Source organism: Pocillopora damicornis, chromosome 5 (assembly GCF_964200805.1).
Source record: "Pocillopora damicornis chromosome 5, jaPocDami1.2, whole genome shotgun sequence".
In the NCBI taxonomy this organism is placed as follows: domain Eukaryota; kingdom Metazoa; phylum Cnidaria; class Anthozoa; order Scleractinia; family Pocilloporidae; genus Pocillopora; species Pocillopora damicornis.
The window spans coordinates 20,616,719-20,688,807 of record NC_142674.1 but is presented as its reverse complement, the minus strand read 5'-3'; the positions used below and the strand labels follow the sequence as shown (position 1 = coordinate 20,688,807).

General features: G+C 38.0%; 4 protein-coding genes, 1 long non-coding RNA gene, 1 other non-coding gene and 2 pseudogenes across 7 annotated transcripts in view; 3 read left to right on the top strand and 5 right to left on the bottom strand.

The window, feature by feature from the left end:
* Window positions 1-15,045: 15,045 nt before the first annotated feature.
* Window positions 15,046-15,603, bottom strand: LOC149045884 (uncharacterized protein F54H12.2-like). Its single transcript, XM_089205970.1, has one exon. It carries the CDS (start codon window positions 15,601-15,603, stop codon window positions 15,046-15,048), a length of 558 nt encoding a protein of 185 aa, XP_089062096.1.
* Window positions 15,604-27,624: 12,021 nt separating this feature from the next.
* Window positions 27,625-29,373, bottom strand: LOC149045883 (uncharacterized). Its single transcript, XM_089207198.1, has one exon. It carries the CDS (start codon window positions 29,184-29,186, stop codon window positions 27,885-27,887), a length of 1,302 nt encoding a protein of 433 aa, XP_089063324.1. The 5' UTR covers window positions 29,187-29,373; the 3' UTR covers window positions 27,625-27,884.
* Window positions 29,216-29,906, bottom strand: LOC149045882 (uncharacterized). The gene is made up of 2 exons (XM_089205969.1): window positions 29,361-29,906; window positions 29,216-29,254 (listed from the first exon to the last, which is right to left on the bottom strand). Exons 1-2 carry the CDS (start codon window positions 29,904-29,906, stop codon window positions 29,216-29,218), a joined length of 585 nt encoding a protein of 194 aa, XP_089062095.1.
* A 3,641-nt stretch (window positions 29,907-33,547) lies between these two features.
* Window positions 33,548-34,417, top strand: LOC149045881 (zinc finger MYM-type protein 1-like). The gene has a single exon (XM_089205968.1). The coding sequence runs from the start codon at window positions 33,548-33,550 to the stop codon at window positions 34,415-34,417; it is 870 nt and encodes a 289-aa protein (XP_089062094.1).
* A 3,095-nt stretch (window positions 34,418-37,512) lies between these two features.
* Window positions 37,513-39,234, top strand: LOC113678959 (uncharacterized). Its single transcript, XR_016186681.1, has 2 exons — window positions 37,513-37,617; window positions 37,980-39,234. It is a non-coding gene; the product is annotated as an uncharacterized LOC113678959 (transcript).
* Window positions 39,235-39,369: 135 nt separating this feature from the next.
* LOC113678958 (uncharacterized) lies at window positions 39,370-43,448 on the bottom strand (annotated as a pseudogene).
* A 22,290-nt stretch (window positions 43,449-65,738) lies between these two features.
* On the bottom strand, window positions 65,739-67,996 carry LOC149045880 (uncharacterized; annotated as a pseudogene).
* Window positions 67,997-68,127: 131 nt separating this feature from the next.
* The window catches only part of LOC149045879 (uncharacterized), a 14,146-nt gene continuing 10,184 nt past the window's right edge, over window positions 68,128-72,089 (top strand). For both annotated transcript variants that reach the window (XR_016187010.1, XR_016187009.1), the window contains exons 1-3: window positions 68,128-70,403; window positions 70,873-71,052; window positions 71,560-71,753. This is a non-coding gene — a long non-coding RNA (uncharacterized LOC149045879). The remainder of the gene's footprint in view (window positions 70,404-70,872; window positions 71,053-71,559; window positions 71,754-72,089) is intronic.

The following is a 72,089-nucleotide window of genomic DNA, read 5'->3' as shown; positions in this document are numbered from 1 at the left end:
AAACCGCAATTGCTTAGCTAAATTGCGTTCTCTAGAATTCAGATTGTAAACAACAGGAAACATGGATGCCAGAAAAAAGATTAGAATAACGCACAAGATTATCTCGAAAAGCAAACACAAGTAGCCGAGCATAGCCATGATACGATCGATTGCAATGAGTCTAATCGACACCAAAATAAGAATGAAAAGAAAAGGAATTCCCCAAGATGTTACAACCATTTGAATGACTCGACGGCGCGTCATAAAATTTAAGTATTTCAAAGGTTTCACCACAGCGACATAACGTTCCAGTACTAAATTAACCAAGTTTGTTCCAAAGGCGTAAAAAGTGAACACCCTTACAAATATCATAATTAATCCCTCTTTGGAGCTTGGAGGGCATTCGATTGTAAGTCTGCAGAAAAAGCGTGAAGGAATAGCAGTCATCCCGACACCAAAATCAGCCACTGCTAAAGACACGATGAATGTGTTGGTTTTGGAGAGAAGCTGACGTTTACTGCAGACGAGGAAGATGACAAATCCATTTACAACCATCGTGAGAATGCTGAGGAACCAGCCAAGAACCCAAAACCACGTTTCCATTGAATTTCTTCTAATGGCTGTTTAAGACTTTTAAATTTCTTTCTTAGGTCAAGCCAAGAGTGTTTTGAAAGGTTTTAATAGTAAAAACCGTTTTTATATTTAGTTCTTAATCAACCATCTGGCCCCATTTAGCCTGCCTAAAAGTTCATTAGGCCGATATCTCTTGTTTACTTATGTTATGTTTTACTTAAGGCTGCAGACATCCATCACTTTCTTTTGTCAGACGCTTTGTGCCCGGAGTTAAACGCCCATTAATTAATTTTCAAGAAGAACGAACCAATTAGAAATCGATAACAAACGCGGAACATTTTTTACTTCATCTTCTGATGTGTTTTATTCAAAGGAAATTACGGCAGTCTTTTTTTGAGAATATCAATACAGCATGATGGTTCAAATATGATAAGAAACGAAACTTACTTTACACTAAATATTTTAAATAACAACAATTTCAAAAATTATCAATCGGTCAGTGTTAAGTGTAAATCGCCCCCCTTAACTATCAAGTTAAAAACGTTTTAACAAATAAAGAAGCCTCGAAGCTCTGCGTTGTCGTAAAGCACTTGGGAAGCGGCTAGAATGCGAAAGTGATGTAGGGAAAAACACGAGACGTAGTGGAATGTTTTCCCTATTTCTTAGCGCTTGGCATGTTTCAGACCTTTATTTGCCTTTCATGTTGCTACTTGCCGGCTTGGTGTTTTCGTCGGTTATTTTGCCGAAATTTCACTTTCTATCTCCACGTAATTTGTACTGTTATCAACAGCTTGTTCTATATCAGTTGAAACCAAACAACTCGTTTTCATACTCGTTTTAAAGGTAATCATGTGCCAAACTTGTTGGTCAGGGGCGTCACTTTTCCTTGAAAAAGAGTTTGCTTAACACACTGGCAGAAATTGAAAACGTTTCCCAAAGACTTATCAAGAAAACGTTCTAAAATTTCCTGAAAGCGTTCGCCTTTGACAATCTCTCTTGACATACGACCATGGATTACATGACTTGAATACTTGTCAAGTAATTCATTTGAAGTCGAACGAAGATCTTCTTTATCGAGCATCTCCAAGAAAAGTTTTCATGGAATAAAAAAGTTATGTTGTTACCTAGTTACCAAATGTGAAATATTTCCAAATTATTCACATCAGTGAATCTAACATCGGCTTTAACTAACAAAGGTGCAATTCCCCGTTAAATGAAACCGTGACAGCTCATAGGGAAGTTGCGCGTATGCAAATTGACTGTCGTAGACGAAATTCAGGCAATTAAGCTCTTGTTTTTCAGCATTTATCGTTTCAAAGTTATTACTGATGTACTTCTTCAACCAGAACATAATACTCTAAAACACTGAAGGGAACATACAGCGGAATCACGGACTGTTGTGAAAACACAACAAAATTGAGGAAAAAAATGATATCTTTTACTATATATCATTAAAATATACAACGCAAGCTCGTATAATAACTAGATGTTTCTAAGACTGAAATACATGCCAGTTCAAATGATTAATGTAAGAAAAACATTCTCCCCGGTAAAATATGGCCTCAAAATAATCAATATGAGGTCTTAAATATTAGAGACATATGTAATATCAACACTACGTCTCTTAAACAGGTGACTTATCTTTGTTTCATCGGAAGCTTTCTAACTGAACAGCAATTTAGACAAGAATTAATATGTCATGGATAGATTCTGAACCGGAAGTCATCGGAGTCTAGGAAAGTTTTAAGTATATGCATCAGCTAATGTTTTTCTTGCGTCGGAACTATTCGGTTATAAATGACGAATGAATCGAGTCTAATCGAAATAGAGAAAAAATAAGAGTGAAAAGAAAAGGAATTCCCCAAGATGTAAAAACCATTTGAATGACTCGGTGGCGTTTCATAAAAGTCAAGTATTTCAAAGGTTTCACCACCGCAATGTAGCGTTCCAGTACTAAACTAAACAAGTTTGTTCCTGAAGCACAAATGAAGAACACCTATACTCTCATTACATGTAAACTTGCTATTTTATCGGAGATGCACTCATTTACCATGCTACAGAGTAAACGTGAAGGAGCAGCAAACATTCCCACACCAAAATCAGCCACTGCTAAAGACACCACAAATACGTTGGTTTTGGTGCGAAGCTGACGTTTGGCCACAAACTGGCTGAAAAAGACGCTGAATTTTTTTTTTTAGTTCATAAGCTCTTTCCACGTGCAAGACTGATAGCAAATTCATGAATTTTAATTTTTTAAATGATTTGTAATTCAAATGAGTTTTCCAACTTTGAACGACGGTCTGAATACCAACGACGAGCTTTTGGATTAGTTTTGTGCAATCGTAAGCAATAATTGGCTATTTTTTAAGGCTTAGTAGACTCTAATGAAGAGGTAAAAATATCGCTGCAACCGTAGAAATACCACAACTATTGCTTGTAGATAACTCTTCAGTTATTAAAATCGTTGTCCAGATTCAAATTAGACTCGGAAACAGCGCACGAACAGTAGCCTTGCGAAGAGCCACTGCTAAATTCCAAATTAGCTCACTTACATCTGTTTTATTTTATTACCTATCAGCTCGCTCGAACTCCCTGGAATCGCGATAATTTTTTTTCGATTCCCTTACAATTTCGCGATAGAGGTCTCTCCTTTATTTCAAACTACACCTGTCTCGACGAAGAAAATTACGGTCGAAGAAATGGGTGTGTTTTTTCCAATTCCGATAAAGGGTGAAAGGAAAAGAGAAAAGAAAGTGAAAGGAGAAAGAAACGTGCAGTCGAGCATCAACTAACAACCTCGGGCTCATCCTCACGAGGGTCATTTCTTTTGGGGTACCAGCGGACGACCTGTACGCATTTCAACTTCTCAAGAGAATATCAACTGTTGGCTTACTCTCTTGACCTCTCTAGAAAAAAAATTGGCTCCAAGAGACTAATCACTATTTATCCCCTGTGGGGGGAGGGAGAGGAGGTTGAACGATACACATGGCTACAATGGTCATAAGCAATGCTGCACTCATGAAGATTGCCGCGCAAAAGGCTGCCTTGCAAAACCTTCGTTCATAGATCAAGTTTAGATTGTTAAGGGGCAAAAAGTCCACAATGCACGACCTATATTTAGGAACTGACGGACACTATGTCAACTAAAATATTGCGCCCAGCCCTCTGCCAAGGTTAAGATTCTATAGAATCATATTTTGTATGGTATCGTCAGGTTGAACTACGCGTGGATCAAGCGATCTGTTACAGAACCGGACATATCAATTGACAAGGAATATAAAAGGTTTTTACTCTTTTCATTTTATTATGCAAGGCATCAAATTACATCAATACTAAATTCAGGGAATCCAGCTCTTGTTTTCCAGCATTTATCGTTTCAAAGTTATCATGTAATCCATCAACAAGAGCATAATACAGTGGACTGGCGGACTGTTGAAAAAACGCAGCAAAATTGAGGAGCAAAATGATATTTTTTACTCTTTATCGTTGTTTCCAAGACTAAAATACAAGCCAGCTTAAATGATTAATTTAAGAAAAACATTTTCTCCATTAAAGTATGGCCTCAAAATAATCAAAATGTGGTCTTAAATATTAGAGACAAATGTAATATCAACACTACTTCTCTCAAACAGGTGACTTAACTATGAAAAAAAATTTTTTTTATTTTTTTTTTTATTTATTTTTTTTTTATTTTCACTTAAAGCACAAATACTAGAATAATACAAACAAATACAAAGTTAATTACACTAACGCTTACGCTACTCACTAACACTAATTACGAAATACTGCGTTACATTACATTCACAGTCGGCTAGATTTAATTTATGTTGTGGTTATATAATAATATAAACCTAATTTGTACAAATACTTCTACATCAAATTCCTTTTTTGGTAGAACGACTGTATATACAACTGCGTCTATAACTGTTAATACCCGATACTCATCTATTGAGTTACAATAACATGTTTTCCCATTTTTTATAATGAATAGATTCTTTTTTATTCTTTTTTGCAATCAAAAATTCAAATTTCCGAGTTTCAGATGTTTTAGCCTTCAGTGAGGATACAGACGGCTTGATATTTTTACAACGACATGAATAAATGGTATATTTACCTCCTTACCGCTATCAAACAGACTCGAGATATAAAAGGTATAGTAGTAGAAAACAAAGAAATCAAATGTATCACTTTCGCCGATGACTTAACAAACTTTTTACGCGATAAGGAATCTTATGACTCTCTTAGTTCCTTATTGAACACATATGGCGAATGTTCAGGGCTTAAACTAAATAAGGACAAAAAAGAAGCCTACTGGTTAGGAAGTTCCTATCGAAATCACGAAGCTCTCGATATTAATAAGGTGAATGAGCCAATTAAAATACTAGGTATATTTTTCACTTATGATCAGCGTAAAAGCAGAGAGCTTAACTTTGACCTTACTTTAAAGTCAATAAGAAAGTCCTTAAGTTGCTGGCAATGGAGAAACTTAACATTAATTGGTAAAATTCAATTAGTCAAAACATTTGCTATGCCTAAGTTTATGTATCGGGCCTCCTTTATCTCTTTTGATAAGGATATAATTAAAAGCATAAATTCTGTGATATTCAATTTCGTGTGGAGAGGCAAAGACAAAGTCAAAAGACTAGCCTTAATTAGTGAATACGAAGACGGTGGCCTCAAAATGCCTCACCCTGAATCTTTAATTAAAACTCAAAGAATTGTGTGTCTGGCAAGGTATTTAGATGATAATAGTAGTCCGTGGAAAGTTTTCTTGTCTCATTATCTTAAGAATGTAGGAACCAGTTTTCTGCTTCAGTGCAATTTCAATCCATCGCGCCTACCCTGTAAACTACCTTCTTTTTATAAAGAATGTCTTGAAGTTTTGTCTGACTTTAATGGCAATCACGATATAATAGCTACAAAACAGGACGTTTTAAATGTGACTATCTGGAACAACCAGAACCTCTTGATTAACAAGAAATCAATATACAACAAGAGAATAAAAGAAGCAGGTTTTGTGAAACTTGGAGATATTCTCTCAAATGACTCAAAATTAAAAAGGTGGGACGCTTTTAGAGAGAAAAATCTCTCCTTGTCAGATTACTTACTCCTACAAGGCATTTTTTCCGCCATTCCGCCTAACTGGAAACAGCTCCTTAACGTTGGAGAGAATAATAACAACCGAATTGACAAAACTATGAAAAAATTAGCCACCGCTTAAGAACGACAAATGTGTTGGTTTTGGTGCGAAGCTGAGGTTGAATGCAGACGAGGAAGATGACAAATCCATTTACAATCATTGTGATGATGCAGAAGAACCAGCCGAGAACCCAAAACACGGTTTCCATTGAATTTCTTTTTAATGGCTGTCCTTAACTACTCTGTTGTTCTTGCGTCGGAACTATTCTGTTGCTAATTAACGACGCCTTTTGAAGAGAAGCTTTTTGCATTTTTGCTGTATATCTCTTTTGAAGAAAGCATAAGCTATAGGGTTTATTCTAGAGTTAATAACTTCTAGAAGTATTTTGTAAAGAAAATCGTAACACTTTTGATCAGTTAACAATAAAAAACTACAACGCATCTTTATTCCGTAACATGATAAAAACACACACGTTACCAATGCCACCCATTTTACCGCTGGCGCCTTGTTTTGAGTTTTAGCTCTTGCGACCGGCGCGGTTGATTAAACCGCAATTTCTTAGCTAAAGTGCGATCTCTAGAGTATAGAGCAAAAAACATTGATGCAAGAAAAAAGATTAGAATTACGCACAAGATTATCTCAAAAAGCAAATACAAGTAGCTGCTCATAGTCCGGGCACGATCGATTCCACTAAGTTTAATGGACACTAAAGTAACAGCAAAAAGGAAAGGAATTCCCCTAGATGTTAGAACCATTTGAATAACTCGACGGCGCTTCATAAAAGTCAAGTATTTCAAAGGTTTTACAACAGCAACATAACGTTCCAGTACTAAAACAACCAAGTTTGTTCCAGAGGTGTAAACAATGAAAACCCTTACAAACATCATAATTAATCCCTCTTTTGAGCGCGGAGTGCATTTGGTTGCAAGGCCGCAGAAAAAGTGTGAAGGAGCAGCGAGCATTCCGACCTTTGTTTGCCTTTCCTGTTGTTACTTGCCGGCCTGGTGTTTTCGTCAGTTACTTTGCCGAAATTTCACTTTCCATCTCCGTGTAATTTGTGCTGTTATCGACAGCTTGTTCTGCATCAGTTGCAACCAAATAACTTTTTTTCATACTCGTTTTAAAGGTCATCATATTGAAGACTTGTGGATCAAGTGCGTCACTTTTCTGTGAAAATTAAAATTTGTTAGACACACTAGCAAAATTAAAAACATTTCACAAAGACTTATCGAGAAAACATAAAGTTCTAAAATTTTCTGAAAGCGTTTTCATTTGACGACATTGACCGACTAATTACAGGACTAAAATATTTATCAAATATTTCATTTTAAGTCGAACTAGGATCTTCTTTGACGAGAATCTCCAAGAAAAGTTTTCATAGGATAAAATAGTGTTGGAAATGTAATACTGTTACCTGACTACCAAATGTGAAATATTTCTTGACGAAAAGGGGAGATTAAAAGTTTTATATCAATGAATCCAGTATCGGCTTTGGCTAACAGCGATGATGGTCAGTTCCTCGTTAAATTAAAACCGTGACAGCTCATGTGGAAGTTGCACTTATGCAAATCGACTGTCAGGGAATTCAGCTCTTGTTTTCCAGCATTTATCGTTTCAAAGTTATCATGTAATTCATCAACAAGAGCATAATACAGTGGACTGGCGGACTGTTTCAAAAACGCAGCAAAATTGAGGAGGAAAATGATATTTTTTACTCTTTATCGTTAAAATATACAACGCAAGCTCATAGTTATAACAACCAGATGTTTCTAAGACTAAAATACAAGCCAGCTTAAATGATTAATTTAAGAAAAACATTTTCTCCATTAAAGTATGGCCTCAAAATAATCAACATGTGATCTTAAATATTAGAGAAAAATGTAATATCAACACTACTTCTCTTAAACAGGTGACTTAACTATGAAAAAATTAGCCACCGCTTAAGAACGACAAATGTGTTGGTTTTGGTGCGAAGCTGACGTTGACTGCAGACGAGGAAGATGACAAATCCATTTACAATCATCGTGATCATGCATAATAACCAGCCAAGAACCTAAAACACGGTTTTCATTGAATTTCTTTTTCATGGCTGTCCTTAAATACTCTGTTGTTCTTGCGTCGGAACTATTCTGTTGTTAATTAACGACGCCTTTTGAAGAGAAGCTTTTTGCATTCATGTTGTATATCTCTTTTGAAGAAAGCATAAGCTATAGGGTTTATTCCAGAGTTAATAACTTCTAGAGGAATTTTGTAATGAAAATCGTTACACTTTTGATCAGTTAACATTAATAAACTACAACGCATCATTATTCCGTAACACGATAAAAACACACACGTTACCAATGCCACCCATTTTACCGCTGACGCCTTGTTTTGAGTTTTAGCTCTGGCGACCGGTTGATTAAACCGCAATTTCTTAGCTAAAGTGCGATCTCTAGAGTATAGAGCAAAAAACATGGATGCAAGAAAAAAGATTAGAATTACGCACAAGATAATCTCGAAAAGCAAAGCCAAGTAGCCTAGCACAGTCCGGGCACGATCGATTCCACTAAGTTTAATGGACACTAAAGTAACAGCGAAAAGAAAAAGAATTCCCCAAGATGTTACAACTATTTGAATGACTCGACGGCACTTCATAAAAGTCAAGTATTTCAAAGGTTTTACAACAGCAACGAAACGTTCCAGTATTAAAAAAACCAAGTTTGCTCCAGAGCTGTAAACAATGAAAACCCTTACAAACATCACAATAAATCCCTCTTTTGAGCGTGGAGTGCATTCGGTTGCAAGGCCGCAGAAAAAGAGTGAAGGAACAGCAATCATTCCAACACAAAAATCAGCCACTGCTAAAGACACGACAAATGCGTTGGTTTTGGTGCGAAGCTGACTTTTACTGCAGACGAGGAGGATGAGAAATCCATTTACAGCCATCGTGAGAATGCTGAGGAACCAGCCGAGAACCCAAAACCACGTTTCCATTGAATTTCTTCTAAATGGCTGTCTAGGACTTTTCAATTGCTTTCTTCGGTCAAGCCAAGAGTGTTTTGAAAGGTTTTAGGGATGAAAATGTAATTGTGTGTATATCTAGTTTTTAATCAACCATCTGGCCCCATCCAACCTACACCCATCACTTAAGAACGTTCTTGTCAGACGCTTCGAGCACGGAGTTCAACTCCGTGCACGAAGCGTCTGACAAGTTTTGTTAATTCGCATCCCAAAAAGTCTCAAAAAAGGACTGCCGTAATTTTCTTTGAATTAAAACACATTAGAAGATGAATTCGAAAAAAAGTTCCGCGTTTTTTATCAATTTCTGATTGCAATTGGTTCATTATTTTTGAAAACCAGTAAACAGACGTCAGTGTAAATTACGGCGGCCTTTTTTTGAGACAATCAGTATAGCATGATAGGGCAAATAGGATGCAAATTAACAAAACTTAGCCAACAACAAATATTTCAAATAACAATAATCTCAAAATTATCAATCGTTAGTGTTAAGCGTTAAAGTACTTCGGAAGCGGCGTTGTTTGTATTTTTACTCGCCATACGGGCTCGTCAAAATACGGCACAACTCACAAAAATACTCAGCGATACTACACACTAAAACGTCTAAGAAAATATATTTATCCACAACTTGTTCTACATCAGTTACAACCAAATATCTCGTTTCATACTCGTTTTAAAGGTCATCATGTGCAGGACTTGTGGGTCAAGTGCGTCATTTTTCTTTAAAAAATTGTTTGCTAAACACACAAACAGAAATTAAAAGCGTTTCACAAAGACTTATCAAGAAAACGTAACTTTGTAAAATTTCCTGAAAGCGTTTGCCTTTGACAATCTCTCTTGACATGCGACCGATGGATTACATGACTTGAATACTTGTCAAGTATTTCATTTTTAGTCGAACGAAGGTCTTCCTTAACGAGCATCTCCAAGTTTTCATGGAATAAAAAAGTGTTGGAAATGTTATACCATTGTTACCTACGCTACCGAATGTGAAAAAATTTCCAAATGCAAAAGGGAAAATTAAAAGCATTTATATCAATGAATCTTAGATCGGTATTGACTATTTAAGGTGATGATCAATTCCCCGCTAAATTAAACAAATAGTATCCTTTTTAGTCAAACGAAGGTCTTCCTTAGCGAACATCTCCAAGAAAAGTTTTCATGGCATAAGTGTTGAAAATGTTATATCATTGTTACCTAGGCTACCAAATGTGAAAAATTTCCAAATGAAGAAGGGAAAATTAAAAGTATTTATATCAATGAATCCAATATAGGCTTTGACTAACAAAGGTGCAATTCCCCGCTAAATTAAACACAGCTCATGGGGAAGTTGCACGTATGCAAATCAACTGTCGTAGACGAAATTCAGGGAATTCAGCACTTGTTTTCCAGCATTTATCGTTTCAAAGTTATAATTTAATTCATCAACAAGAGCACAATACAGTGGACTGGCGGACTTTTGTAAAAAATACAGCAAAATTGAGGAGGAAAATGATATTTTTTTACTCTATATCATTAAAATATACAACGCAAGCTCGTAGTAATAAGAACCAGATGATTCTAGGACTTAAATACATACCGGCCTAAATGATTAATTTAAGAAAAACATTTTCTCCAGTAAAGTACGACCTCAAAATAATCGATTTGCGGTCTTGAATATTAGAGAATATGTATTATCAACAGTACTTCTCTTAAACAGGTGACTTATCTTTGTTTCTTTGGAAGCTTTTTAACTGTCACGAATAGATTCTGAACCGGAAGTTTTAAGTATATCCATCAGCTAATGTTTTTCTTGCGTCGGAACTATTCTGTTGTTAAATAACGACGTCTTTTGAAAAGAAGCCTTATCCATTCTTTCGTTATATCTCTTTGGAAGAAAGCGTAAACTTTACGGTTTATTCCGGAGTTAGTAACTTGTAGAGTTTTTTTGTAATAAAAATCGTCACAACATTTATGACCAGTTAAAAATAATGAACCACAACCCAAAAATATTCCGTAACACAATGGAAACACACAAGTTATCAAAACCACCCATTTTACAGCTGATTTGTTCTGAGTTTGAATTTTAACGACACGATGATTAAAATTCAATTGCCTGGCCACAGTACGATCCCAAGAGTTCAGATTGTAAACAACAAGAAACATGGATATAAGAAAAAAGATTAAAATTAGGCACAAGATTATCGTTAACGGTAACATGTCGAATGCAGAAGTGTCGTTGCCTGGCTTTACACTTTTTAGAAGAGATAGATTGGTAAATAAAGGAGGCGGTGTAGCAGTGTTCGTCAGTGAGTCAATTAATGCTGTGCGCCGATCGGACCTCGAGATTGATGAATCTGTTTGGATTGAGATCTTTCTGCCCAAATCTAAAGGTTTACTGTTCGGAACATTCTATCGGCCACCATAAGAGTCGTTAGCCAGCCTGACCTAGATTATATGGATCGCTTTTACAACAGCTTGGACTATGCTGCGGCTGAGGGAAAAGAAATTATTTTCAACGGCGACTTCAACTGTGATTATTTGCCTAAGAAACCACGCCTCGAAACCAAAAAGTTGAAAGAGATTTGAAAATCCTTTGGTTTAACACAGTTGATTAATGATCCAACACGGACTACGTCAACCACCGCTACACTTATTAATTTGTTTGCCACCACAAATCCACGAAACATTTCTCGAGCCGTAGTTGCTGAATCCTGTCTGAGCGATCATGATATGCTAATTTCAGTTATAAGATAAACAACCTCAAGGAACAACCTCGTATGATAAAGTGCAGGAATTATGCTAAATACGATCCAAGAATTTTCTACAGTAGTTTGAAGAAAGTCCCGTGGAATACTGTGTTGAGTTCGACTAACGTCCATGAAGCCTGGTCTTTGTGGAAGTACAACTTTACGGCTGAGTGTTACAAACACGCTCCACTAAACGACAAAAAAATAAGAGGTCGTAATTGTCCATGAGAGCTCGGGATGCGAGTCTCAAGAAATTCCGTAGATCAAAATTACACACCGATTTGGCTGCATATCGACTACTCCGGAATAAAGTCAGTGAAACGCTTAAACGTGCTAAAGAAAGCTATAAAACATCATTAATCGAAGAGAATAGCAGCGATTCTGAATCTTTCTGGAGATCTGTAAATAAAATATTGCTGGACGCGAAACTGAAATCTATCCCGACATGTATCAAAGCTGATGACGAGATTATTACTGATATACAAAGCATTTCAAAATTGTTCAACTCTTTCTTTACATCTGTTGTGAACAAGTTATCTGAATCGTGCAGGTATGCAAGACCAGTTTTTAAATCTACAACTGAGGAGTTATTTTACAAAGAAACACTTTGAGTTCACAGCAATGGGTAAGCCGTTTGTGCTTAAGCAACTTAAATGCCTAAAACTCGAGAAAGCCACTAGTCTAGACGGTCTACCAGCTCGACTTTTAAAGGACAGCGCAGTTGTGATAGCTGAATGTGTAACACATTTGGTAAATCTCTTCATTAAATCTGGTACGGTCCCGTCCGAATGGAAGCAAGCAAAGGTTGTACCCTTGTTCAAATCTAGAAACGAAAATGATCTGGACAATTGCAGGCCTATATCAATTTTACCGATCCTGTCGAAAATTCTGGAGAAAGCTGTCTTCCATCAGCTACATAGCTACCTATCAGAAAGCTCCCTCCTCTCGCCATATCAATCAGGTTTTCGCGCAAATCATTCAACTCAGTTGGCCATTACCTTCTTTACAGACAAAACTCGTGGACATGTGGACAAAGGGCTATTGACAGGGGCAGTGTTTATCGACCTGAAAAAGGCCTTCGATACTGTTCCTCATGATAGTCTTTTAAACAAGTTGTCTAGATATGGAATTCAAGACCAGCCTCTCTCGTGGTTTGAGAGCTATCTCACTAACAGGACTCAGAGCGTGTCCATTGAAAATCCCCTTTCGTCTGCCGCTAACATCAGTAGCGGAGTACCTCAAGGTTCCGTGTTAAGGCCTCTACTGTTTATTATTTACATAAACGACCTTCCTTTAGCCGTTGGTCTGTCTAGTGTTATGTTGTATGCCGACGACACTGTTATCTTTTCTGCTGCTTCAAGCATTGACCAACTACAGCTGAACTTAAGTCTTGATCTCAATGTTGTCTCAAACTGGCTAACAGCGAATGGTCTCTTCCTTAACCTAAAGAAAACTGAGTAGATTGTATTTGGAACTTGGCAGAGGCTAATGAGATCTGAATCTCATAGTCCGCTCTACATGGAAGGGAAGGAAGTTAGCCAAGTAAAGTTTTTCAAGTATCTTGGAGTCTTACTAGATGAGTGTTTATCTTTCAACGATCACATAAATTATGTAATGTCAAAAGTTGCCAGCGGACTTGGCCTTCTGTCCCGATTACGAGGTTGTTTAACCACGGAAGCAGCAAATAAGATCTGTTTGTCCACGGTGCTACCGATATTGAGCTATTGTGATACGTGCTTCTGCCCTTTGAGAAGCACTAACAGAACGACTCTTGAACGCCTGCAAGGACGAGCTGCGAGAATTGTATACGGTTTTAAACCTGACATAACCACGGAATCAATACTTGAGAACCTACGCTGGCCGCCTCTTATAAGAACTATGGAAAAGCACTGTGCATTGTTAGTTAACAAGTGCTTGGTTGGAGAAGTTCCGTCATACTTTAAAGACTATTTCATGTTACGCAGCCAGAGCGACAACCAACATAGATGTACTAGATCGTCAATCACTGACATTATTCTTCCTAAATTTCATCTCATTTCATAGATGTCGCTAAAAAGTATTTTTACTATCATGGTGCAATGACATGTCAGATGAACATTAAGACTTTTTCTCCTAAGGAACGATTCCCGACTATCTCCGCTTTTTATTCTTAGGCTATTTTTAGAACATTCTGAAATCGAACATTGTTAATTTTTATATCAGTTGGTTCTTATTGATATGTGTATATATATAATTTATTTTACTCTCTTTTATTTTATGTTATACAGGGCTCCCGTTGTTACAAGTCTTGCGACTGAAGGGGTCACCCTGTTTAAATATCAATTATTATTATTATTATTATCTCGAAAAGCAAACACAAATAGCCGACGGTGGTCATCGTATGTTCGAATGATTTGAGTATAACTGGCAATAAAGAAAAAGTAAGAATGAAAAGAAAAGGAATTCCCCAAGGTGTAAAAACCATTTGAATGACTGGGCGGCGCTTTATAAAAGTCAAGTATTTCAAAGGTTTCACCATGACAATGTATCTATTTACAACCATCGTGAGGATGCAGAGGAACCAGCCGAAGATCCAAAACCACAATTTCATTGAATTTCTTGTTTAAGAAAATTTTTAAGCAAGAACGTTTTAAGCAAAAATAATTGTTTATTTTGGGGTTCTATAGAACCATCTGGCTCCGATCAACCCTGAAAAGTAATAAGGACCATGGATAATGTTTAGTTAAGTCGCATTCAAGGCTGCAAACATTTATCATCCTAGAACGTTATGTCAGAGCCTTCTGCACAGAGTTTGACGCCAGTCATTGGTTTTCAGAAAGAATGGACCAATCAGAAATTTAAAACAAGAGCGGAATATTTTTTACTTCATCATCTGATGTGTTTCATTTCTCAAAACTACAGCAGAGTGCAAATAAGATGTGAAATAGTGAAAATTAGCCTCTATTTGGCCGAGAACAGCAATTATTTCAAATGACAATAATTTCAAGCGTGAATTGCACCATTTAAATATCAAATGGGTGACGTTAACAAATAAAGAAGCTTTGTTTTGTTTTAAAGCAGCGGCAAGCAGCTGGAGCACAAAATAAATGTAGGGGGAAACACGAGACGTAATCGAGTGCTTTCTCTACTTTTTGGCTCTTGGCATGTTTACAAACCTCTCATTTGCCTTTCCTGATACTACTTGCCGGGTCGGCGCAGGCGGTGTGCGCACTCTGATTTGCGTTGCATCATGGTTGTCGAACGAAAAGTGAGTCATTTGCATCCTGTCGCGGTCGAGTGAACATCTCTGGTAGCAGCAAGATAGCGTGAATAAACATGGAATGTAATGAGGATTCACTGTCTGTTGCCGTTCCTTCGAAAGTTAAAAAGTGTTTGCAGGCCTCCGCGACTCCTGTTATTCTTCCGTGACAAATTCATTGTTAGGAGGCTACTGAAGAGATTCAGAAAGAATTGAAACTGCAGCCTTGCCCAAGAATCTATTCATTTGGCAGAAGTCACACTCACAGCCGATGGCTATGTGAATAAAATCTAATTCGCGAGTTATTTAACAGGGAATCGACCCTTGACATGCAAACGTATTACAAAGGGACAGCGACCTTCTAATACACGAACTATTTTTTTATGTCATGCACTTAGAGGCGTAAATATGGGATACGCTGTGTAGTCGGCATGAGGTGTACTACTGTCGATTTGATTGGACGTCAGGTCGTGAGGTGGATAATTTAGAGCTGAGTAATACCCTTGAGGTCTGAGAATCGTTTCCTCATCTTCTGTTCCATAATTGAGTATGGTTTCCAGATACGATTTGTAAGCGTACGTGTCTGTTTGTTCGGTGGTCAGAGTCCCATTCACGTAGATGGAAGGTTGTTTGATGATGGTGTGAAATGCGTTTGGAGCCAACCAACGTTGCGACGCATCAGCCAGATTTCCTCCATCGGTTTTTTTCAGAATCAAATCCATACGAAAATAACTTCGGCTAAAATCGATATATTCGCCGCTGCCTGGTAAAACGAATTCTATAGGGGTAATACTTTCACTGGTTGGGTTGATTTCCACGATACGGTTTCCATTGTAAGTGATGTTGGTAGGTGGTACTGTAAAAAGGTCTAAAGCACTATGTTCAACCTCTCCCGATTTGAAGTGGGCCGAGGAGGCCTCGCTGCCTCCGAACACGATACTCATCTTTCAAGAACTGATGAGGAAACGCTCACTAAAAAGCTTTTTATACTTCTCTGCGACGTGTGGGTGATTTTTTCATGACTTTTTTTTTTTCTACCTAAGATACTAATACTTTTTCTTCATTTTCATATCCATGAGTTTAAAGAGATTTTTACCTAGGAATTTTCCTATTTGATATCCTGTTCCTAGAGTTCCAAATATCGGCACCTTGGCGGCCGAAAACTTTCCTCCTCCTCTTTGGCATCTTCGTTGGCGACGATGACGACGACGACCGCTACTACGACGTCCTAACATGCCACCACCTCTTTGTCTGGCTAATCTCAGCATGTAATCTTGATTTTTAAAGGGATTGGAAGCTCTGTTTAGAAGAAGTTCATCCATTCTTTTTTTTCCATGAAAAGTGATCCAGCTCTTTTATATCTTTTTTTAATCAACTCTATAAAAAAATTATCTGTTATAATATTCCTATTACTTCTTCTTATCATTATTTATGAGTTTCTGGCCTAAGAATTTTCCTATTTTATACGCTGGTCCTACAGCTCCAAGGATCGGTCCCACTTTTCCCAGAATCTGTCCTATCGGTAGTCCTCTTCCTTTCTGTTTCTTCTTCTTCTTCTTCTTCTTCTTCTTCTTCTTCTTCTTCCTATTCAGGTATGCGCCTGGCATTATGGTAGAAGATCCAAGAAACGGTACTATGGACGAAGGACGTATGATTCCTCCTTTCTGTCTTTTTCTTTTTCTTTTTCTTCCACGTGTCATATTTTTTTTTCAGTAGGTAAAAATATCACTCAAACGTTTTGCTGTTTTTTTTCTCCTTTTTATACCATTCATTCCACTTTCTTTTTGGACTTTCTTTTTACGTTTCACACCCGTTAATTTACCAAAAACAAAATCCTTGGCTTTTCGCTTTCCGTAATTTATTAGGGTTTTTCGAGCGATAGATTTGAGTACAGGTCCCACATTTCCTCTTAGAGCTGCACTCGCTATTTTTCCCATTCCACGCAATACTCCACCCAATCCACGTCCAGATCGAATTCCCGGTCTATAATATCGTAGTTTTCCACCTTGCATGCTGGGTTTAGGGTTTTTTTTCTCTCTCTCTCTCTATACTGCCAAAAAATAATAAAATTAAATCACCATTCGTATTTATAGTCATGGGATATTTATTTTTTTAAAAAGGAATGAACTTTTACAACAAAAGTAAATTGATTTACAGAATGAGATTACTTTTCATACTTAAAACGGCTATTTACACATTTTATAGTAGGTATGACTTCTCTTAGAATAGAGTTGATCATCATCACGAGTACACGTTCTACTTGCCTGTGCGGTACCATCTTTTTTCATCTGCGTCTGGGCTGTTTCAACTGCGTTAAACTGGTCACGGCTGTAATTTTTTTTAGAAAATAGGTCCTTTTTTTTAAAATTCTTTACAGGCTTTCCACAATTCAGTCAAGTACCATCCGTTTTTCATGATCCGTCGCCGGAGTTTTCTGAATCGATGCCAATTTTTCATCAGATGTCTCTTTAAGTAAGCAGTATCCATACCCTCTTCTCTGTCGTAACGATACAACGAAAAACGTGTTTTACTCTATCGGCAAACTTCTGGAATTCGTTTTTGTCTGCAGGCTTTCCGTGGTACATGCGAGGGGTATCGTCACCGTGCCAAATGACCTCTAGAAGGTGTAGACATTCGTACATATCTACCGTATTCTTCACGTTCATCACCGCGCGGTACCTGTTTATCTCTCTCGTACCACTCCAGTATTGAATCTGATCGTAATGAGGTCCGTTGTGAAACGGTTTGGCTATCTGTCCTGAAGCTCTGAGCACAGAGAGAGGATCCATTCCCAGAATCAATCCTAAGAAACGCGACTGTCTCCCTTCCACTTCAGATTTTTCCGTAGTGGTGGTAAAATTATAAACGCGATGAGGACAAATATCGCTTTTCCAACTACAAGTATCGCTTACTTCCATGTCTAATATCCAAGAGAAAAAAAATCTTCTACTCCTTTTTTTTCACTTTTCGCATTTTTCGCATTTTTCTTTAATGCGTGACCCACTACCGCTTCTTCTAAAATTGATGGTCAAGATCGCCTGTCCATCTTTGAAATTTACTTGCGAGCCATCGGTTTCACTGATTCCCACTTCTACGCTGTCGAAGACATTTTTACGAATAGGTAAATACTGTAAACGTAACGGTTCAAATAAATATTTCCCTTTTTCGTTATTAGTGAACGAGACTTCTCTCAATAAATCTGTTTCTGTACCACCCACGATCTGAGTCTGTGTCAAATCTGTGTACACGAACCGCGTTCTCTTAGGATCCGCATAGGTGTGATAGATTTTTTTCATCCAAACCTGAAAAATACCAATTGACATAAGAATAGAATCGCACGTAACGACCCACGACCATAGTCCATTGAATATCCACGATTTTCCACAGATCATCCGTGGATTTCCATAAATTCAAATTGGGATCTCTGAAATGTTCTATTCTGACGCTACTTGACAAACATGTGATTTTAGTGACATCACTTTTTGTTTTTTCTTCTATCAAGTGGAATTTTTTAGCCAACTCCAGTTCAATGTCTACGTGGTTATTAGCTAGCCAGGATTTCGTCAATTCTTCCAAAGATCGACTATCTCGGTCTGGAACAGGATGCAAGTAATCGGGGTCGAACACATCCTTGTATTGCACATGTTCATTGTTGATCTTCAAATCGTATCTGTTTGCATTCGACACCCATTCGAAATGAGGAAATTTCCCTTTTCCACTTTCATCTTTCCATCCTTCAAACCTCCTTCTTTGGTTATACATATACCCTGCGCCATAGTCGTAGATATCTGCCATCTCCTGGTACATTTGATTCATGACTAAATTTATAAAACGCGACCAAATTTCATACCCGCTTCGTACGGTAGTAGGAAATACCGTACAATCTGACTTTTGCAAGTCCACCACGGCATTACACTTTGCATTATGCCACTATTGAGTAGCTCCTTTCTCGTCTAGGGCAGTTTGCCACCTATTATTTTTCCATCTTTTCACGGCTATGGGTACTCCGTCGCTGTTGGTGATCTTAGTATGTATGTTCGCGCGAACCAATATAGGTACTCGCGCATCTATAAAATCGTCCACTCGAGGCACCATATCCGGAAAAGAAAACTAGCCAACGCTACCTCCCAATCACCTTCTGGTAGAAAAATATTTCTCGGTAGTGTGACTTTATAATGACCGGGATTATTTTTAGAATAAATCTGTGAACTTGCATTGCTAGGTAATGTCAGGTAGAAATTCATCTTGGTAATCACATCGTGATAAAACCAAAAGTGTGTGTTGCTTGGTAAATAGGGTTTTATTTATATACACGCTTTCTGAAACATAACGTGACTACAGTATCAATGATTTTCGTTTTTATTTCCTACAAATTCAGTTTGAGTTCCATCGACTTCGCTGATTCCTATTTCTACTATATCAAACATGTTTTTTCTAACAGGAATAAACTGTAAATTCTGAGGTTCTGTTCTTTATGACATTTCCATTCATAGACCCGTCGTATTCCACTTCTCTCAAAAGATCTGTTTCCGATCTACCCATAAACTGTGTCTGCACCAAATCCGTGTACACGTACAAGGGTCGATTTTAATACATTGGACTGTAATAGGCATTTCCCAGTTCGTAAAAGTACCAATTGACTGAACTTTCAAATTTCATAAATTTGGAAGTGCTACTATGTCCTTCTGCTTTAAATCCTGATTCTTTTGCATCAATGATCTCCCATAATTTAGTACCATCAAGCCAATCTAAAGTATGGCTTATAGGATCTCTAAAATGTTCCACAGTTACATGACTAGTAAGTTCATAACCTTGATAATAAGAATCATATTTTCCATCTTGTCTAGGCATGATTAAATTAAAGGCTTTAGCTATTTCTAGATTGAGGTAGAAAGCATTTTCACGTCCAGATCTGTATGCTCCATCGATCCCACCATTGTCCATCTTCAACCTGTACGTGCCACCCACGTTTTCCCATGAAAATTCTGGCCATCTGTAATGTTTTTTCTCTGAAAGCAAAGTTTTATCGTTGGTTATAATACCACTTGCTTTGATGAGTAATTTGCTGTGCAGTCTGTAAGTGAGTAAAGCAATCCTTCTATTCCAAAAATCCACACCATCTTTGGAAGCTGATAGATCTTTCTCTTTTCTCCCCATTTCATACATGTATGTTATTTGCCGGCTAAGGGTCGGTCCGTATGGTCAAAAACTGTGACCGAGGTCTTGAAAATGCTGCCCGAGGCCTACGGCTGCCTCGGGCAGCCTCGGGCAGCATTTTCAAGACCTCGGTCACAGTTTTTCACCATACGGGCCGACCCTTAGCCGGTAAATAACATATTTATTGTTTTTAAACTTGACGAAATTCTTTCCGAAAGAACCCGAATGATTTAGGGCCGTAAATACGGAAAGATCTTCCAGAAACTGAACAATTTTTGAGTGAGCAAATGGTAGTTAAAATAGAGGTGATGCAAATTAAAGAGAGATGCCTCAGCGAAACATTTTCATTTCCGTAACGATAAAGGTGATTTAAAAGGCTTCCAAACAAACTTTGAAACATTATTTTTACAAGTATCTATCACAATCTGACACCTGTCAATTAGAGAGCGCGCAAGAAAAAAAAAGCGTAGGAAAATTTGAAAAACAACAGAACTAGTTTGGCAAGGGCTGTCACGACAATGTTTTCTTCAAAATCAGTCAATGATCTAACGAAAAGTATTATTTACTCTCATCGACCATTCATTCATGTATGAAGAGTAACCTCTGTTCATTAAGTAAACTGCGAGGAAAGTAATTGTAAGTAAATTCAATTTTTTTTTATTTTGAAGTTGTGAGAGTTTGCTCGTTTGTTTGCTGTAATGACGTGTTTAACTCTGATCTTTCCTTCACAAAAACTAAATTCGAACGGCACACTCCAACGAGACACAAGGGAATGTAATGCAGCCTTTTCTCAAAAAATTCCTTCAATTTCTGTTGTGCAATTTAAGGTACAAATGTTCAAATTGAACGGAATTGGAAAGACTCACCAGGAGCGTATATTTGTTGTAGAACTTAAATTAAAACTTCGCTCGCTCTTTCATTATGAACAAATTGCTCGAGAAAATTCAGATATTAAATGAATGAAAGTTCCATCGTTCAGTTGCACTGTAACCAAATACCTCACGTTTCAACTTTCTGGGTACTTTTTGTGAACGATTAAAATTAATTGCAGACGGTTTTTAGGCCGCTTGTCAACCAACGTAATGACACTATTGTTTATACAAATTCATTCTGAAACCAATATTTTTCTGTCAACCAAAGTGATTTGATAGAGAGAAAAGAGAGGATTCAGAAGTTATTTACCGGCTTGAGGTAGTGACCGACGTGTTTGCTTAAAAATACTGCCCAGCCGGAAAACGAGGTATATTTATTAAAAATGACAACGAAAGTTTGGATGTACTCGGCGACTCACGAAAGCGTTACCGTGGCCCGTGGGCAGAGATAGGAAAATACTGACCGGGTAAAGAACCAATCAGATTGCAAGATTCGTTACCGTGCCCTCTAAAAAAAACAATAATTCATCTTACTGCCTTGGATCCAATACTCTTTTCTGGAAATGAAATCACCGTGGTGATCTTTTACACCATCCATACTAAGATTTAATCCACACATGAAATCCAAGTCTACCAAGCTTCGGTAATCATTGCGAATACTTGAAGATATGGCAGATGGGAATGAAATGCTCGACAAGGCCACTTCCCATTCTCTTCCCGGTAAAGAGATCGTCTTGAGAAGCTTGGCCTTGAATCTCCCTGGAGTGTTATCTCTGTAGATAGTGTCATATCCGTTACTAGGAAGCGTGAGATAAAACGTGTTCTGATTACCTTGCATGACTCATAAATCGACTATTTCCTTCGCGTCTACCCAACTGTCGTATTTGGAAGGCTAACCTTTCCATTTGACCAAAGCTTTTGTTTGAGATATTCTTGAAGCGATTTGTTGTAAAATTCACTTCCTTTATCCGTTTGTAGACGTAACGGCTTTCTCCCTTCTTTAAAAATAGACTCAAAAGCGCGTTTTTGTTCTGCACCGGTTTTGTTCTTCATAGGAACCACCCAAGCGTATTTACTTAAAACATCTAAAACCGTTAAGAGATATTTTACCCCTTTGTTGTATCCACTGAGATTTTTCATATCTGCTAAATCGGCTGCCCATTGATGATTTATACTATTAGCTACAGTTGGATTCCTTGTATAACGTATTCGTACCGGTTTATGCAAAGAGTAAATTAAATTCTTCCGCATGATACTCTTGAGTTTTTTGACAGGTACACCTGTGGCTTTGTATAACCTTTCCAATCCACCATAACTACCTGTAATATCAACACTACTTCCCTTCAACAAGTGACTTATCTTTGTTTCATCGGAAGCTTTTAAGCTGAACAGCAATAAAGATAAGAATTAATATGTCACGAATAGATTCTGAACCGGGAAGTCCGCGGAATCTGGGAAAGTTTTGAGCATATGCATCAGCTAATGCTTTTTTTGCGTCGGAACTATTCAGTCGTTAATTAACGGCGCTTTTTTAAAAGAAGCCTTTTGCATTCTTGCCATATATCTCTTTTAAAGAAAGCGTAAACTTTACGGTTTATTCCGTGTTTATTTAGTGACAATTAGCCTCTATTTGGCCAAGAACAACACATGTTTCAAATGACAATAATTTCAAGCGGAAATCGGTTGAAATTAATATCAAATGAGTGACGTTAACAAATACAAGCAGCAGCTGGAGCACAGAAGAAATGTAGGGGGAAACACGAGACGTAGTCGAGTGCTTTCTTTGCTTTTTGGCGCTTGGCGTGCTTACAAACCTCTCATTTGCCTTTCCTGTTACTATTTGCGGGTCGGTGTGTATTCGTCGGTAACTTAATCCGAAATTTCACTCTCTATCTGCCTGTAATAATATACATGAAAAAACTATGTGCGTCAACCTGATTGGCTGAAAACGAATCCATTTTTGAAAATTTCTTCCACCTCTTCTACTTAAAATAAGCAGATCACCATTATTCAGAGAGCATTGCACGCCAAATGCACCCTTTTTGTGTAGCAGTACGAACCCATCGCTGATTCGCAGATGACCAAAAGATGGAAAAAAAAACCATCTATTCCATCAGAGTGCTTTTCTCGTACGTGTTATGAAACCAACACAGAAACGATCACAACGTCCAATCTGAGACAAAGAAGCTATCACAAGGAGCCAATTAAAATTAAGATAAAAAACAAGGAAATTAATTGAAGCGCGGAAAAAGGTGAATGATTAGGGCGCAAAACATAAAGATAAAAAACAAGATATTTTTTTAGCTCCGCAACTGAATATATTCAACAGACCCCTGTTACATCTATCACATTCTTCAGTCCCGAAGTACTGTGAACGAAGAATTAGTTGAGAAAAATATCGTTTCCCAAAACATCTCAGCTGTGAAGAGAAAGGTAGAATGTTTTGTTGAATACTTTACGAGTATTACACATGATGTTACGGGATGAGCCACGTGCCCTGTGCCAGTATCTTGCTGCCATGGGGACGCCAACAGATACGCACGCAGTTTGAGTATAAGCGTGCCGAGGTCACTTATAATGGATTACAGGCGTTGCCTTTCGACTGAGCAGAGAACGGAAAATGGCTTTTCGGAGGTATACTACGTGTGTTGGTTGTGTAAGTCGTCAAGACCTTTTACCTGGATAAAGAAAATCAAGTATTGCTGTGAATAGCGGTTGACGTTCCAAACTATGCAATCTCTTTCCTGAAAAAAAAGAAAATGAATCGCCGTGAAAAGGCAACCGTTTTACCAATCATAATGCCTCTATAATTCAACTTACTTTCTAAAGTGAATGCAGCTAAATCATACCCAGGTTACCTACATTCAAAAGTCCTTCTTGAAACTCTGACCAGGTAACGTTAAGAATTTGGTTTTACAGGCCTAGGTATCCTTTAAAATTAAGTTTGCATTTCGTGTCTAAAAAATGGAAACAAAAAAGACGTGACCACGACATCGTAAAAAAGTGCGAGACACTTCAATCTACAAAATCAGCCGACCTCTGGATATCTAACACTAAAATGGAGAAAGTTATGCGAGCACACCATCATTATTATCGCTTCGGCGCGGGCTTTTCTTCGCCCGCCGGGAAGTAAAAGGCCTTAAGCAACGCGAGCCAGCCAAAGGTCTGAAAGGGGCCTGGCACTTGTGACCTCATTATTAGAACCACGCCCAAGGCAAACTTCTCCCCGACTCTTCTCAAATCTTACGGCGGGCTAAGAAACGCGCGTCCTGCGAGGCTGATAAAGAGAACCTAACGGCAAGTTTCCTTCCGTGCTGTACTGTCTAATAAGTTCCCCCTTCTACATGTCACTCTGTAATTTAATTTTCAACGGTAACAACAAGAAGAAGAACACTGTACTTGAATCCAATGTGTATTAATACATAAGCTATTTACCTTGGGAAAAGTCGGAACAGAGTTTCATCCATCAATTCGCGCCGTCGAAATTTTCAACACTCTGATCTGCAGATTTAAAGGAACAATCGCCGCTTTTCGCAGAACTGACGATATCCAAGTTAATAAGTTAATAAATGACCTCTTTCTTGGCCACAAACTGGCTGAAAAAGACGCTGAATTTCTTTTTTAGTTTGTAAGCTCTTTCCACGTGCAAGACTGATAGTAAATTCATGAATTTTAATTTTTTAAATGATTTGTAACTCAAATGAGTTTTCCGACTTTGAACAACGGGCTGAATACCAAGGACAAGCTTTTCGGTTAGTTTTTTGAGATCGTAAGTGATAGTTGGCTATTTGTAAGACTTAGTGGACTCTAATAAAGAGGTAAAAATATCGCGGCGACCCTAGCAATACCACAACTATTGCATGTAGATAACTCGCCAGTTATTAAAATCGTTGTCCTGATTCAAATTAGACAGCGCACGAACACTAGCCTTTCGAAGAGCTACTGCTAAATTCCAAATTATCTAATTTATTTCCATTTCATTTTATTAACTATCAGCTCGCTCGATCTTCCTGGAATCGCCATCATTTTTTTTTTCGATTCCCTTGCAATTTCGCGATAGAAGTCTCTCCTTTATTTCAAACTACACCTGCCTCGAAAATTACGGTCGAAGTAATAGGTGTATTTTTTCCAATTTCCAATAAAAGGTGAAAGCCAAAGATAAAAGAATAGGATATCCTCACGAGGATAATTCCTTTCAACCTCTCAAGAGAACATCAACTGTTGACTTACTCTCTTGACTTCTCTGTAGCAAAACTTGGCTCCATGGGACTGGTCTCATTTATCCCCTGTAGGGGGAGAGAGAGAAGATTGGACGATACAGATGCTTCACTGGTCATAAGCGATGCTACAAACTTGAAGATTGCTGCGAAAGGCTTCCTTGCAAAATATTCGTTCATAGATCAATAGTAAAACTAGGCAAGAAATTGCTTTAGGTCAAGGTTTCAAATGGATTGTTGAAGGTCGAAAGTCCTCGAAGCACGACCTCTATCTAGGAATGGACGGATACTATGCCAACGAAATGTTGCACACAGCTCTTTGTCAACGTTAAGATTCTAACCATATTTTGTATGGTGTCGTCGGATTGAACTACGCGTGGATCGAGCCATCTATTACGAAACCGGACACATCAATTGACAAGGAATATGATATGTTTTCACTCTTTTTATTTTATTATGCAAGGCAAGCTCATATTTTTTAAGAACCAGATGTTTCTTATATCAAAATACAAGTCAGCTTCAATGGTTTAAAGAAAAAAAATTACCCCAAAGTAAATGTTGCTGCAAATTAAAGTCAAATATTTCAAAGGTTTCAAAGCGTGGAGTGCATTCGGTTGTAAGGTTGCAGAAAAAGCGAGGAGGAACAGCGAACATCCCAACACCAAAATCAGCCACCGCTTAAGAAACGACAAATGTGTTGGTTTTGGTGCGAAGCTGACGTTGACTGCAGACCAGCCAAGAACCCCAAACCACGTTTCCATTGAATTTCTTTTTAATGGTTGTTCTTAACTACTCTGTTTTTCTTGCATCGGATCTGTTCTGTAGTTTATTAACGACGCCTTTTTGAAGAGAAGTCTTTTGCATTCTTGTTGTATATCTCTTTTGAAGAAAGCATAAGCTATAGGGTTTATTCCAGAGTTAATAACTTGTAGAGGTATTTTGTAATGAAAATCGTTACATGATTGACCAGTTAAAAATAATAAACTACAACGCATCATTATTCCGTAACACGATAGAAACACACACGTTACCAATGCCACCCATTTTACCGCTGACGCCTTGTTCTGAGTTTTAGCTCTAGCCACCATATGATTCAACCGTAATTGCTTAGCTAAAATGCGATCTCTTGAGTAAATAACAAAAAACATGGATGCAAGAAAAAAAATTAGAATTACGCACAAGATTATCTCGAAAAGCAAACCCAAGTAGCCGAGCATAGTCCTGGCAAGATCGATTCCACTAGGTCTAATCGACACTAAAGTAAGAGAGAAAAGAAAAGGAATTCCCCAAGATGTTAGAACCATTTGAATGACTCGGCGATGCCTCATAAAAGTCAAGTATTTCAAAGGGTTCACAACAGCAACATAACGTTCTAGTACCAAACTAAACAAATTTGTTCCAGAGATGTAAAGAATGAACACCCTTACATATATCACAATTAATCCCTCTTTTGAGCGTGGAGTGCATTCGGTTGCAAGGCTGCAGAAAAAAAGTGAAGGAACAGCAATCATTCCAACACCAAGATCAGCCACTGCTAAAGACACGACAAATACGTTGGTTTTGGTGCGAAGGTGACGTTTAATGCAGACGAGGAAGATGACAAATCCATTTACAGCCATCGTGAGAATGCTGAGGAACCAGCCGAGAACCCAAAACCACGTTTCCATTGAATTTCTTCTAAATGGCTGTCTAGGACTTTTCAATTTGTTTCTTCGGTCAAGCCAAGAGTGTTTTGAAAGGTTTTAACGGTACGAAATTTAATCGTGTTTATGTAGAGTTTTTATTCATCCATCTGGCCCCCAACCAACCAACCAATAGTAAATAAGGGAATTATATGCTGTTTAGTTATATCATATTCAAGGCTGCAAACATCCATCACTTAACAACGTTCTTGTCGGACGCTTCGTGTACGCAGTTTGACGTCTGTTTATAGGTTTTCAAGAAGAATAAACCAATTGCAATCAGAAATTGATAACAAACGCGGGACATTTTTGACTTTATCTTCTAGTGCGTTTTAATTAAAGTAAAATTCGGGCAGTCCTTTTTTTTGGACTATCGGTACAGCATGATAGTGCAAATAAGATGCGAATTAAATATTTCAAAAACAAGTATTTCAAATAGCAATAATTTCAAAATTATCGGTTAGTGTTAAGCGTAAATCACCCCCTTTTATTATTAAGTTAAAAACGTTTTAAGCACTGTTCTGTCGTAAAGCACTTCGGACGCGGAAAAATACTCGGCGATGCTACACACCAAAACGTCTAATAAAATAGATTTATCTACAGTTTGTTTTGTATCAGTTGCAACCAAATAACTCTTTTTCATACTCGTTTTAAAGGTCATCATGTGAAAGACTTGTGAGTCAAGTGCGTCACTTTTCTTTGGAAAATTGTTTGCTAAACATACGAGCAGGAATTAAAAGCATTTCACAAAGACTTATCAAGAAAACGTAATTGTAAAATTCCATTAAAGCATTTCTTTTGACTATCTCTCCTGACATAAGACCGATGGATTACATAACTTGAATATTTGTGAAGTAGTTCATTTTTAGTCGAACGAAGGTCTTCCTTAACTAGCATCTCCGTGATAAGTTTTCATAGAATAAAAAGTGTTGGAAACGTTATATCATTGTTGCCTACGCCACCGAATGTGAAAAAATTTTCAGATGAAAACGAGGAAATTAAAAGTATATATATAATTTGCACAATGGAGAATGTGCTTCCGTTTTCAACGCTTTATTAAAGACCCGACGCGTTTCGGCATTTGCCTTCCTCAGGGGCCTTAACATGCAATTGTTACAGAGTCGTAATTGGTTAATTGTGTGACGTAGTACAGTGCATGTTGCTTAATTAAATGCTGAGTAAAATCTCTCGTAAACAATTAGTGTTTCTAATTGGTAAACAGTTTTAAAACCTTTATAACGTATGTTATAAACAATTTATGTACCTAAAACTTTATAAAGGTTTTCGCGTAAAAGCTTTATCCAGTTCTTTTGTTTAGTCCATATGGCTGAAAGGAGTTTAATGTTCTTTGCCAAAAAATCTCTCTTTCTCTAAGAACTTCTTTCTTTTTGTCAGTCTCTAAATGATCTTTTCGGATTTGCTCTATAATGGTTATGGTAACATTATTGTTAAAGTCGTGAGTTCGTTTGTTATGTAAAAAGTGTTCCGTGAGTTCGCAGCTACTCACTCCCTTTTTAATATGGTTTCTGTGATTGTTTAACCGTAGATTAAATGCAGTTTCGCTTTTACCAATGTATTGAAGTTTGCAAATGTTGCACTCGATTATGTAAATGATCCATGACGATTGGCAGTCCACTGTATGAAATATGGTATAGGTCTTGTTGTTATTGGGACTGGTGAAAGTTGTGGTCTGGTTGATCTTTTTACACCAACTACACTTCGTTCTTTCACATGCTCTACATCCCTTTGGTATCAAATTCTGAGGTGTTTCATTTACAAATCTTGAACGAACAAGTCTGTCTCGTAGACTTTTCGGTCGTCGGTAAGCTACTAAAGGTGGCTTGTTGAAGATGAGTGATAATCTTTCTTTTGATTTGAGAAAGTTCCAATTTCGTTTAGCAATTTCTGCAATAAATGTGGTATGGGGGTTGAATGTAGTAACCAGAGGAATTCGATCTGTTGGTTCACGTTCTTTGGTCTGTAAACATTCCTCTTGAGTCAATGTTAGCACTTTCTGCATTTCGTGGAGAACTTTGCGTTGTGCATAACCACACGCTACAAAGAAATCCGAATATTCCAGGATTCGTTTCTTCAATGTGTCTGTTGAAGAGCATATTCGCCTCAACCTCAAGGCTTGACTGTATGGGATGCTCCGTTTCAGATGAGGTGGATGTGCTGATGTCCAATGGAGGTATGGATGAGTATCAGTTGGTTTCTGATAAACATCTGTACTGATGTTGCCTTGATTTTCCTTTAGAACGGTCGTATCAAGGAAATTCACTGAATGTGCAGAGATTTCGTGTGTAAAGTTGATTGAGGGTGCTACACTGTTAAGGTAATTTATGAAATTAATCAAAGAGTCTTTATCACTTTTCCAGATAAGGAATATATCATCTATAAAGCGTACCCAGAGTATGATATGGTCCATCCACTCTGTTTGGTACACGAATCTTTCTTCAAGTCTACCCATGTATACGTTTGCAAAGTTGGGAGCGACTCTGGTTCCCATGGCTGTTCCTTTGATTTGAATGTAGTGTTCATTGCCAAAGGTAAAGTTGTTAAGCTTAAGAACCTTCTCGAGGAGACACGATAATGTCATCGGTGATGGCTTGTTCTGGTTCGTTTTGCCTAGCTCTTCCTCCACAATAGTGAGTCCTTCGTCTGTGTCTATATTCGTATATAGGCTTGATACGTCCAGAGTTGCTAAGTAACACTTTTCGGGTAACTTGCCCAAACTCCGTATTCGCTTAATGAAGTGTGTGGTATCTTGTACGTATGACGGTAGCTTTTCTGCTATAGGTCTCAAAAATTCGTCCACATAAGCTGATAGCTTCTCCGTGTGGCTGTTCACGGAGGATACTACTGGTCTACCTGGATTGTTAACTTTGTGTATTTTGGGGAGCATATATAATATAGGAGTCCTTGATTGTGCTGGTCTTAAGAGTTTAGCTACTTCTTCTTCTAATTCTCCGTCGTCCATAAGTGTATCTAAGCACTGGTTTATGAGCTGTTCGTGTTCAAGAGTGAGATCTCTTCCTACTCTCTTGTAATATTCTTCATTGTCCAGTTGGCGTTTAGCCTCCTTTACATAGTCCTTTGCATTCATGATGACCGTAGCTCCGCCTTTATCTGCGGGCTTGATGATTATGTCCGTGTTGTTGCTTAGTCTAAACAAAGCTGCTCTCTCACGTTTGGTTAGATTATTACGTGGACATCGTAGATTGTGCAAAGTCTCATCACTGATTTCTTGCCTTAATTTGTCAATATATGTATTAAGGTATGGTTCCCTTGAAGGTCCAGTATACACCTTGCGCTCCATCTGGTTCAATTTTTGAAGAATCGATGGTTGGTATCTATATATATCAATGAATCTTATGTGAACATTGCCTGTTTAAGGTGATCGTCAACTCCCCGTGAAATTAAACCGTGACAGCTGATGGGGAAGTTGCACATATGCAAATCGACTGTCGTTGACGAAAAGTCAGGCAATTCAGCACTTTTTTTCCAGTGTTTATCGTTTCAAAGTTATCACGTAATTCATCAACAAGAGCTTAATACTCTAAAACATTTAAGAGAACATGCAGTAAAAAACACAGCAAAATTGAGGAGGACAATGATATTTTTTTACGCTGTATCTTTAAAATATAAAACGCAAGCTCACAGTTACAGGAACCAGATGTTTCTAGGACTAAAATACATGCTAGCCTACATGATTAATTTAAGAAAAACATTTTCTCCAGCAAAGTATGGCCTCAAAATAATCAATATGAGGTATTATCAAAACTACTTCTCTTTAACAGGAGACTTATCTTTGTTTCATTGGAAGCTTTTTGATTCTGAACCGGAAGTCCTCGGAATCGAGGAAAGTTTTAAGTATATGCATCAGCTAATGTTTTTCTTGCGTCGGAAATGCTCTGCTGTTAAATAACGACGCCTTTTGAAGAGAAGCCTTTTGCATTCTTACTTTATATCTCTTTTGAAGAAAGTGTAAACTTTACGGTTTATTCCGGAGTTAATAACTTGCAGACTTATTTTATAATAAAAATCGTTACCACATTTATGACCAGTTAAAAATTATAAACTATAACGCAAGAATATTCCATAACACAATAGAAACACACACGTTACCAAAACCACCCATTTTACAGCTGATTTGTTCTGAGTTTGAACTTTAACGATCCGATGATTAAAATTCAGTTGCCTGGCTACAGTGCGATCCCTAGAGTTCAGATTATAAATTGAACAAAAAACTGATGGGTGCAAGAAAAAAGATCAACTTTACGCACAAGTTTATCTCGAAAAGCAAATACAAATAGCTGACGATGGTCATCGCATGTTCGTATGAATTGAGTCTAATCGACAATAAAGAAAAAGTAAGAGAGAAAAGAAAAGGAATTCTCCAAAATGTAAAAAACATTTGAATGACTCGACAGCGCTTCATAAAAGTCAAGTATTTCAAAGGTTTCACCACGGCAATGTATCTATTTACAACCATCGTGAGGATGCAGAGGAACCAGCCGAAGATCCAAAACCAAAATGTCATTGAATTTCTTGTTTGAGAAAATTTTTAAGCAAAAACGTTTTAGGCAAAAAGAATTGTTTATACAAGGGTTTTATAAAACCATCTCGCTCCCATCAACTCTTAAAATTTACTTAGGACAATGGATAATGTTTAGTTACGTCGCATTCAAGGCTGCAAACATTTATCATTCTAGAATGTTCTGTCAGACGCCTTCTGCACATAAATTTGACGCCAGTCGTTGGTTTCAAAAAAGAATGGACCAATCAGAAATTGAAAACAAAAGCGGAATATTTTCTACTGCGTCATCTGATGTATTCATTTCTCAAAACTACAGAAGAGTGCAGATAAGATGTGAAATAGTGGAAATTAGCCTCTAATGACAATAATTTCAAGCGTGAATAGCTCCCTTTTAATATCAAATGAGTGACGTTAACAAATAAAGAAGCTTCGTTTTGTTGTAAAGCAGCAGCAAGCAGCTGGAGCACAAAGGGGGAAACACGAGTCGTGGTCGAGTGCTTTCTTTGCTTTATGGTGCTTGGCATGCTTATAAACCTCTCATTTGCCTTTCCTTTTGCTATTTGTTGGGTCGGTGTGTATTCGTCGGTAACTTGATCCGAAATTTCACTCTTTACCTGCGTGTTATAATATACCTGAAAAAAATTACGCACTTCTGAATGGCTGAAAACAAGTCCATTTTTCATGCAATGCAAGTGCAAAGTTGTAACACGAATGCAGTTTTGTTGTCTTTGAAAAATTTACTTGTGCTTGCTAACACCAAATTGCACTCAAAATCATGTTGTTACCTATATTAAAAATTATTCACGAAAAATTTACGCGCTTCTGGTTGGCTGAAACCAAGTGCATTTGTCATGTAATACGAGTGCAAAGCTGAAACATGAATACAAATTACATATAACTTGCACGCTGTAAAAATTTCGTTTGCCTTGCCTTTGAGAGATGCCTTTTTCATGTATATTATTTCTAAGTAACATAGTGATTTCTCGTGCAATTTCTTGTAAAGAGGCACTTGAAAAATTTTCAAAGACTACAAATTGCACTCGTAATTTGCTACGGGCTCTTGAAATATTTGGTCTTTGATAAACTTACTCGATTTTTAACACCAATTTCACTCGAAATCATGTCAGTACTAATTTGTGCTGTTACCTACAGGTTGTTCCGTGTCATTTGAGGCTAAGAGCTCGTTTTCCATATTCGTTTTAAACGCCATGCAAGACGCGTGCATCAGCGTACGGGGCGGGGGGGCTGGGGGAGCTGCAGCCCCCCCCTGTTGGAAAAAAAATTAATATTATTTGGGCAGAACTGATATACCGTTCGGGCAAAGACACAGTAAAAAATATTTTATTATTTAATATCTTGATTTATTTGTTTTCATCCCGCAACTCGCCTAATCCTCTAAGTGACCTCTGCACTACTTCACGGGATGGCTGTTATTACTCGGAGTTAGAACTTTGAGTTCCACCGAGGGACTGGGAGTGATAATGAAGACCGCGCTGGGACTGGAAGTGCGTATGAGTTGACGGCCATGTTGATTTATGTCACTTCTTGAGTGCATATGCGTGTAAACTGGTGGATTGAAGTATGTCTTTGTCGAAGTCTCGTAAAAGATCATATCGATACCGTGTGAAATGTGAAGAATGCGAGAAAGAATTCGACTCCGACTATGTAGAAGCTCATTCCCGAATTGTTCACAGCGGCCGAAAAGTGAAGTGTCTGGTAGAATCGTCACAGCTGAAATTAAGTGGTTTCTTCACTAAGCAGTCGAATCTCCAGGTCAGACACAAGAGGTACCGCTTGTTGGATGTAGTGCAGAGGGTGAACAACGTATTTTTTCATCAACATACGAATCTGTTGCAAATATCCAGCCAGATCCTGAATCAATCGACCAAGATTCACTTAAGCCTGATGCGTCAATGAGATACGTCCAGGAACCTAGCGAGCCCAGCACCCCGATAGATAAAGGCATTCAATCAGATCTCGGAGGGATTGCTGAATTAGAGCCAGAGTTCTCCACGTCGCCTACGTTGACGACAATGGTACCGAAACAACCTGTTTTACCCGAATATCCGGGCACCAAGTTCAGCAGCGAGTCTTTCACTAGACGATTCCAGCCTGACTGGTATAAAAAGTATCCATGGCTTAGTTACGATGTCGAAAAAGACGTGTGTGTATGTTTTGCCTGCATAGAGTTTGGAAAGGATGCATCTTTTCTTCTCAAGAATTAGAAGAAGCCATCAAAGTTAACAAAACACAGCCAAAGTGAGAATCATGTTAGTTGCATGACTAAGTGGCTGCAGTTCAAAGCAATGGAAAGAAAGAATAGCAGTGTTCTGCGGCAACTAAGCAATGCACATAAAGAGCAGGTCAAATTTAACAGGAAATATTAACAAGTGATAATCGAGTGCTTGATTTTCACTGCTATGCAAAATATTGCTGTTAGAGGCCATGAAGAAAGTCGAAACGATATCTGGGAAGTGTCAGATATAAACAGAGGAAACTTTCTCGAATTACTCCATTTACGATGCAAAGACTTGCCATGGCTGCAGTCAAAACTCCAGGTGCAGCTCCAGTTGCATGCTCAGTGGACATCACCCACCATCCAAAATGAGCTACTTGCATTAGTGTCAGACCTTATGCTTGAGAGATTCACGAGAGAAGTAAGGAAGAGTGGTTACTTTGGAATCATCATGGATGAAACTTCAAACATCAGTAGAACCGAAGAGGTATCCTTGTGCCTCAGGTACGCTATCAATGGTGAGACAAAAGAAAATTTCGTTGGTTTCTTTGTAACTGCTTCTACGGAAGGGGGATTTCTGTACGAGCTCGCAAAAACAGCCATAAATAAGCTGGATTTAAGGTTGGAAAATATTATTGCCGATGGCACTGCGAACATGAGTGGGATTCGCAAGGGCCTTGCTACGCGTATGAAGGAATGTTCACCTCTCGGAATATATGTACATTGTAATGGTCATCTTTTAAATTTGGCTCTTCAGGACACCGTGACTGAGATTGAAACTCTCCGTAATGCCGTCGGTACTATCCAGAGTCTTTACAATTTCTTACACGGGAGTACCAAGCGCCATGCGTTATTCAAGGACATTGAAGTTCATGAAGAACATGTTGCGCTTACATTAAAATCTTTGAGTACCACTAGATGGTCCTGTCGCTGGGCGGCGGTGAGGGCCGTGCCAGAGCAAGTGACGAGGATAATGGAAGCCCTGGTCACTTTATCAAAGGTCCCAAGACCTACAACGAAAGTAGTTCGCTTCTCCACTCAATTTGTGACTTGAGTTTGTTTATGGCTTAATGGTTTTGAAGCTCATCTTATCCAACACTGATAATTTGAGTAGATATCTACACTGAGAAAAGATGGAAGTCATCACAGCCAAAAGACTGCAGATGCTGTCGTTAAGAAACTGAGCAATTGTCTTAATGAAGAGAGCTTCACTCAGATGTGGTCACATGCTAATGTTATAGCGCAAAAAATCAGAATAGGACTCGAGGGTACGAAATTTACATTGGGAGATGCCAGGGTGCCTCGAACCAGACAATCACGCCGACTTCAGGGCCATACTGGCGAGACACCTGCTGCAGCGAACGGCAGCTCACAACAGACGGCAAAAGACCGCTTTCGTATCACAGTTTATTACACAACTATTGACAAAGTCGTCGGTGAACTTCAATCAAGGTTTGAGGGCAATGACCAGGAGGTTTTGTGCGCAGTGGGCGAAATCGTATTCAGCCATTCTCCAAGAATCAACAACGTCCAAACTTATCAAATTTCTATGGCGTGGATAGTGAAATGCTATCAAGTGAGAAGTCAATCTTTGAAAACTACAACTGCGGGGACCCATGCCAGAAAAAAAACGCAGCCGTGATGGTAAAGACCATGCATCAAAATGGTCTCCGTGACATTTTACCTGTTCTATATAAAGTTGCCTCCATCCTGGCCACAATTCCTGCAACCTTGTGCTCTGCTGAAAGGTCTTTCAGCGCCCTTCGCCGCATCAAGACATTTTTAAGATCCACAATGAGACAAGACAGACTTAGCAGTATCGCCGTTATTAACAATGAAAGAAAATATGCGAACAAGACAATGCAGAATGACATGCAAAGGATTATTGACATATTTGGGTCTCGAAGTAAGTAAAAATACTTCTTTTAGAGCTCAAATTAATACGCTTTATCTCTCACCTCTTGGTTTTGTATTTTAGAAATGTTGATCTCGATTTACCGAAAATATTTGCACTATTTTGAACGCCCGTGCTCTCAAGGTATGGCGAAGAAAACTTGACGTCATGAAAGAATCATCTTGTGCATCTGTGACCAACAAGTTTTATTCGGGAAAATTATGTTCAGCCCCCCCAACAAAATATTTCCGTACGCCGATGGGAATTCCCAAGATGTTAGAACCATTTCAATGACTCGACGGCGCTTCATTAAAGTCAAGTACTTCAAAGGTTTCACCACAACAACATAACGTTCCAGTACTAAACTGACCAAGTTTGTTCCAGAGGTGTAAATAATGAACACCCTTACAACTATCACAAATAATCTTTCTTTTAAGGGTGGAGTGCTTTCGGTTGAATGGCCGCGGAAAAAGCGTGAAGGAACAGCAAGCATCCCAACACCAAAATCAGCCACTGCTAAAGACACGGCAAATGCGTTGGTTTTGGTGCGAAAGTGACGTTTGCTGCAGACGAGGAAGATGACAAATCCATTTACAACCATCGTGAGAATGCTGAGGAACCAGCCGAGAACCCAAAACCACGTTTCCGTTGAATTTCTTTTTAATAGCTGTCCTTAACTAGTCTGTTGTTCTTACGTCGGAACTATTCTGTTGTTTATTAACGACGCCTTCTGCACAGAAGGCTTTTAAATTCTCGTTTTATATCTTTTTTAAAGAAAGCATAAGCTATAGGGTTTATTCCAGAGTTAATAAGTCGTAGAGGTATTTTGAAATACTCATCGTTACATGGTGAATTATCAGTTATATCTAATAAACTACAACGCATCATTATTCCGTAATACGATAGAAACACGCACGTTATCAAAGCCACCCATTTTACCGCTGACGTGTTGTGAGTTTTAGCTCTAACGAACAGTTGATTAAACCGCAATTGCTTAGCTAAATTGCGGTCTCTAGAGTTCAGATGGTAAACAACAGGAAACATGGATGCAAGAAAAAAGATTAGAATAACGCACAAGATTACCTCAAAAAGCAAATATAAGTAGCCGCTTATAGCCGTGGCACGATCGATTGCACTATGTTTAATCGACACTAAAGTAAGAGAGAAAAGAAAAGGAATTCCCCAAGATGTTAGAACCATTCGAATGACTCGACGGCGCTTCATAAAAGTCAAGTATTTCAAAGGTTTCACAATAGCAATATAACGTTCTAGTACTAAACTAACCAAGTTTGTTCCAGAGGCGTAAAGAGTGAACAAATTTAAAAATGTCATAATTAATTCCTCATTTGAGCCTTGAGGGCATTCGGTTGCAAGGCTGCAGAAAAAGTATGAAGGAACGGCAATCATCCCAACACCAAGATCAGCCACTGCAAAAGACACGACAAATGCGTTGGTTTTGGTGCGAAAGTGACGTTTACTGCAGACGAGGAAGATGACAAATCTATTTAGAACCATCGTGAGAATGCTGAGGAACCAGCCGAGAACCCAGACCCGCGTTTCCATGGAATTTCTTCTAAATGGCTGTCTAGGACAATTGCTTTCTTCGGCAAGCCAAGAATGTTTTGAAAGGTTTTAAGGATGGAAAATTTAACTGTGTTCATATAGAGTGTGTATTCAACCATCTGGCCTCATCTAACCTATGCAAGAGTTAATTAAGGCAATATATATATATATATTGTTTAATTAAGTCCTATTCTGGGCTGCAGACATCAATCACTTTATAGCGTTCTTGTCAGACGCTTCGTGCACGGAGTTTGACGTCTGTTTATTGGTTTTCAAGAAGAACGAACCAATCAAAAACCAATAACAAACACGGAAAATTTTTTATTTTATCTTCTGATGTTTTAATTCAAAGAAAATTACGGCAGTTCTTTTTTGAGAATATCAATACAGCATGATGGTTCAAATATGCGAATAAACGAAACTTAGCCAACGCCAAATATTTTAAATAACAATAATATCAAAATTATCAATCGGTCAGTGTTAAGTGTAAATCGCCTCCCTTTACTATCAAGTTAAAGACTTTTTAACAAGTAAAGAAGCCTCGAAGCTCTGTTTTGTCGTAAAGTACTTCGGGAGCGACTATGGTGCGAAAGTAATATGGGGAAAAACACGAAACGTAGTGGAATGTAGCGACCTCTCAGATGTTGAACCGACCCGTCACGTGACACTGACCCTGCACACGGCAAAACAAGATGGCGGACCGAAGGAGCGATCTTTAAGTCTTTGGAGAAGACTTCGATGCTATCATTGAGATCCTGGAAGAAGACGAAGACTTACATGGACAGTTTGAAAGCTTAGTAAGCGATCTGAGAATGGAATTACAAAAATATCTGCTTTTTCAGCTGCATCAAAGTAAAATCTTATGCTATAAGTTGCTCGTGAGGACGCTCGTGAGTTTGTGTCTTGTTTATCCGTATTAATAATTCTATAGACATGGATTCTTTCGAAATAAATGTTCTAGCAATGGAAGAGACTAAAAGAACTCATGCTAGCCTATGTCTATGAACAGCTTTTGCGAAGCTTAGTTATTACAGCGTTGTTTGTAATGAATGTCTTAATATCCAAACGAACTCGTGATATTTCACATCAGGCAATGCTGTTTTATCTAAACACTTTACAGTAGCCTATCCTTATTTATTGTTTTCCTGTGCCATTGTAGGTTCAATCGACGGAAATTATATGTAATGACCGTGGTAAAAAATACAAGTCCAGTGGAGGATACCGAAGACACAGAAATGCCAAACACAGTGATCAGCCCCAACCAGTGTCTCTGACACCGAGCATTCTTGCTGAAATTGTGAATGATGCTTGCAAAAAGTTAAAGAAAACAAAGTATTCAGTGTTGATTTGCGGAAGGAATTTAAGCACTATGAATATAAACAGCCCAATGAAACTGAGGGATTTTGTGTGTTTAAAACACTGTATGATGGATACTTGAAAAATGGAGACACTAAAAAGTTTTATGGAAAATATTATTCTCAGGTTCCATTGAAATCTACAACCTTTTTTAGAGGGTTATCCAGAAATGCAGCTACATTGCTAGCAATTAAAGTGGCCGACAACATGGTAGCACATGGCAATCATGCAAAGTCATCTCCTGACAACAGCGTCCTTCCATCTAAAACAGTCTTATCAGACAAAGAGACAGCCGGGTTGCAGTATTTGGGAGGATACGTATTGCACAATCTTCACAAAAAGTGTGCAAAGATGTCTTCAAGTGAAAGTCAGCAGGCAATGGCTATACTCAAGGCTGGAAAATTGGAGGAGGGCTGTGATTCCCAAAAGCTGGTTTCCACACTGAGCCGCGGTGGTCTCTGGTCCATAACAGAGCCTGCGCAAAAGATCTTTACCAGGTCTGAACATTATTTCAGACAGTCAACTTTAAAATCTGCTAGTAGTATGCAAATTGTGGACATAACTGGGATAGCTCAGAAGTCATTAACAGATAATGATGTGGTTGGAAACTACCAAACCATGGTCTCAATGCTGAACTAGTTCCCACTAAAAATGTCAGTAAAGATGTCCTGTACAGTATTGTAAATTTGTACATCAGGGTTCGCTCATTCTCTTTAGCCAAGGATATTATACAAGACTTCAAAATTAAAGCAAAGCAAGCTAAAAGCAAGGCTCTTCGGAAAGAAATCCAAAGAAGTTGTGACCAGCAAACTCAAGAGAGGCAAAACTAGAATAATTCATGAGGAATGTTTACTGTTATTTTCATGATGATATATTAGGTTATTGTACATATCAGTTGATAATTTAAGCAATATTAATAACTTCATTGTAACTTTCAACCCAAACTGCTGTTTCATTTTGCTGGATATTTTACAGGTTGGTTTTGCCCTTCTTTGCTTAAGAAAAAAAGTGTAAAATTTTCTATGCCTGCGATGATCATAAAACTTCACAAGAAATGCTATTTATGGTCCACATTCATTGCTAATTGAAATATTTAATATAGGTCTGTCAATTGCCCCTTTTTGTATGAAGGAGTTTGTTTTGCAATCAAATGCCAATACTACAACTAAAGTAATCCAAAGGTTGAAGCACAGTCAAAGTTTTGGTTTTTTCCGGCATGGCAAGGGCTCATCAGTGATTTGTTCCCATGCTCTGCGTTTGTCTTTCCGGCCTCGGGTGTTTCCACTTTGACAGGAGACTGTTCTCTGAATTCTGAGGGTGTTGGCATTGTACCCAAATGCATGGATGTCAGGATTGCCACTACGCCTCCTGAGTTTACGCTGATTGCCAAAGTATTCTTCCAGTGGGCCTTGACAAAACCGTTCAGTGAGCACGAACTCTGTACCTTCCTGGAGAAGAAACTTGGTGGCCTCAATAGCTGAATGAGCCGTCATCTTGATGCCCTCGTGTGTCTGCCAGGACAGGAACATACGGTTTCTTGCGTTCTGGGTGAAGTTCCCTGGTCTGGTCTCGGTACTTTCTTTCCACAGCCTTAGATACTCCAGGAAGTTGATGAGGAACTGGAACCTAGCATTAAAAAAAGAATAGTGATGAAAGTTTCTCACAAGTTTTACTAAAGGACGCTCCCGCTAAAAAGGGGCAAATTTACGCCTTTCGCAACTGGGTATGACAAGCAATTTTCCCTGTCACAAATATTTACTTAGTAGGCTTGTTAAGTCAATTATGAACCAAAACTGCTTGCTACACCAGTTTATTTTCATTATTTTTTAACACTAGAAGCAGACTAAGCCAAATCGATTAACAATAACAGATTACACTTTTTATGATTATCCAATCAGCACACCTTAAATCTACCACAAGGATAATTGTTTCTTAACCACTAAAAACATCAATACATTTGTCTGAATGAAGAGGCTCATTGGATAATCAAACAAGAAATATGTGCAAAAAAAGTCAAATGTTCATGGTTAGTGTCCTCACTGTAATAGTATTAATTTTAGGAATAATCTAAAGGGTGAGTAAATTGCTTCTGTTGAAATCTGTTTAAAAAGTCTGACTTATACCTATAGCCCTCTGTGGCATTTTTTCTCTCACTTTAACACTCTATGCTAATGCAAGTTTTAAAAGTGACCAAATCATATTTTCACCTCACATTATTTTGTTGTAATAGTAATACGTGTACACCATGTAGCTAATGTGAATTAATAAATGCTCATCCGAAGGGGGATTAGTGCAATACTTTTATTAAGTCTCCGAAATGATACAATGAAAAAATGTATGGCAGGGTACAATATCATTAGATATGACATCAGACATACCTCTCGTCATTACCAGATCTGTATGGTGCAAGGAATGGCTTACGCTTCCTTTGATGCTCCGTAGTGCTGCGCACGTTGAGACAATCAAAAAAGGCGTCCATTTTTTCACAGAGTTTAGCAGTTTCCACTGCCTCAGGAGGCCAAAATTTCTTCAGCACTGCAGCCACTGATGCACTGAGCACTTGTGCAGCAAGGTTTACCCGCATGACTGAATAGGAAGTGAGATGGATGTGGTCATATGTGAGCTTCTGGTACAAGTTTCAACCCATTGTCAATGTCCTGGTAGAACAGTTGCGATATATGCTGCTACAAAATGTAATTCCCATCGTTCCACATGTAACGGGTACAAGTGCCAGACCCTGAGTGCAGTAAACAGTTTCTTGTGGTCATAACCAAATGTGGAGCATCTGAGAAAAAATACAGAAACCGATGTGGTGCGAACGGATTAACTGTGCGATAGCACACATCCGTGTCTGCGCTTCCATCCAGTGGCTTGTGAAGGCGGTAGAATCGTTGGTTTGGTGATGCCCCATCAGAAGTGGCCCCAATGACCCAAAGATTGCAGGTTGTCTCAAGAATGCCAACTGCTTCCCAGAAAAGAGGCATTAACTGAGCTGCAGTGACTCCTGTTGTTGCAAAATGAGCCAAGCAGAATTTAAGCTCTGTGCACACCCCACGCACCAGGAATGCTAAGGCATGTGTGGCAAGCTCATTGACTTTTTCTAGTGACCCATAATTTAAGTCTGGGTCACCCAGGTCAGTAAAACCAATAAGTTCTCCAGTCACTTTGTCTAAGACCAGGTTTGCCATTATCTTCATTTCATCAAACAACAGGACTACGTATCGCTGCACATCAAAGTACGACTGTGTTTCTGACTTTACCTCCTCGATGACCTCTTCTTGGAACCCTCTCTGTGGTCGGATAGCATTTCTGTAGTCGCGGAGTCGCCGTTGAATTGGCAGCACAAGAACTTTACTGTTTCGCAATTCTTCATAACAGGACGGAGACTTAGCAGCCAGTGACAAACAAAAACGTATTATCATCGGGTGATATCTGACACCAGTTGCACTGCTTTTCAATAATTTGTTCTGTTGCTGTCAGAAAAGATTCATGAATGGTGTCATACCAGACGCACAGTCGCCAATTATGGAAGTGAGATCATTGCTTAGCTCATGATCAACCAGGACTGAAGAATTTTTTATTTCCTGCTTCATTTCCTCCAACTGGTGCTCAAGCTCAGAACATTTCAGCCTTTGCATCTGCAATGTAAGCTTGAGTCTTTCAGGTGCTGTGTTTGCCACAGGTGCTTTGAGGTGTGCTGGTTCGGACAGCCTCCTTTGCTTTGCTTTTACTTTGAGATCACTGGCATGTGAATAGTCGATGCAAGCATCGCAGTGCTGAGATGCTGGGTTGCAGAGTAGACTACAATCAGCTGTTCGCCAGAACTGTTTCTTAGGGAAAGAGTCAAAACCACCTTCATCGCCACAATACAAGGGGTCAACAGTTCTTGGGATTACATGTGGAATTATTTGACCGCTAAATTCAATGGGTTGCACTCCAGGGCAAATAAGCTGACATTCAATTTCTCGTAATAAACCAGACACTGTCACATTGTTCATAGACCTCAGTTTCTGTGTGTACAATTGATGGTCTTCAGGTAAGAACCATCCATAAACTAAAATGGTAAATCCCAGACTGTCATCAATAATGACTTCAAATTCGGGCAGCTGAAAACAATCCTTCTTTTTTCTCAAAATGATCCTGTCACTACCTTCTTCCACTGTCCACTCACTAATGGTCTTCAATGACTTTACTCTTTTACATAGATCTGGCAGTCCCTTATAATATTTTCTGCTCTCCACCAAAGAAGGTACCTCTTTAACAATTTCCCTTGATGGTCGCGAGCGAGGTTTTGGCGTCTCGTGGCTTTTCTTGGGCATGTTTTTAGTTGGAATGGTTCCACATTTTACCTTCTTTTTGGTCATTTTTGCAGATTCAACTGAAAGAAGTCAGCGAAAAGTATAATCAAAATTACACTTGAAATCAGTTACAAGGAATGCAGTAAAACACAGTTAGATTGAAAAGATAATCTTTTTTCTTATTAAACTTTAAAGGGCAAAAGGCACACAACTTACAGTAAAAAGTAATAAAAGAGAATAATTGGTAAATGAGAAATTTTAAGTCACAAAGTAGTGAAAGCTTTCTGGCTGGACTCCACCATGGTCAAATAAAGACAGTGCACAGTTGATGAAAGTTAAATTTATATAGATAAACATATGAATATAATTGAAACGTATTTTTTAAATTTTAGTCACAAAATACTTTTCAGATAGAAACTACAGGAAAAAACCTCCAAATACAACAGCTCGCTGCCAAGGAAATCACTACACATAAGACAATAATTCACACATTAAGCCGCTTTTTATACGTAAACTGCTACTTACATATTTCTATCTCATCAGGTTTGAAGTGCTTCTCGCAAGTATAGACTGTGTCATTTTCTATCAGCTTCTGAAACTCAAAGTTCTTCTCGCGAGTTTTCGTAATCTCGCCAAGCCAACCTTCCCTCCACTTCTTGTGAACCTCATCTTTCGCCGCTGGCAGCTTAAATATACCAAGACCTTTCGTTCTCCGGCACGATCCGCAGCCCCACACCGCACAATTTTCACCCGGCATCGCGTATAACTAATTATGAAAACCTTTTCCTAGAATCTGTAAACTTAGCGCGTCAAAAAACACGGTTTTAAATAGAATAAATAGACTTCCAATCTCACGCATCGATCGCTCTCCTACACAGACGCCATCTTGAAATGTTGTGCAGGGTCAACGTCACGTGATAGTGAAATTCGTAAACAGAGACATCTCTCTTTGATGTTCGCCGGGTTTCCTAACCAGTCCCCCCTCTACTAACTATGAATGAAGGGAACATACAGCGGACTGGCGCACTATTGTAAAAACAAAGCAAAATTGCGTAAAAACCATTTTAATGACTCGGCGGCGCTTCATAAAAGTCAAGGATTTAAGAGCTAATGTCAGCATGCATCAAACAAACAGCGGCAAGTCACCCAAATTTGTTTTCCCTCCTACTTTCATATTTTGTAGCCCAATATGTTCTAATAATTGTGGTGTAGTTTTTTTGTAAAAATTTATTTTAGTTTTCGAGAAATTATTTTTTTTGTTCGACCGCTCAAATATGCAAATTTTCACCGTGAATATTACTTGAGTTGTGTGACCTCATGTAACGAATGTACTAGACCTACGGTATTTCTGTGAACATAATCCTTTGTTTTATCATCTAAACTTAATCCCATGTCGTTATCGAAATAGTTATTTTTTAGTGAATATTTTTGTCCGACATACTTTTCCCATGTCGAAAAGTAGCATCAAAACAAAGACAGTTTTGACAATGACCGATATGACACAATCTACTGAGCTTCAAGCTTTTATAAGACAAAAGGATGGTTATAAAGTTAATGTAAAAATTTCCTTGTGTATTTGTGTTGTTCTATCTTGAGACGAACTCAAAGTCCGGCAAAATTTACTTGATAGCGACTATAAAATATACATGGTGCGCCTACTTGTCGCCACCGTTAACTGGCGTAAATCACTTTATAATAAAGTTCGGATGTAACGCGCGCTGTCATTAGCTGAAGGAGCGTGCTCTATGAGAGTATAGAGCATAGAGCTGAGCTATTCCGAGTTTTAAAGATTTTCACGCTCAGTTAGATTGCAAGCTTACGTACGGTAAAAAAAAAATCAAACACAGCCAACACTCGTATAGTATATAAAGTTCAGTGTTCAAAAACAAATCAGAAAAAAACAGAAATGATGAAAAATATAACCAAACTGGCATAATTGTTAAAATTATGCGAATATGATCATGCTGAAGTTCATCGCGGCTAGCTCCTGATGGCGATCTCCGGTCATCACAACAAAGCAAGCCTCAGAAACTACATTGGCCGCCCTTCGAGTGAAAAAATAAGAGCTTGCTCCGAGCGGAAAGTCACATCAGTCACTACAGCCGAGTTTTGCGGCGCTGTCATCCCGAGCGATCTTCATGTTCCGGTGAATTCGGCTGTCGTTCATTCAAAAACACTCGCCTTGAACAGTTTGTTTTCTACCTTGTCATGTGAAAGAGCTCACGTGTTTTTATGAGCCATAATTCGGCTAAAGTTCACTGAACATTTCACTTCAAGATTCTGTATTGAAAATTTAAAGATTCTGTATTAGAGACTTTAAAACTTCAAGCAAAAGCGTTAAATTTGACTTGCCGAACTATTTTGGTTTGTAAACTATCGTAGAATGTGAACTTTGATGGTTTGACACTTTTGACAGCTTTAGTCTTCTACAGCCAATCAGATTGTTTGAACCATTCTAACAGGGATTCTGATTGGCTTATTGAAGCGTGCTTTATGAGAGTATAGAGCATGCTGACGATACTGTTGTTCGCTTTGGAAATAAAGTTTGTTTTGAAAATTTAAAGTAATGCTTGAGTAATTTAACGGATTCTTTATTATAAAACGAATAGAGAAGCCTTGACTGTGCTCTGTTCTGTTATAAAGCACTTAGGAAGCGGCTAGAGCACTCAAGAAGTGAGAAGAAGCACAAGACGTAGTCGAGTGTTTCTCCCTACACTTCTTTCGTGTAAAAAAAACCTTTCAGGAATTACTGCATTCAGATAACTAAAATATCCAGATCTATCAATGATTCCTTTGCCGGCTGAAGTCAAAGTATGGTTAAAGTAGTCAATTTGATTGACAAACTACATACTGATTTAGCTAACTGACCTGTTTCTAACTGACCTTCTTTCGTGTAAAAAAAACCTTTCAGGAATTACTGCATTCAGATAACTAAAATATCCAGATCTATCAATGATTCCTTTGCCGGCTGAAGTCAAAGTATGGTTAAAGTAGTCAATTTGATTGACAAACTACATACTGATTTAGCTAACTGACCTGTTTCTAACTGACCTTCTTTCGTGTAAAAAAAACCTTTCAGGAATTACTGCATTCAGATAACTAAAATATCCAGATCTATCAATGATTCCTTTGCCGGCTGAAGTCAAAGTATGGTTAAAGTAGTCAATTTGATTGACAAGCTACATACTGATTTAGCTAACTGACCTGTTTTATAAGCGTCTCATCCTAAATGCTAACATGGAGATTTGCTATTTAGTTAAATCGTTCGCTGGTGGAACTTGTGGGTTTAGTTATCGAGAAGACCAAGTCGTTCCTATGCGTGATTGTTAAAAAGACATTTCAAGTCATCATTTCAAGCGGAATTGCAAGTTTTCAGATCCAGAAAATGAAGTTGATCTTGTTTTGTCGCGTGCCGGCATCTACGATACGCCAAAAGATATCGATGATTTTACAAATTGCCCCACTAACAGATCAAATCTCGGTGTTGGGTGGAATCGTGGTTCCAATAGCATATGTAGGGTGCCAAAAGAAATGTGCGGCCATGGTAAAGGTAGGGTTAAGTCGATTCCAAAAGCTGATAGGGGAATTGGCAAGCGTGTATCACAGATGTCTGGAAAATGTCTGTACTCAAGATATCTGGAAAATTCGTACAATCTGGCTTCGGTAAGTAGGCTACTTACCACCGTGAGCAAAATTACGCGTGACGTCAGATTTAAGTTTCGATTGGGAATTGGTCAATAGGCTACCAAAAATTCAGACAGAGGCAGAGTTTTATGAGCTAATATCTGAACACTTTGTTGGCTTTCCGCCGTCTGGGGGGAAGCGTAATTATGCACACGGTGGTAAAGGGCCCTTCAGCACCAGCAATTAAACGTTGACAAGACATGTTTCTCTTCGCTTAAATCACATCAGAATTTGTCCTTGCTAAATGTCAAGTGCTGCGCGTATTAGCACCCCCGGGAGACCCCTTTACATAAGGGAGCGGGGGTGCGCGCCTGGAATTTAAAAAACGACCGCTATAAAATTATAAAAGGTGCTTAAGTCTAAAAGTTTTTATTCCCAGAGCATCACGCTTTGCTCGCCTGTCTGAATACTAAAAATTTCAGTAGCGTTGAAGCAACAACCCGCTTTTAACTGCTTCGCTGCCGCTGAAACAACGATTAGTGAAGAAAGCACATGTTTTAATATTTTCAATTCAACGTAAACAAAAGTCTTCATAAATGGTAAATATTCACTTGTGTCAGTATCAATTATTGCGTGACTAGCTTATGATATAAATGAGGGAGGGGAAAACACAACGCAAAACCTGAGCTCCTGTCAAAAAGTAATACCCAGGCGTAATATAATAATTGAAACGGCTAATAAATTTATAAATAAACAAGGTAAGAGTGTTACATTAGACTTTTTACAAATTGTAGTGATTTATGCCAGTTAACGGTGGCGACAAGTAGGCGCACCATGTACATTTCATAGTCGCTATCAAGCAAATTTTGCCGGACTTTGAGTTCGTCTCAAGATAGAACAACACAAATACACAAGGAAATTTTTACATTAACTTTTATAACCATCCTTTTGTCTTATAAAAGCTTGAAGCTTAGTAGATTGTGTCATATCGGTCATTGTTAAAACTGTCTTTGTTTTGATGCTACTTTTCGACATGGGAAAAGTATGTCGGACAAAAATATTCACTAAAAAATAACTATTTCTTTGGCAGTTTCAATAACGACATGGGATTAAGCTTAGATGGTAAAACAAAGGATTATGTTCACAGAAATACCGTAGGTCTAGTACATTCGTTACCTGAGGTCACACAACTCGGGTAATATTCATGGGGAAAATTTGCATATTTGAGCGGTCGAACGAAAAAAGTCATTTCTCTAAAACTAAAATATATTTTCACAAAAAAACTACACCACAATTATTAGAACATATTGGGCTACAAACTATGAAAGTAGGAGAGAAAACGAATTTTGGGCGACTTGCCACGATTTTAAATTTGCTCGATGGATGCTGACATCCTCTCTTAAAAAGTTTCACTACGACAATGTAGCGTTCCAGTACTAAACTGAACAAGTTTGTTACTGAAGCACAAATAAAGAACACCCATACTCTTATTATAGCGGAGCTCGCAGCGTGCGAAGCGCGCGCAGCGTAGCCTCATAATTATACGAAATAGTAGTAACCCATCAAGCCGAAAAAATTTGGTTGTACGACAGTAAGACCGACCGTACAAGGTGCTACTTTTACCATACGCGGCCAACTGTACCACGGGCACTATCTTAGCCATTACGTAATGGAAGGGCGAGGGAGAAAGTAATGCATAGGTACGATTGCGTGCGTAACTTGGATACCCATTAGTGTGCGACAGGAGACGCCGTCGATAAAGTGTGCATACTCGGGCGTCGAGCTGCAGTGCGGCGTACCGCGGGCAGACGGTTAGGTATTGAACGAGGGCTTCACGTGGGCTAGTAGATGTGAAGCCGCGTGAGCAAATAATTTGCCACCCGCGTTTTGAGCGGGAAATCAAACTAGTCAGAATGTAGTTGAATAGTAATTCTCAGTATTTTGCAATTTCTAATCAACTCGTAAGGCTACAATACCGGCAAAATTTAAGCTTTGTCAACCAGAGGAAATTGTTATAATTCAAGTTCATGGAGAGAGAGTTTTAAGTGAAAATAGGCTGGATATAAAGAGACAGAGCGACAAAAGAAAGCAACAAGTAAACAGCGTAAAGCGAGCCCAGAAAATTGCGCAAGAGAGTTAGAAAGGACGCCAAAATAGGCAGAAGACGGCGAGAGGAACGCAAAAGAGAACAAGAAAGGGCATAAGTAAAAAGGCGAGTATCTCGCGAAGAGCAACGCGTGAAGGAAATGCAAAGTCGCTCCCGGAAAACAGACTGAAAAGAGGTCATCAACAAAGAGAAGCGAACTACAAAGGATCCCCGAAAGAAGAGGGGCTAAGTCGTGTCCTATCTGGGTATTCTCTTACGCTAAGACCCGGAAAAAACTCAAACTTTTTATTTTCTTTTTTACCAATACTAGCTTCAGTTTTTAATTCCACAGATCACGTTTCGGTTGAACATTGACTCTGGCATTTATCGCCTAAAAACCCTCACGCCGGTTCATCACTCGAATAATATTTCATAGCGTTCGTATTCTTCAAGTTATTTCTCGTTCTTTCATTTGAAAGTTTAATACAGTCGTGGTGTTATGGGAAAGGAAGTTACCTTACGTATTTTGTTTTGCCTAGAGAGTTTTCAAATGATGGCGAACGGCGAGCGCAAGTTTCTACTTTTTTTTCTCCTTCAGTTAATTATCGTAGGATTTTCTCTATTCATTTGAAAAATTCGCGCTTTGTCGAGGATGTGTTGTTTTACCCTGAGAACGGGGTAATGGCCTTTCCCAAAATTGAAATAAAATGAGATTGAGTCAGCGATCTTCATGTTTACGTTAAGTCTGACGCGGTTATTTGATTTTGACGATGTTGTCATGTGAGAACCCGTCAAACATCTGAGAATCAAATTACGGACCGCACCTGTGTTGTGCAAACAAACTCACGGGTAAAATGGAGTTGGTTCAACAGCGAGATGAGTGAATTTAATTGTTTGGCTGTCGTACTTTCAGCGCTACTTTTTCATACTTTCTACCCGATTCGTCCAAACTTCAGAAAATGGTTTGTCTCACAAAACATAGAGCCACTTTCTCTTCGCTCAACATCTTGAGGCGTTATGATGAACATACTTGCGATACGATATTTTTTTTCCTTCGGCTGGAAACTGAAGAATTAATCTCTGAAATTGGTAGTCATAACATTTTGCAAGAAGCGTCCGAACTGTGATCGTGCAATTAGACGGGGTTCTGGCAATTTGACGTCACAAGCGCGCTGGTACGCACATGGTTAGCGTAAATAATTGTTTTTTACAGTTTTCGAACTCAAGAGCAGTTTTTGAAAGTCTGTTTCTGTAACCTTCCTGGTTTTTTCTAATAAATCTATTGAGGTTCAGTCTCGGAATTTCATAAGCGATTATGAATGATTCGTAACGGCACCATAATTTAGGGAAATTTTGTCATCACATTAACAGTTTACAATTCGAGAATCATTTTTGTAACCTGCCTGGATATTCTATTTTAAAATAATTGAGTCACATCCTCGGGATTTCATTAGTAATTAAGAACGGCAAATCCGTATATATAGCACAAGTGAAGCACATTTTAAACTTTTATACGATTGTAGGAAACTATACTTAATTAACTCTCGATAAATAGACCTGACATAACTCGTTGATTATTATATTATTTTGTAGCCTCAAAAGCCCAGCTTGTGACTCAGGAGGTACTGAACTTGATATAGTTAATCTTTATGTTTTTGGCACTTACTATTTTAAAATTCATAAATGGCATTCCCTTTTCATCCTTGTAAGGAGATGTTGCACATTTCTTTAACTTAAATATGAATTATGAAGTCAACTTAGTTTCAATGAGTTTGAAACTTCATTCTACGTAAGAAAACTTTACTGGAGTATAATGTTATATTTATTTGCTGTCTCTCTGGCACATTTGATTATCTAATGTGTCTCAACCCTTTAACTCCCAAAATGTCATGAGTAATCCTCCTTACTCTCTGCCATACAATTTATGCGATGTTAGTTGGGAGAATTTGGAATTGGATCAACCAATAATCCCCTTATTGATATTTTTCTTAATTCTCGTTACTTGTCTGCTTTATATCATACTAATGATGTAAGGAGAAATTCTGTGTAGGTCACCAGTGGGACTTGACCTTTTAACTCCCAAGATCTCACTTGTAATTCTCCTCACAGTCTGCCATACAGTTCTTGTGATGTTAGTTTGAAGGATTTAGAATTGGATCATCTTATAATCCCCTAACTGATATTTTTCTTTATTCTTATGACTTGTCTGCTTGATATTGTTTTGATATTTTAAGGAGAAATTCTGTCTTGGTCACTCATGGGAGTTAAAGGGTTAAAATAGGGGATGTCATCATGTTGTAATAATTAAAATATTCTATGCTTTCAAATGTAACAAAAAAATGTGATGAGAATCTGATGATATGAAACACTTGTAATGGAAAAACCTGTTGCTGGTAGCTTATGTCTTTAATGCTTAAATTTTCATTGGAAATGCTTTTCTTTGAAAGTGGGGATACAAAAGTTTTAAAACTGATAGAAATAAACTGTTCGCAAGTGATAAAAGGCAAATTGACGGTCAGGTTGACAATCAGGCTGCTTGACATGCTTCACTCATATATGTCAGTTATGTGAACCTACCATTATAGAGGTGTCTTTAGGTTTTTTTTTCTTTACACAAGGCAACCTCCAGGGTGGAAGAGTAGAAGACCATAGAATGATGTTTACTTGGCATTTGTACTTACTGCAATCATATATTCAAGTAGTACTCCACCTGATTACTCGATGTCTTTAACCCTTTACACCCCAATGTCAGAATGCATACTCTCTGTACTGTTTTCTATATATTTCCTAATGTGCTGGCAAGGATAATTTGTTCAACAATCAAGAGGTTCTTGAAGAAAGCGTAAACTTTAGGGTTTATTCCGGAGAAAATAACTTGTAGAGTTATTTTGTAATAAAAATCGTTACCCCATTTATCTTTGCTTATTGGAGCTTGGCATGTTTACAAACCTCTCATTTGCCTTTCCTGTTGATACTTGCCGGGTCGCGGTGTATTCGTCGGTAAGTTGATCCGAAATTTCACTTTCTATGATTTCTCTATGTTATAATATACCTGAAAAAATTACGCGCGTCTGATTGGCTGAAACGAGTCCATTTTTCATGTAACACAAGTGCAATTTTGTTGTGCTGAGAAATTTACTCGGCCTTATTAACATCAAATTACACTCGAAATCATGTTGTTACCTATACTAAAAATATAGACGAAAAATTTACTCACGTCTGATTGGCTGTCATGTAACACGTTGAAATGTTGACAGCGTGCAAGTTGTCAAAATTTCGTTTGCCTTGCCTTTGAGAGATTCCTTTTTCATGTATATTATTACTAAGAAACTACATGATTTCCCTTGCAATTTCTTTTAATGGAGCACTTCAAATTTTTCGAAGACTACAAATTCCACTCGCCGTACGGGCTCGTGAAATATTTGGTCTTTGAAAAATTTACTCGATTTTTAACACCAAATTTCACTTGAAATCATGTCAGTACTAATATGTGCTGTTACCTACAGGTTCTTCCGTGTCATTCTTGGCTAGGAGCTCGTTTCCACATTCGTCATATTTCGTTCGTGTGTTGTAACACATCCATAATCCGCCCGATCGAATCTATTTGCTTTCCCGATTTTTTTCAGAAGTCAAAGTGTACTCGAACGAACGCCCTTCAAGACGATTTTTAAGACCCTAATCTGACATAACTTTGAGGACAATTAAGAAAAAAACTGAGAAACTAAGCTCAAAAGAGATACCACTGCCGTGTAGATTATGTCTACCTAATCCATCGAGACGACTTTCAGAAACACCTAGTTTCAAACAAGTGGGAAGACTTGAATGAACCCTCATCGGTTCGATTCGGTGAGTAGATAGGTTGGGGGCGTTAGATGACAAAAATCAAAGGTGCTCATGATCATCTCTCACTCCATATCTTTACCTGGAAATATACTTATCTCTTTCATTCATAAAAATAACATTGCTCAAGTCGCCAGTTTTTAATAGTCTGAAAGTCGTCTACCATATCTTTGCGAAGTTGAGATACTAGCCCTGCAAATACAGCCCTGCTTTATGTGGTTGTTATGTCTCTTAAAACAATACACAATAAATTACACGTCACAAAAATGTTTGTTTGTGACGTCGAGGTCAAGTGGTATCGAATGAATTCCACATTGTAGAAGTTGTTAAAGTCGATTCTTAGTAGAAAGTCGGCCCTGTGTGACTGATAACCTCTGCGAACAAGTTTACTAACAACTGAAAAAAAAAATTAGAAAAACATTAGTGTTAATTTAAATCAAGTGGTTTTTCAGGATATAGTAAAGCGGTAACCGGTAAAACTTACCGCTCGTAGTATCTCTTCTTAGTGCCTAAAATTGCTTGGAAATCTTGAAAATTGAACAGATTAATTGTTCTACCAGTCTGAAAATTTATTTTTCCTCTTCAGTTTAAATTAAGGAGTCACAAGTCACTCTATAATTTAATGTTCAACTGTAACAACTGACAAGAAGAACACTGTACTTCAATCCAATATGTATTAGTACATAAGTTATTTACCTTGGGAAAAGTCGGAACAGAGTGTCATCCATCAATTCTCGCCGTCGAAATTTTAACAGTCTCATCTGCAGATTTAAAGAAACAGTCGCCGCTCCAGGCAGAACTGACGACATCCATGTTAATAAGATCGAAATGACCTCTTTCTTGGTCGCTAACTGGCTGAAAAAGACGCTGAATTTCTTTCTTTTAGTTCGCAAGCTCTTTCCACGTGCAAGACTGATAACAAATTCATGAATTTTAATTTTTAAATAATTTGTGATTGAAATGAGTTTTCCGACTTTGAACAACGGTCTGACTACCAACGACAAGCTTTTCGATTAGTTTTGTGCAATCTTAAGCAATAATTGGCTATTTTTAAGGCTTAGTAGACGAGTAATAAATAGGTAAAAATATCTTTGCAACCGTAGCGATACCTCAACTATTGCTTGTAGATAACTCTTCAGTTGTTAGAATCGTTGTTCAGATTCAAATTAGACTTGGAAACAGCACTCGAACATTAGCCTTGTGAAGAGCCACCGCTAAATTCCAAATTATCTCATTTATTTCCATTTTATTTTACTAACTAACTCGCTCGATCTTCCTGGAATCGCGTTCATTTTTTTCGATTCCCTTGGAATCTCGCGATAGGGGCCTCTCCTTTATTTCAAACTACACCTGTCTCGACGTAGAAAATTACGGTGTAAGGAATGGGTGTATTTTTTTCCAATTTCGAATTCCGATAAAGGGTGAAAGGAAAAAATAAAAGGAAGGGAAAGGAGAAAGAAACGTGCAGTCGAGCATCAGCTAGCAACCTCGCGCTCATCCTCACGAAGATCATTTCTTTCGACCTCTCAAGAGAATATCAACTGTTGACCTACTCTCTTGACTTCTCTAGAACAAAAATTGACTCCAAGAGACTGGTCGTCATTTATCCCTTGTGGGGGGAGGAAGAGGAGTTTGGACGATACAGATGACTGCAATGGCCATAAGCGATGCTACAAACATGAAGATTACCGCGCGAAAGGCTTCCTTGCAAAATCTTCGTTCATAGATCAATAATAAAACTACGCAAGAAATTACTCTAGGTCAAGTTTTCAAAAGGATTGTTGAATACCCCGAAGCACGACCTCTGTCTACGAACTGACGAATACTATGCCGACGTAATGTTACGCACAGTTCCCTGTCAAGGTTAAGATTCTATATTTTTTTATGGTATCTTCGGCTGTTACAGAACCGGGTACATCAATTAACAAGGAATTTAATTTTTTTTACTCTTTTTATTTTATTTTTCAAGGCAATCTCATAATTTTAAGAAACAGATATTTCTTACATCAAATACAAGTCAGCTTCAATGGCTTAAAGAAAATATTACTCCAACATAAATTTTGCTGGAATCTAAAGTCAAGTATTTCAAAGGTTGTAAGAGCGGTCCGGTCGATTTTGCTTGAGACACGGATTTCGCTCGTTTCTTGTGTGTTGTAAGACATTCATGTACCTATACTAAAGCAACAATCAGTTTGATCGGATCTCTTTATTTTTCAGAGTTTACGGAAATTAAATTTCACTCGAGCGAAGGCTTGTCGTGACACTTTTCAAGACTTTAATTTCATACAACTTTGGAGGACAATTTGCAAAAAACTACGGAACTCAGAAAGAAACAAATACCACAGCCATGAATATTAACTTTATCTTATCTATCGAGGCGACTTTCGTAAACATCACGTTTCAATCAAGGAAACAGGAAGACTTGAATGACACCTTATCGGTTCGCCTAAATCACAGACGTCAAAACCGATCAGATTCAAGGTAAATTTTTGAAAAAGTGAGGCGTTCTAAACTGATCAAACTAACATAGCTAGGAAGTAGGTGCCATAGAAAAGGTAACTACGGAAAAAAACTTTGCGGCCCGACCTTTATGAGAGCTTAATAACTCCGTGAACTTACCTAGTTTTCGGTAATTTCCAAGTTTGGCCGCTATTTTGAGGGACTTGTCAACATGAAGCGTAACCGATATAAATCAAGCAGGTAGATCTTAAATCGTCAAAATTACATACGAAAGCAATTCAAATGAACTTTACTTTCAATTCAAGCGGCAAAATTTGAAACTGTTTGTTAAACTTACCATCCCCATAAGACCATTTCTTCCAACAATTCAAACACTACAACTAGTGTTCGAATTCCTCTCGTCGATTCCACCGTAAGAAATAACCTGTGCCACCCAAGCTTCGACTCGAATGTGAAGTACAAATCAAATAACATAACCGCTTCATCTTCGCGGCAATATCACGCTGGTATTTTGACTTTCGGATCGACAAGAACGGTGATCAGGTAGCGATCGCCATGTTTACTTGATAAACGTGATCGCTGACCAGCCGCTGTGTGAAAACAGTACGGATCAGTGGTGAGGGCGGGGTGAGGGGTGGGTGCGGGCAGATTATCAGAAGATTTTTGGGAACATTCGAACATATGCATTTAAGTATCATGATAAACATTAGGACTGTCAGTCTTAATGCGAAGGCATGCTTCGTGTTGCAGACAACTTTTGTTTTACTTAGTACTCCTTTTTTCTTTCAAATACATTTCGTTCCATATAGGACAAACAAATCTTTACCACGTAAATAAATGTGTTTAGATAATCGAGATAACCATTGAACCGCTTGTATCGCACCAGAAATAACGTGTCTTGTCTTCGCCCATCTCTGAGAGCGTGGAGCGGCAGAGACGCGAGACACGAGTCTCGCGTCTCGCGGCTTCTCCATTTTCACAGGATACCCGTGACCTCACTATCTTTAAGAAAAATAAGAGACTGCTCGAAGTCTGTATTCCGTTCAACCATTTCATAAGAGTGACGCGAGTCTTTCAATTGAGTGAGAAAGTCACAAACCCATTCTTTACCTCACGAGCGTAACCACTGACCACAGTAGGCTTCTCCTTTGACGCGGAAATTGAAATCGTATCGAGTATACAAAGTTATAGTGAGTTCCTTTAGATGTCCCGAATTTGTATCGCGTTGGCAACAATTACAAGTACAGGAAGAAGTAGTTCGTTAGCGAGACGTTCATTATGTCTCAGGACTGCTTTTTGAATAGTAAAGATGGAAAAACTTTGGTTGATCGCGTGGCTTAAGTGGTTTGGTACGACTGTCTAAATGCAATGACGAAGTAAAACATCATTTAATAAGCTGCCACCTGTCTAAAGAGGTCTTAAGTGAAAATGAACTAATCTTGGCAAGGATTGGCCTATTTCACCTCGCTCAGGAGGATAAACAAAAAAATGTGGATTTGCCATAGGTATCGCCACACTTTTGGGAAGTTTTGGAGAAGTGCAAAGGTAACATGTCAGTATGCTGATCATGATGGTGTCAGGAAGCCTATCCAAGGCAGAGATGTAATTACCTTGCATATGTCTCAGGACATTCAAAAGCTGTTTGGAGTTATTATTCCAGTTGAATCTGGTAGTCTTCAGTGACATTTTCTGTTATATATTTTTGTCACGTGACATATCTGCTCGAAAAGAGAAGAAATTCCTTATTAGATGAAGAGTACTTAAGTACACATCACATTGAAAAAACATAGATCTATATGTAAGTGCTTTTAATTACAGATGGAAATATGTACAATGTTGCTTGGTTGATAATCAATAATGTTTTTGTAGAAGGTTAAATCACCTGACAACGCAATACACTTATTCATGCGTACGGTTCACAATTATTTGCGGTCAGTTTTCCTCAGTTTGTATGATTCTCATTAACCAGTATGATTAAATTTGCAGACTAAAACACCCCTTATTTGATTAAGAATAATAAAAGTAAACAGTGCATCACGGTTTTCCTGATAGATGCTACTGGGCTTTACTTTAACTGAGAAATTTACAATCGCTTACCTCAGCTTTCTGTGTCCCATGCCGTAAGAGGCACGAGAAAAAATTGATGATAGTGAGTCTTGGCTGAGACAAGAAGAATCAAAGAAGAATCTACGGTCCCCAGAAACGCCACTTTCAAACACGAGACAACTAAGGTAATTGAGTTAAGGGGTATTTGTTTTATTGAAAACTATCGTTCAGGTTATAAGATACGTGAATAACTCTCCCCACCGATTTTTTCTTTCATTCTGTTTATCAAAAATTTCAATAATTATAAAGGCTTCCTTGTTGATCGTCTTAATAGTAACAGTTTCCAGGATCCAAGGGGAGCAAAAGAGAAAACAATTTTCTGTGTATTTAGGTAAGGCGACATGCCGGCTTTATACTTCTTCCGGCGTGATAACGATAATGATGACAACAATGGGTAAAAAGCACCGTCCGCTATTGATGACGATTATCATAGTTATAAACAAATCTCAGTTATAGTCCTGAAAAAAATCTCAGTGGGTCCTTTGAACCATCCACTTTCAATTCAATTCCGGTGTGTTGCACGCGCGACTTTTGATATGAAAAACCTGCACGCGCTATAACTTAAGAACGTGTCAGTGGAATGAATCAAATCTCTATCATTTTGCATACATTCTTGGGAACAGCAAGAATTACTTAGTACAAACATTCTAAGTATAGTGTTCATTCCGTGCAATGGAGCATAAATAAAAGGTTCTAGTGGAAAATACACTTTATTTTATACCACTGATGACAGGCAAAAAGGTTATATGGGTACCCCGGTTAAAAATATATTGTTAACTCTATTATTTAATACCAGCTCTAATTTAAAGGAGAAAGTTATGAAAATAAAATAAAAGTTGACTGTACTACGAAGCATGCCTTCATTGTTTAGACTGATAGTCCTAAAGCTTTTTAAGCATGTATTCGAATATCTTATGACGATAAGCCCGCCACCCACCCCACCACGCGCTATACTGTTTTCACTCAGCGGCTGGTCAGCGGTCACGTTTATGAGGTAAACACACCGATCGATTCCAGATCACCGTGCTTGTCGATCGGAAAATCAAAATACCAGCGTGATATTGCCGCGAAGATGAAGCAGTTGTGTTATTTGATTCGTACTTCACATTCGAGTCGAAGCTTGGGTGGCACAGGTTATTTCTTATGGTGGAATCGACGAAGGGAATTCGAACACTAGTCGTAGTGTTTGAATTGTTGGAAGAAATGGTCTTATGGGGATGGTAAGTTTAACGAACAGTTTCAAATTTTGCCGCTTGAATTGAAAGTAAAGTTCATTTGAATTGCTTTCGTATGTATTTCTGACGGTTTTAAATCTACCTGCTTGATTTATATCGGTTACGCTTCATATTGACAAGTCCCTCAAAATGGCGGCCAAACTTGTAGATTACCCAAGATTAGGTAAGTTCACGGAGTTATAAAGTTCTCGTAAAGGTCGGGCCGCAAAGTTTTTTTCTGTAGTTACCTTTTCTATGACAACTACTTCCTAGCTATTTTAGTTTGATCAGTTAAGAACGTCTCACTTTTTCAAAAATTTACCTTGAATTTGATCGGTTTTGGCGTGTGTGATTTAGGCGAACCGATAAGGTGTCATTCAAGTCTTCCTGTTTCCTTGATTGAAACGTGATGTCTGCGAAAGTCGCTTCGATAGATAAGATAAAGTTAATAAACATGGCTGTGGTATTTGTTTCTTTCTGAGTTCCGTAGTTTTTTGTAAATTGTCCTCCAAAGTTGTATGAAATTAAAGTCTTGAAAAGTGTCACGACAAGCCATCGCTCGAATGAAATTTAATTTCCGTAAAACTCCGAAAAGTAAAGAGATCCGATCAAACTGATTGTTGCTTTAGTATAGGTACATGAATGTCTTACAACACACAAGAAACGAGAGAAAGCCGTGTCTCAAGGAAAATCGACCGGACCACTCTTACAGAGACACTCTCTTAAATCGTGGAGCGAATTCAGTTGTAAGGTTGCAGAACAAGCAAGGGGGAACAGCGAACATACCAACACCAAAATCAGCCACCGCTAAAGAAACGACAAATGCGTTGGTTTCGGTGCGAAGCTGAAGTTGACTGCAAACGAGGAAGATGACAAATCCATTTACAGCCATCGTGAGAATGCTAATGTCTAATGTCTTTTAATTCAAAGGAAATTACGGCAGTCCTTTTTTGAGACCATCAGTGCAGCATGATAGTTCAAATATGCCAACATACGAAACAGCCAACATCAAATATTTTTCATAACAATAATTTCAAAATTATCAATCGGTCAGTGTTAAGCCTAAATCCCTCCCCTTTACTATCAAGTTAGAGACTTTTTAACGAATAAAGAAGCCTCAAAGCTCTGTGTTGTCGTAAAGCACTTCGGAAGCGGCTAGAGCGCGAAAGTAATGTAGGAAAAAAACACGAGACGTAGTGGAGTGTTTTCCCTACTTAGCGCTTGGCATGTTTGCAGACCTTTGTTTGCCTTTCCTGTTACTACTTGCCGGCTTGGTGTTTTCGTCGGTTACTTTGCCGAAATTTCACTTTCCATCTCCGTGTGATTTGTGCTGTTATCGACAGCTTGTTCTTCATCAGTTAGACCAAAGAGCTCGTTTTCCTACTCGTTTTAAGGGTCATCATGTGAGAGACTTGTGGGTGTGTGTGGAAGATCTTCTTTAACGAGCATCTCCAAGAAAAGCTTTCATGGAATAAAAAAGTTATGTTGTTACCTACGCTACCAAATGTGAAATTTTTCCGGCTTTGACTGAAAAAGGTGCAATTCCCCGCTAAATTAAACCGTGACAGCTCATCGGGAAGTTGCACGCATGCAAATTGACTGTCGTAGACGAAATTTAGGCAATTCAGCTCTTGTTTTTCATCATTTATCGTTTCAAAGTTATTGTTCATGCACTTCTTCAACAAGAACATAATACTATAAAACATTGAAGGGAACTTACAACGGATTGGCGGACTGTTGTAAAAACACAGCAGAATTGAGGGGGAAAATGACATTTTTCACTTTATATCATTAAAATATACAACACAAGCTCATAGTTATAAGAATCAGATATTTCTAAGACTAAAATACATGCCAGCCTAAATGATTTTAAAAAAAAAACCATTTTCTCCAGCAAAGGACGGCCTCAAAATTATCAATATATGGTCTTACATATTAGACATATGTAATATCAACACTACTTCTCTTAAATAGGTGACTTATCTTTGTTTCATCGGAAGCTTTTAAACTGAACAGCAGTTTAGATAAGAATTAATATGTCACGGATAGATTCTGAACCGAAAGTCCTCGGATCTAGGAAAGTTTTAAGTATATGCATCAGCTAATGTTTTTCTTGCGTCGGAACTACTCTGTTGTTAAATAAAGTACGCTTTTTGAAGAGAAGCCTTCCGCATTCTTGTTGTATATCTCTTTTGAAGAAAGCATAAGCTATAGGGTTTATTCCAGAGTTAATAACTTGTAGCGTTATTTTGAAAGAATAATCGTTACATGATTGACCAGTTAAAAATAACAAACTACAACGCATCATTATTCCGTAACACGATAGAAACACACACGTTATCAAAGCCACCCATTTTACTGCTGACGCCTTTTTCTGAGTTTTAGCTCTAGCGACCACATGATTAAACTGCAATTTCTTAGCTAACGCGCGATCTCCAGAGTAAATAACGAAAAACATGGATGCAAGGAAAAATATTAGAATTACGCACAAGAGTATCTCCAAAAGCAAACACAAGTAGCCGAGCATAGTCCTGGCACGATCGATTCCACTAAGTCTAATCAGCACTAAAGTAAGAGTGAAAAGAGAAGGAATTCCCCAAGATGTTAGAACCATTTGAATGACTCGACGGCGCTTCATAAAAGTCAAGTATTTCAAAGGTTTCACCACAGCAACATAACGTTCCAGTACTAAGCCAACCAAGTTTGTTCCAGAGGTGTAAATAATGAACACCCTTACAAACATCACAATTAATCCCTCTTTTGAGCGTGGAGTGCATTCGGTTGCAAGGCTGCAGAAAAAGCGTGAAGGAACAACAATCATCCCAACACCAAAATCAGCCACTGCTAAAGACACGACAAATGCGTTGGTTTTGGTGCGAAGCTGACGTTTACCACAGACGAGGAAGATGACAAATCCATTTACAACCATCGTGAGAATGCTGAGGAACCAGCCGAGAACCCAAAACCACTTTTCCATTGAATTTCTTTTAAATGGCTGTCTAGAACTTTTCAATTGCTTTCTTAAATGGTTTTGAGGATGAAAAATGTAATTGTGTTTATGTAGAGTTCTTATTCAACCATTCTGGCCCCATCCAACCCACGTACAAGTTAATTAGGGCAATATATATATGCTGTTTAAGTAAGTCATATTCAGGACTGCAAATATCTATGACTTAATAACGTTCTTGTCAGACGCTTCGTGCACGAAGTTTTACGTCTGCTTGTTGATTTTCAAGAAGAATAAACCAATTGCATTCATAAATTGATAACAAACGCGGAAAATTTTTTGACTTCATCTTCTAATGTGTTTTAATTAAAAGAAAAGTACGGTAGTCCTTTTTTGAGACTATCAGTACAGCATGATAGTGCAAATAAGGTGCGAATTAACGAAACTCATCAAACAACAAATATTTCAAATAAAAAATTACTATCAATCGGTCAGTGTAAGTCGCCCCCTTTTATAATCAGGTTAAAGACATTTTTAACAAATAAAGAAGCCTCGAAGCACTGTTCTGCTGTAAATCATTTCGGAAGTGGCGTTGTTTGTATTTTTACTCGCCATACGGGCTCGTCAAAATAAGGCACAACTCGCAAAAATGCTCAGCGATACTACACACCAAAAAGTTTAATGAGATGTATTCATTCACCACTTGTTCTGCATCCGTTGCAACCAAATAACTCGTTTTCACGCTCGTTTTAAAGTTCATCATGTGCAAGACTTGTGGGTCAAGTGCGTCACTTTTCTTTAAAAACTTGTTTGCTAAACACACAAGCAGAAATTAAAAGCATTTCACGAAGACTTATCAAGAAAACGTAACGTTATAAAATTTTATGAAAGCGTTGGCCTTTGACAATCTCTCTTGACATACGACCGATGGACTACATGACTTGAATATTTATCAAGTAGTTCATTTTTAGTCGAACGAAGGTCTTCCTCAACGAACATCTCCAAGAAAAGTTTTCATGGAATAACAAAATGTTGGAAATGTTATACCATTGTGACCTACGCTACCAAATGCGAAAAATTTCCAAATGAAAACGGGGAAATTAAAAGTATATATATATATTAACGAATCTTATGTCGGCTTTGACTAACAAAGGTGATGATCAATTCCCCGCTAAATTAAACACAGCTTTTGGGGAAGTTGCACGTATGCAAATCGCTGTCGTTGACGAAAAGTCAGGCAATTCAGCACTTTTTTCAAGCATTTATTGTTTCAAAGTTATCACGTAATTCATCAACAAGAGCTTAATACTCTAAAACATTGAAGAGAACATACAGTAAAAAACACAGTAAAATTGAAAATTTCAAATATAAAATGTAAGCTCATAGTTATAAGAACCACATGTTTCTAGGACTGAAATACATGCCAGCCTAAATGATTAATTTAAGAACAACAATTTCTCCAGTAAACTACGGCCTCAAAATAATCAATATGTGGTCTTAAATATTAGAGACATGTAATATCAAAACTACTTCTCTTAAACAGGTTACTTATCTTTGTTTCCTCGGAAGTTTTTGACTGAACAGCAGTTTAGATAAGAATTGATATGTCACGAATAGATTCTGAACCGGAAGTCCTCGGGATCCAAGAAAGTTTTAAGTATATGCATCAGCTAATGTTTTTCTTGCCTCGGAACTACTCTGTTGTTACTCTGCCAGTCATTGGTTTCAAAAAAGAATGGACCAATCAGAAATTGAAAACAAAAGCGGAATATTTCCCACTTTATCATCTGATGTATTCATTTCTCAAAACTACAGCAGAGTGCAGATAAAATGTGAAATAGTGGAAATTAGCCTCTATCTGGCCGAGAACAACAAATATTTCAAATGACAATAATTTCAAGCGTGAATGAGTGACTTTAACAAATGAAGAAGCTTTGTTTTCTTGTAAAGCAGCAGCAAGCAGCTGGAGCACAAAGGGGGAAACACGAGACATAGTCAAGTGCTTTCTTTGCTTTTTGGCGCTTGGCATGCTTACAAACCTCTCATTTGCCTTTCCTTTTGCTTTTTGTCGGGTCGGTGTTTATTCGTCGGTAACTTGATCCGAAATCTCACTCTCTGCCTGCGTGTAATAATATACCTGAAAAATTACGCACGTCTGATTGGCTGAAAACAAGACCATTTTTCATGTAATGCGAGTGCAAAGTTGTAACACGAATGCAATTTGTTGTCTTTGAAAAATTTACTTGTGCTTGCTAACACCAAATTGCACTCGAAACCATGTTGTTACCTATACTAAAAATATACACGAAGAATTTACGCGTTTCTGATTGGCTGAAGTCAAGTGCATTTGTCATGTAACACGAGTTCAAAGCTGAAACATGAATACAAATTACAGCTAGCGCGCACGCTGTCAAAATTTCGTTTGCTTTGCCTTTGAGAGATACCTTTTTCATGTATATTATTACTAGGTGACAACATGATTTCTCGTGCAGTTTCTTGTAAAGGGGCACTTGAAAATTTTTCAAAAACTACAAATTGCACTCGTTATTTGCTACGGGCTCGTGAAATATTTGGTCTTTGATAAAATTACTCGATTTTTTGTCGTTTTTGTTGTTGTTGTTGTTGTTGTTGTTTTTTCGAAATTGTGTCAGTACTACTTTGTGCTGTTACCTACTGGTTGTTCCGTGTCATTTGAGGCTAAGAGCTCGTTTCCATATTCGTTTGAAACGTCATGCAAGACGTGTGGGTCAAGTGCGCCACTTTTCAATGAAAATTTGTGTTTTAAAAACACGAGCAAAACTTATCACGAAGACTTTACACGAAAACGTTATTTTGAACTTTCCTGAAAGCGCCCGCGTTTCTTCGTAAGAGCGCTCAAGAGACAGATTTCGTTCATTTCTTGTGTGTTGCAAGACAGATAAGTACTTATATGAAAACCACAGTCCGCCCGATCGGATCTCTTTATCTTCCCAACGAAGGATAATTTAGAAAACAAAACAACAAAACAAACAAAACAAACAAATCTGAGAAACTAAGCTCAAAAGAGATAGCACTGCTGTGTAGATCATGTCTGTATTCCTCTGCGTCTGATGCGTTAACTACACTGAAGTGGTTAACACTAGAAAAAAGGCGCTTCCAGCGCCGATGCGTACATGTATATAAATGTCTTAATGGTCTCACGCATCACGAATTAACATTAGTCACTCAGCAAGAACAGCACAGTTACAACACAAGAAATAAAGCAAACCTCAAAATTCCATCCGTTAAAAGAAACTGGGGTAAACAAAGAACTGGCTATCATGCTGTAAGTGATTTTAACTCGCTGGACAAAACTATACGAGCCTCTGATAATGTAAATATTTTGAAGCGTCAGATTTTTAATTCATTGATTTAAGTTTTGTATTACACATAAGATACATTAGTTTTTAGTAGCATCTTTTGGCATTTTTATTCATTGTAAATTTTTAATTTTTAATTTTCGAGGTCCTTTTTGTAAACCACTTTTTAGTGAAAAAGTTTCCTCATTAAAGATTGTCATTATTATTATGTAAACCTATTGAGACGACCTTAACAAAACACCTAGTTTCAAACAAGTGGGAAGACTGAAATAAACCCCTATCGGTTTGGTTCGGTGAGTAGATAGGTTGGGGGGAGGGGGTGAGGCGAAAATAGCGTTCGATGACAAAACTTGAGACAAAAATCAAAGGTGCGCATGATCATCTCTCACTCCATTTTTTTTCCTAGATGTATTTTTCTCTCTTTTACTCATAAAAGTAACACTGCTCAAAGTCACCAGTTGTTAATAGTCTAAGAGTCGTCTACCATATCTTTGCGAAGTTGAGATACTAGCCCTGCAAATACAGCTATTCTCAAATCTTACGGCAGACTAAGAAACGCGCGTCCTGCGACGCTAATCAAGAGAACCTGACCGCAAGCTCCCATCCTCTCTACGGTAAACGCGGTTGATCTTAAGGGTCGGGTTCAAGGCCTGGCCAGGGCATTGTATTGAGTTCTTGGGCAAAGCTCTTAAATTCTTACAGTGCGTCTTCACCCATGAGTAAAAATAGATACTGTCCCTCCTTACCCAGAAGTATGAATGGGTACTATCCATCTCCATCCAGGTGCATAAATGGATACTGTCCCCCTCCACTCAAGAGTATGAATGGATACTGTCCCTCTCCACCCAAAAGTATAAATAGATACTGTCCCTCTCCACCTAAGGGTATGAATGGATACTGTTCCTCTCCACCCAGGAGTATAAATAGATACTGTTCCTCTCCACCCATGAGTACAAATAGATACTGCCAATTTTGGTGGCATTTTGAGTTTGGTCTTAGGGCTTGGAACTTCAGCAGTCAGACCTCAAGAGTGTTGTTGAAATTACCTAAAAACGTTCAAATTTAGAAAACGACTATTATCAGAGTATAAGACTTATAATGGATATAGAAACGATTTAGAGAGACACCAATGTTTGAAAAATACTTCTTGGGTTTTTTAGCCTCAAGAGCTAGGACAGATGATTATCAGGCCGAATAGCAAAAAAGTCTTATTTTTACCGAAAAAGAAGAGAAAGAAAATGAACAAACTACCCGACCTATACACGTAGGTACATTTTTAAGAAAATGAATTCCAGAGAAAACTTGAAAAGCAGCAACGTAGGACCGCTCTATTTCAATTTGGTTTTCTCCTCAAAAGCTAAGATATTTATCAATTCGGCTCCGAGCTCTTTTTCCTTCTTTACCGATTTCTGTTCAAAAATTCTACAATTTCAGCTATTGATGAAAATTTGCTTTCAAATAAATTTTTGAGCGTTTTTCCAGCATCTAGTCCTCGAAGTTAATCTTAGAATCGATTAATTAGTAGAAGCCGTGTTTCAACTTCCAGTGAAATTAGATAGCCTTACAGGAGATTGCAAAAAGTTTCTTGATAGGTATTCAAAGCAATTATCCAGCATTGAGGATCAGCATTCACCACCAATGATAGTCCCTTATAATGATTTAAGTATGTCATGGTGAAAGAGTTCCTGAACTATGTATTTTAAGAAAAAGTTTCTCAGCTTCTCAAGCATTTCGTTCCACAACTCATTGTCAAACTTGACATTGATAATCAATATTCCTTTGAAGGTATAAATAACTAGATCACAGCAATGAATCCCTGTTATTCCCATCAGACCCTGAATTTGATAGTTCCATTTTGTTTCTTTTTTTAGTATATATTTGTCACCAACAAACATGAGCTTCTCCTCAGCTGCAACCTGTGGAGGGAGATTTCTTTTTGCATACATGCTCTTAATTTCAATTAACTTCTTCTGACAGCACTCACAAATCCTGACACCATCAGGACTGGCTCCCAAGAAGGGCCATAGTGTGTTTACTATTAGTCCACTGTTTTTTATTGACAACTTCTCATGGTTTCTCTTTTGTTTTTTAATGTAGAGATCAAGTGCTTTCTTTTCCTTTTCATGACCCCATGTTAACTGTTTTGGCATTGCATCTTCAGCAATTGGACAGTAATTCATAAGATGCTTCACAGTGTTTCTCTTGTCTGTGCTCTCTCTGAGGTGGCACATGGTGTAAAATGAGGAAGCTGTAATTCTTCCTGCCCTTTGATCAAACCAAAATTGGGACTGGGATTGATTGACAGTCTTTTTGTTGATCATTTCTGCTTGCGCTTCATTAAATGAAATAGACTCAAGGAACTCAGTTGCAAGTTCTGTAGAGACTGTAGGTGTCACTTTTTCAATATTAACAGAAACAAACACTTTAGCGTAATCACTCATTGAATAAACATCAACACTTTGAACACTTTCTTGTTTACTGACATTTAAATCATCACTTATCAAAGCCCTGATTTCTTCCTCTGTTTGCCCTGGTTCTTCAGCTGAATGTAAGAAAGGGAGAGCTGAAGAACCTGGGAATGTTTCCAGCAACCCAGCTTTGAACTGTTGTTCTAATTCAGCTAGGTCATAAGGAATACAAAGTGGATTAAAATCTCTTGGCTTTGCAGAGTCTTTTACTGTCACACCATAGCCACCACTATTTGTTTGTAGCTCCTGAATAGGCAAACTTACCTCATTTCTCTTTCCTTTCTTTTTCCACATGCATTGTCCTGATGTACATGACTGGAGATCATTGAATCGTACGCTTGCTTCCAGATCAAACAGTGCTGCAGCTATGTGGCGACAACCTCCATCTGCCCTATCAAATAGAGGCCAAGATGACTGATATTTATTAAACATTGTCCTCACACAAATAAAATGATCAAAAAAGCAAGTGATTTTCAGTCATCTGCTTGTTTTTTCTGTATATTAATCTTATAGCAGAGTGAAACATTTGGTACACTGAAATGTAGCCAATAACTTAATTTTTTTTCTTTGAAAGTTAGTAGTGATACATTATCACACAAGTTTCATTTTTTATTTATTCATTTAGTTAGCTGGGTTTTTTTTAATTAATGTATTTCATATATAGCATATCTGTATGTTGTTTACATTAACATTAAAAATAGTCCAGCAATTCATCAGCTGATCATAACAGGTGAACATACATCTCTCATTTTAGACTTTTAGCTCGTATATATTTCAAATGACTGTGGCTCATTGTACATCTTAAGGCTAATTACCTTATAGTAAGAGTAAATGAAAATACATACCCTCCTTTGCATGGGCAGTAGGCTGAATGCACACTTCCATCCTTCTTTAAAATAAAAAAAACCCTTATATGTTGCTGACCCATCGTCAGCCTTGGACCTTTCAGTTGGCTTTACAGCAAACAGAAAATAACTGTAACTGCTGGCACTAGATTGTGGCGGATGGTAACAAAGGTCTTCTACGTGTCCATCGAAGTACAACTTGTATCCCAGAAGAGATTTGTAACTTTTTAGGCTTTCGGCGTTATACCCGGGATCCTTTCCCACTAGATAATTAAAAAGATCAGGAAATCTAAAGTCTGGTACTTCCGAAAAATTGTGGGTCCATTTACCAAAAGCCTGATTTTCTTTGTTCAACGGATTGGCCAAGTACCCTTCATTGTTAGTTTTCAGTTGCTCTTTCATTGAAATTGCTGGATCGACTGGCTCTTCTTTTTCTGAGATTTTCGGGACTTTTATCTCCTCACTTTTTACACAAAGTTCTACTAGTTCATTCTTGCGCTTTCCCGAGCTTTGAATGCCTCTTTGTTTTAAATATTCTTTTAACCAAGGAACTGGTTTAGTGCTGAAGATGCCTGCACCAGAGCTGGCATCCATTTTGTCCTCTAAGCCTCGTTCACATGTTGGTTTCTAGTTCTCAGGAACACGCGTCCGAGAATGTCGAAAGGACCCTATTTGAAGCTATCGAATTCTTTTTTTTTAAATAATGAACTTAGTTTAACAGAATTTGCCGTACAGAAAGTTACTTAGTTGGTCGAGTAAGAAATTTGGGTAAAATTGAGACGAAAAGACGGATTTATCTATTTGAGAAGGTCCCCGTTCTTAATCACTGATCACTCGGCGAAAAGTGTAAATACGATGATCACAATGTTTACCAAATATAAATTTAAGGGTTAAAACTTTGCTAAGGAGAGCGACAGCATTTCGATGGAATCGTGTGGGGGAAAGTGACCAAGAAATTTGACAGGGAATAAATTGGCGGGAAATTATTGAGGGGCCAAAAATTGATCTGTACAAATCGGCCCAAGGACGCAAAATTTCTCAAGACGGCGTAAGTAAAACGTTCCTTTGATGTGATTTATTTGTGAATTAAGTTAATGAAGCCTTGCTGGAAAACGGGCGCCAATCGGGGTAATCTTTTTGTGGATATAGCGTCATAGTAATTCACAGAGTCCCCTCATAATCTAAAAATAAAATTACCCGCGTTATCTTATCACCTTTTACTATGATTATGAATTTATGCGATGAAGTGCAGCTTTGTAGAACACTGAAGTTTATTTTAAAAATTTGTCTGTTGTGTTCGAGTGAAAAAAGGGCTCAAACAACTTGCCATCTTTTAGGAAAAGCAAAGGAACGGTAAATTCATTGGACAAATGTTTGCTACTTTTTTTTTTTTTTTTTTAATTGGAAAAATTTACAAAATGTACGTGAATAGGGCGTTTGTTGTCTTTTGCCCGGCCCGCGAGAAAGAAACGTCTGCTGCTATTTGCTATGGGAAGGTCAGAATCATGCGGATCACAGTAGAGATTTTGTCACTACCGGGAAAGATTCATGAAACTGTTGCAACATTTCCATATATGATTTTAAAGTTGGCGTAGGCCCGTTTTTGGGGATTTTTGGAGGAAAAGGGCGGCCTTTTCAGATTTAAGAAATCAAAAGAATGCGTCCTTCGGAATACTCCACAACTTAAAAAATAGTGTAAATTTATTGATCTTAAAAATTTTGTGGTTATGTATTTTTTATCAGTTTGTTTATTTATTTGGTAGCAGTCCTTTACAACAAAGAATGACCGAGGGAGGTACATCGGTTTTGTCAGACTCTCAGATCCCCAACTAAAGGCAATTCAATGTACTTTACAGCTACCCCGCATATAGGTGACATGGAACTGCAACAAAACTCCTTCTTCCTCTTAATCCAAGATCATTAGACTACAATCCCTTTCAGACTCTATTTTATGCTAAACTTCCTCGTACATCTTATTGTGTCCAGGGAAAAACTGTTCGACTAAAACCGTAGCCAAAGGTAATATGTGTGACACAGATAGAGCAAACAAAAGAGAACAATACCAAAACAACAATATTATTAGAATGGTTTAGACGAAGAGGGTCAGCTTTAGAAAATTGGAACGCTTTGGAAATTACTAATAGACCATGGAAAGGCAATTACATTACTTTTCTTGCTAGCTTAAAAAATAGGCAGCCTAACCTTGCATGTGGCCACTGATATAGTATGACTTTTATAACATTGAAGATAACTAGGGGTTGTATCATGATGCTCGAATGTAGTGTTGCAGAAAATTTCCATTCACATGTAAAACAGTAAACTGCCGTAACCCACGTATCTATGAGTACCCTGTTTGTGGAGAGAAAGATGATTCGCGAATATAGTGATTGACTGACATTCAGGCAATAACTAAATGGTAACAAATAATCATAATAAAGATAATAATATCGGTAAATTTATAGGGGCTAGCTCGAGAACCTAACTGTTCTATCTCTAACCCTTTAACTCCCAGAAGTGATCAACATGAAATTTCTCCCGATAATGTCCTTATATTATCTTGCAAACAGCTCATGAGAATATTCAAACTTATCAGGTAGAAGTTGTTGTCCTGATCTAACACCAAATTCTCACAACTAATTTGCAAGGATATGTGTAGCAGCTAGAAGGGAGAATTACCAATCAGATCTTGGGAGTTAAGGGGTTAAGGCTAAAAGTGATTAACTCATTTACAGCTACTTACTCATTTCGATAATATATATGGATTTGCCTCCCACAGGAGGAAGTAGCCACAAAAAGGGAAGCAAAATGATCAACGGATTTGGTATAATTTTGTTTTAAGGGTGAGGTGTGTTCCAACAGAGAAGTTTTCAAAGGGTGATCTCCCTCTTCAATATAAAGGGGAACTTGTCTCAGAGGATGAAGGTTATCAAAGAGAAGATTTGCATGTGGAAGAAATAAGAAGCTTTCTCTTCTTTTTTAAGGATGGATTCCTGTGTTTATGGTAAGTTATTTTAATTATAATATAGTAAAACGTCACTAACCGTAAGCGCTAAGTTAAACAAAAAAGATTTTAAGGTAGTGGGGGAGGCTGTCCTAAGACTACTGTACACAAATCGACCTGAATGAATTCAAATAGGCTTCATGAGATTGTTAATCACTGATACTGAAATACATACTATTTTGTGTGTAATGTGCTTCATGATTTGTCATCATTTGCATATTACTCCAAATGAAATAAAATTACCATCAAAATATATGGTACTTTTTTTGCACTTTTTTGGCTTTATCATGAGTTGCATTTAAGTTTCATTGTAAATAAAGTAGTTGTGTAATTTTAGATGGGCTTGGTCTGCGCCACACAACCAAAGGAAGAACTGAAACTAAGTCATCAAACCTTACACTACACTTTTACAAGGAACAAATTGAGACTGCTCTTTTCCAAGTATAACTGATTTTTGTGGATTTTCTAGCCTTGATGCAACATTCTCTGCTGGACTTGGAAGACTAAAAAACGATAATCCATTAAATAAAGCAAATGAGAAAGATTAACGGTGAAGACAAAGTGTGCCTTGCCCTTTGTGGACTTCGGAACGGTGAAGGTCTACACTGTGACAATGAAGTTAGAGATCTTCCCTGGCGAAAGCTAAAAGGTATTGCAACCTAACCATTAATAACTTGTTTTGGGAGACTTGTGTCATACTTAACAGAACTGCAGCAACTCTTTTCTTTGCTTGTGTTTCAGTGTAACGGACCCCATGAGCTATCAGGGTGTTTGCCCCATCTCTTCTAAAGATAATTTCGTTTTTTTTTTCTTGTTTTGTTTTGTTTTTTTAGGGGAACATTCATAGCCCTTAGGATAAAAAATTATAACATTTAATTCTCCATTCCAGAATTAGATTTACTCAAATGCAAACCGTTTCAGTCCTGTTATGATTACGTATATTAATCTCTCTTAACATGAATGTTGAAAATACCATACAATCTGTTTAGATATCATGACAACTCATACCATCCTTGGTCAAAACAATCTAAAAGTTATTTTTTTAATAATACTTCAAATGATGACGACAATGATTATGATGATGGCTCCAATTATTCATTCCTGGTTTCACACAAATTAGCAAAACTCTACACATTTCTTTTTCTTAACCACATAGGTAATGAGAGCAAGGCAGATGGACTAAAGAATGGGACAGTAAGGTGCAACACAAAAAAGAAGAAAATATGAACAAGGGCAACAGCAGTCCTGACAATGATGAAAGTTTCCACATAGATGTAACAACAAATTCTGAAGAGATTTACTCCCTGAATCAGATCAATGACTGTCTATTTACAGACTCCTTGGAAACTGGTATGTACATACAAACACCCTCTATTATATAAACTGCAGATGTCCCTTACACTCTGAGCCCATCAATTCTTAGGGCTCTTTGGAAAATGAGAGATATTTTTTGATGTTACAGAAATAGTTTTCCAATATTAAATCCCCACTGAGTTTTTTGCAAGTGGCTTTTGCCATTTCAAATGTCTTCATAAATATCATTATACATTCTCTTCCAACGTCAAAGGTAAGTTACAACCAAACAAAAGCCTTAAAAATCATAAAAACAATGAACTATTACTACCACGGCTAAAAGTAAAACAGTGGTGTAAGAAAAGTGCAAGAAAAGGGGAGGAGGAAAAACAA

Bases quoted from the DNA above. Each gene is read 5' to 3' on its own strand.
- LOC149045884 (XM_089205970.1), bottom strand. From the start codon at position 15,603: ATGAGTATCGTGTTCGGAGGCAGCGAGGCCTCCTCGGCCCACTTCAAA.
- LOC149045883 (XM_089207198.1), bottom strand. From the start codon at position 29,186: ATGACATTATCGTGTCTCCTCGAGAAGGTTCTTAAGCTTAACAACTTT.
- LOC149045882 (XM_089205969.1), bottom strand. From the start codon at position 29,906: ATGGAGCGCAAGGTGTATACTGGACCTTCAAGGGAACCATACCTTAAT. The intron at 29,255-29,360 runs GTACAAGATACC...ATACGAATATAG, and splicing joins CAGAAAAGCTACCGTCATAC to ACACAGACGAAGGACTCACT.
- LOC149045881 (XM_089205968.1), top strand. From the start codon at position 33,548: ATGCAAAATATTGCTGTTAGAGGCCATGAAGAAAGTCGAAACGATATC.